Source organism: Protopterus annectens, chromosome 3.part1, assembly GCF_019279795.1.
Source record: "Protopterus annectens isolate FY-2018-M chromosome 3.part1, PAN1.0, whole genome shotgun sequence".
Taxonomy (NCBI): domain Eukaryota; kingdom Metazoa; phylum Chordata; order Ceratodontiformes; family Protopteridae; genus Protopterus; species Protopterus annectens.
This window is the reverse complement of record NC_056732.1, coordinates 1,619,557,022-1,619,629,110: the sequence shown is the minus strand read 5'-3', so window position 1 is coordinate 1,619,629,110 and position 72,089 is coordinate 1,619,557,022.

Sequence of the window (72,089 nt, the reverse complement as noted above, 5' to 3'; positions counted from 1 at the left end):
TAGTAGTGTTTGATCCAATGGCTTTACTGATGTATTGAATATGGTAGAAATAAAAACACACCTTTATTTGTCATGCCTTTTGACTCTAATGGTTCAAAAGTATCATCAAGCACAACATTGCACTCTGCACATTCCTTTAATTTAAATTTAACATTGTTTTTTGGTAAGTCTCAGTATTTCATGACATCTTCTGACTTCACCATATCCAGACCTTTTCACTTTAATAACACCTACAGAGTGACCACTTTCAGGTTTGTGTTCAACAGCATGTTTTTTTCTGATATTTTGTTTCCCTTTTTGCACATCTTTGAAAAAATATTCCTTCTGCTATTGCTTCTATAAACCTTTTAAAAGTAAGATAAGTCTTGCTCATCTTTACAACAAAACCTAATCCATGACCCTTAAATGTCAGCTGTGTTGTACTTCCTCTTCATTCTCTCTGTCACCCTCATACTGCCATCATTGCTGCACTAATTTTACCTTTAACTCTCTCTCTTTCATGTTTTACTTGAAGTTCAGTATATTTTCTTGCATTAAATCTCACATTCACTTTTAGTTTGACTTTCGATGCATCTTGCATTCTTCAGTTTCTTCAATTACAACTTTTAACAATCTCATCACAATATTACTCATGCTGCATAGAGCTTCTGCTTTTGATGTGGCCCGGACTGCTTATTTTAATAGTCTGCAGGTTTTTTGATTATGTCTTGTACACTGTTGCACCTCTTATTAATTAATCATGCAACTTACCAAACTTACCAAACACACTGTCTTTGCTCAATAGTAACAGTATCTATGAACTCTGTATAACCTGTGACGAACAAATTGTGAAATGTATAGCAAGTCTGTTCTAAGCTTACTATAGTTCCTGAATGTCTCTCTACTTGCTGCTAAGTTTTCTTTCTCCTCTTGAAAAGATAATTGAGTTTAAATGCTTTTGACATTTCTTTCCCAAGCTTGTACAGAAATGTGCCACACTATATGGTTTCAGGCTTCATGATTACTTCACCAAAAATGAGAAGTAAATTGAATTCAAGTCTCCCAGTTTTCACTCAACTTGCCTTGCAGTGAAACAATTCCTGGTTGCTTGCAGTCGTGCCATGTTCTAGCTTCAAATTATACTTCTGCATTTCTAAGCATACTGACTCCCCCCCCCCAAAAAAAAAAAGAATTTCTTCACTTCTATGAATTTAGTTACATTTGACACCATGCAATATTTGGTTGCTTGGCAGGGTATCTAATAAACAACCAAAACACCATGAGATTGTTTCTAGCCTTTCTAAGGTTTTTATTCTGACTGCATTCTAGAAAAAAGTAGACTATATAACATGCAAGTTCCTTGGGTTAGAATTAGCATATGGGAAGCTGTATACTTCCAAATGCTATATACACAAATGTTAGAGAACTTAACCAAAAGCATACAGCTTAGTGGTTAAGTTTAGCTGTGTTGCAGTATATGCTAGTATGAAACAGTATGCGCAAGTGTAGTGATTCATCATGTCACAAAAAGATGAAGAAGAGCTAACACATGTCCTTTTAGTCAGTGCTTCAGCATTTGAGAGCTAGTTGTGTCACACCTGGACTACTTTGGTCTTGGTTTTTGTTATGTTTTGCTCCTTTTCCATTTTCTCCATGCTATTATGATATTGGACTTAGAATATATAGAGATTAGGGTCTGTGGTGACAGATCCCACAAACTGGGTGGTTATGCAGAGGCTTGCCCCAATAATGAAGATTGAAAGCCCATAACATTGAAATTCAAAACACTGAGACAAAAATCTTGAAACTTTAAAACACTGAAAACTCAAAACATTGAATCCCATAACATTGAAAAAACATAGAAAAACAACATGTACTATATTCCAGCACAATTACATACTGAAACAAATAAACAAACCACATTACACTTCTTCAAATATAAGCAGGGGAGCAAGTCCCCCTGAAACCCCCATGTGGGGGGCTGTGCCCCCACCCCTACCCCCTGCTACTTAAATATATCAACACCAAGCTCACACTACACTACACTGCACTAAGCTGTCTTATGTTGTAGAATAAAGTAAACTGCTGGCTCGTCATTCATCCACAAAACAATTTATTAAAATGAACAGTATAATAGTAAGCACATAGTAAGCACTTTTGTCTTACTCTAGTAAAGTAAAACTTCTTCAGACAGGGAATAAATTAATTAACTAGCCTATATATATATATATATATATATATATATATATATATATATATATATATATATATATATATATATATATATATATATATATATATATATATATATATATATATATATATATATATATATATATACATAATTAATCATGACATGATGTTAAAACACATAATTCAACTTCTAAAAGGTATACTGACCCTATTTCATTAAATGCATTATAAAAACCCAATGAAATGCTCATTGAAGAAAGTGGAATTAGCTAAAATAAATAAATACATGAATAAATATTTTGGATACACATCATAAGCAGTGCAAAAATATGTAAATAAATAAATATATATATATGAATAATTATAATATCTACAAAACGTATTGTGGATATATTAAAATTAAAATGTTTAAACTTGTAATAGGTCGTAATGCTATTTAGCAAAATGTAGGCTTATTCATCTCTGAATACTCTTTAATTTTAATATACAAACTAGTGAGCTCTTATTGTTTAAGCCTGGCAAATTGTAGGCATGGAATCTTATTTGCCACATGAGTTCACAAAATTCCAATAATAGGCCCATTGGACCCCCCTGGGGTTATGTTGTACTTGATCTATAATTCTAAAAGTAAAACTATGATGGGGCTGTTCCTGTATACGCTTCGCTAAAGCATTCTCCGTTTTTACTCTCCTGATACAATACAGATGTTCATATATCCTGTTCTTGAATTTACAATCCATTTTACCTACGTAAAAACAAGGACAGAGTCTACAGGTTGCCAGGTACACCCCCCCCCCAGAGAAACAGTTGAATCTGTTTTTAATAGTATACTTTCTCCCCTGATAATGAAGGTCCTACCTTCTTCTTTGTTTACAGTATGCACAACTTTCACATTTGTACATACTTGTAATTCTAGTTACAGAGGTAGAAGCATTTTCTAGTAAATTTTTAAGGGTAGGATCCCATCTATAGGTGACCCTTGGGAACAGTTCAATAATAGACAACATCCCAATTTTTACAAAGTATTTGTCTTATACTGGAAGCATCCAGGCTAAAAGTTGTAATAAACGTCAGTCTAGATGTACTTTCTCTAATAACAAGTTTAGAAATAGTGTCATGTACTGTTACATCCCTTCTATTCATATCAGATGTTAAAATAGGTCTATATTCACCAATAGCTCTTTTGTGTTGAACTTCAAAAATTAATTCATCAAGTAAATGCATAAGATAGCCACACTTCAAAAACATGTCATATAGTACTTGACATTCAAGCTTAAATTAATTTTCTTCAGAGACCATCCGTGCTGCTCTCACCAGTTGGCCCTTTACAACAGATCTTTTCTGTTGCAAAGGGTGACAACTGGTGAAATGCAGAAACAAATATGAATATGTTGGCTTCCTATGAATGCAAGCCTTAAATGGTCCGTCATTTTTATGTCTATATAATTCCACATCTAAATAGGTTATACTATTATGGCCAAAACTATAAGTAAATTTCAAAAAACTTGTTGATTCATTTAGATAAGAAACAAACTTTGGAATGTCATCCAAACAACCATTAAACATAATAAATACATCATCCAAAAATCTCATATAATAATGAATGTTGTTCCTATTTGGATTATTACTGAAGATGTGACAGAGCTCCCATTGTGCCATCACTAAATTAGCGAAACTCACACCGCAAGGTGAGCCCATAGCCACTCCTGGACTCTGTAAATAATAACCACCATTAAACATAAAGTAATTATTAGTAAGTATTAAATTCAACAACTCCTGTAACAGATAAATTTCGCTTTCATTGGCACCTTTTGTTCGAATTAAGTTTGTCACCCATTCTATACCAATATCTGTAGATATTACCGTATATAAGATCTTTGACATCTATAGTCAACAATATGATGTTATCACCATATTGCAGATCATTACTACTTTTTAGGAATGCCCATGAATCCCTACAGATGTATGTTACATATTTCTTCAGTTTCATATCCACAAATTTGGCTAAGGGATAAGTTATGGAGTTTCTACCATTAACTATTGGTCGGAGTGGTGGGTCTAAAATATCCTTATGAATTTTCGGTATCCCAAAAATCAATGGAGTAAGGGGGGGCAAACATGACATATAGATATATAAATCCATAGGAATACATGATTCTATAGATAGATCATTAAAGAGCACTTTCATTTTTTGGTGGGCTTGATTCATTTCATTGAGAGAAGCCATATTATAGTGTTCTGAATTGAGTAACTTTTCCATATGTGCTATATAATCATCTTCGTCAAAAAATACTAGGCCTACATCCTTATCCAGTTTCCCCACTCTTGCGTTCTGGAAATTCAACCTAGTTAAATTCTCCTTTTCCTCCCTTGTAAAATTATTTTTGTTGTTTAATAATCTACTTCTATTAGTCTCATGACTGTCCCTTAGATCCAATTCACATATCTTTTCAAATACTTCTAACCCGGGTGGCAATGGTGGGTTGAATCTACTTGACACCTTACATTCATTATGTGTTCTAGGATGCGCTTTGAATAAAAATTCTAAATTAATCCTATGAACAAACAACTTTGTCAATTATTGTTCTTGCACACTGCACTAAGATGAGTTATGTTGTAGTATAGCAAGGGAACATGACTGAGGTTACCTATTAAACTCTGGTAAGTATCACAAAGACATATAGTAATGTGTACACACAGGGTTCACAGGTTAGTACTAAGCTAACTGCCCTTGAGAGCCATTTTAAGCCTAGCCAGTTGTCCCGTGTAAGACTCAAACCCTGCACCTTGTGTTTGCAAGGCAAACACCTTAACCATTAGGCCATCCATAACATTTAAGCAATGAAGTAGTGTTTGTAAGAGAAGGCTGAGGATAGCTTTTTACAATTTAAACATACAGTCATGAAGCGCGAAATAGTATGTTTGCCATTTTGTTCTGTGTAGTGTTATCTCAGAGTTGATATATTTAAGTAGCAGGGGATGTGGGGGTCCAGGGTGGCTTGCCCACCTGCTTATAGCTGGAGAAGCATAGTATGGTTTGTTTTTTATTTGTTTCTGTATATAGTTGTGCTGGCATACATTAAATGTTGGTTTCCTATGTATTTTCAATGTTATGGGATTCAATGTTTTGAATTTTCAGTGTTTTGAATTTTCAAGATTTTGGTCTTAATGTTTTGAATTTCAATGTTATGGGCTTTCAATCTTCTAAAGTGAAAAAAAAATATATATATATATATATATATATATATATATATATATATATATATATATACATATGCATACATATATATATATATATATATATATATATATATAAATTAAATTATTAGGTTCATTTTTATTATGTGTATTCAGCAAAGGTAAACAGGACAAGATGTATTTGGTTAAAAGGTGTTACTGTTCCATGCAGCTAGCACCAGTTTAACAATCACAGACTATGTCTGAGTTTCACAATCTAAGAATGCTACTTATCCTACAGTTTTTCTGTTGTAATAGTTGCATGGGTTTCTTTCAGGTGTGACCCCACTCCCCCACTTGAGATTAACTACAATACACATTTTCCACTTCATCCACTGAAGCTGACTATCAAAACTAAATAAAACCTCCAGGAAGCTAGAACCTGACACCCTACAGCTTTTCTGTTGTAATAGGTGAATTACAACTTAGTTTCTGTTAGGTTTTAAGGCTTAAAAGGTGTATGCACAACATCAGTGAAGGGTTCCAGCCAACTGACACTAGATTGGGCCAATACCTTGAACCTTATACACACACACACACACACACACACACACACACACACACACACACACACACACACACAGACACACTCCAAAGCCTTTGCTGTTTACATTAGTAAATTTTGCTTTTACTTTCAGCATAGTCTCTAGACTAATCACAACTCTACCTAATTTACACTGCAGGCACATAAACAGGGCTGTTTGGCAGTTTTAAAGTATTCCAGAGCTACTTCAGTTAAGCTTTTATTAGATACTGATATTTTAAGCTCAGTACTCACCTTTAAACTGATAATTTTTTCAGGTCTTCTCCCTGTGGGGCTGAACCTGCTCCGTTTGCTATGCTCACTCCACTCCCTGCCCCCATCCCCACCCTCCCCCATAACATAAACCTTATACCTAGCCTGACCCCTCCCATACTTTTCTTCCACCTATCCCATAACCCCCCTAATTATTCCCCTATCATACCTCCTCCTCATTGTACTCTACCTCCCCACCCATTTCTAAATAAGCCCATATATTACTCTATCCTCTAAACTACTTCTATCCTGCTCATATTCTTTATCAAACTGCACTCACCCACCATCATACCCATCACAACTATTACTCTTATCTTGCTTCTCTCACTTACACTCTCTCTCCTAACAATAATCACAACTTTCCAGGCACCCAACATACTTCCTGCACATACCTGTACAACCAGCACACATAACCCACAATTGTCAAGTTACTCAGACATCCACCCTAGCTTATTCACAGCTAATACCTCTGCACTATGCAAAGTGAAAATTCTACCTCTCCAAAGATACTCCCTTTATCATACCACCAGCAGCAACTACACCATTTTTGGAAAAAAACTGAGAAGTATAACCTACACAATTTGCCAAAGCACTCTTTCCCAGTGTGGTGATGTACAACCCAACCCAGGCCCAGCCCCCCTCAGCTTCAGCAAACCTAGCAAATCTCTTATGCTATCAACCATAAATCTCCAAAGCCTTAGGAACAAGATACCTGAACTCCATGCCTGGATTTCTAAGTACAACCCAGATATTATAGCAGCTACTGAAACCTGGTTGAAATTATATATAAAAGACACTGAATTTCTCCCCCCAAGCTACTAATGCCTGAGAGTCAATCGACCCAAGAGAGGAGGAGGAGTAGCAATACTTTTCCCTAGCAATTACACATTAATCCCTTACTAAAAACCTACACCCAACTTCTCCCCAGCTGAAATACTAATCTCTATATTAAAACTTAACAACCATAAAAACATTTGCATAATTGCTCTTTATATTCCCCCAGGAAACAACATACCAATATTACAAAACATACTTGCCTGGACTTCCCAAAATATAGATAATGAAACCATCATTCTAGGTGATGCAAATATCGATTGGCTAGATATAGGCCATAACAACCCCTCAAAAAACATAAATCTTTACAACTTCTCCCAACTAATTGAAGACATCACTAGACCTCACAAAATTACAACTGGGGCTCCACAATAGACTGGATATTAGCGTCCCACCCTTTCAATGTCATCAGTGCAGGCATACTACCTAATACCATTAGTGACCACCACCCAGCATATATCATATGCAAAACTACTCCAACCGCAGGCCAACACCAATACAAATCTACCAGAAATTTTACTAAGTTCCAATCATCCATATTTAATGAATCCTTAGCTAAAGTAAACTGGAAACCCCTCAAATCCCTACCACTTAATGAAGCTGCTGAATTCTTTAACGCAACATTTCTAGACATCCTGAATAGGCAAGCACCTACCCGCCAAAAATGAATAAACCATAACCATGCATGCTGGCTCTCAAAAATCCACCAAAGAAATAATGTCCACAAGAGATAAAATCTGGAAATCATGGTAGAAAAACAAAGACCCCTCAACTCTACTACATTACAAGCAACTCTGTAACCAGGCAAAATGTCTAATAACCACTGATAAAAAATACTACTTCCACCTACAAAGCCAACATAAAAATAATCCCCAAAAATTCTGGTCCTCCATCATCCAACTATTACACCCAGGCTCTCAAAGCAATTCATCCCTGACCCACAAAAAACTCCAACTGAATTTGCTACCCTCTTCAATTCCTATTTCATTGACACCATAGCTAACCTAACTGCCACCTTTCCTACAGTTAACAGCACCACCACCAAGACAGCTGATGACCAAATCATCTCAGAAAACAAGTCTACCCTTAACCTTAACCTAAAATTCTCCCCCATACCTACCAGCACAATAAAAAACTTTTACTTAAGCTAAAACCCTGTACCCTGGCCCCTGACAATCTACCCCCACACTTCCTGCAGCTAGCAGCAAACTCTCTAGCTTATTCCATCAGCATATTCATTAACAGATCAATTAAAGAATCCCTTGTCCTAGACTTCTGGAAAAAAGCATTCATTCTCCCCTTACACAAAAGCGGCACCAACACAGACACCACAAATTTTTGACCCATAGCAATTCTCTCTCCCCTCTCTAAAATACTGGAAAAATGCATCCATGCCCAACTCCTCAATCACCTGCATGAAAATCTAATTTTATCACCCACTCAGCATGGTTTCAGACCAGGACACAGCACCACTACCGCCCTACTATCCTTCCTTGATACAGTTAATCGGGCACGGGATTCTGGTAAAATAATTGCTTCACTTTTCCTTGACCTCTCCAAAGCTTTTGATACCATTTCCCACACTATCCTACTCTCTAAACTATCCACCCTCCACATTTCTCCCCCTACCCTACAATGTTTCAACAGCTCTCTCTCCAATAGGCAGCAATCCACCAAATGGCAACAGTCTTACTTTCCCATCCTCAGTACTTCCACAGGGGTAGCCCAAGGCTCCATACTTGGTCCTCTCTTATTTAGCATCCTTATTAACAACTTTCACACCACTCTCCCAAAATGATCAGTAATCCAATATGCTGATGACTCTACAATAATATGCACTGCAAATTCCAGCTCTGAACTCCAGCAAATTACCCAGAATGCCCTCACTTCTACTGAATCTTGGATGCTTAACAATCATCTTGCACTAAATCAAAAAAAAAACTAAACTAGTAATTTTTACTCCTAGGAAAACCACTCCATTTGATAAAAAACTCTTCACTATACAAGCCCAAGACAATATCACTGTAGAAGTTGTCCCACACACTAAATTACTAGGCATTATTATGGATAAAAACCTTACCTTTGACCTACACATAAACAATAACATCAAAAAAACACACCAAAAGCTTGGTATGCTCTACAGGCACCAATGCTTTCTTAGCCTCTCTACTAGACAAACCCTTGCAACTACATTTTTATTACCCTCTCTCCTTTATGGTGCCCCTCTCCTCACTAATATCCGACGTTCTACAAAATCCAAACTTGCTATGTTACAGCAGAATAGCAAAATTTGCTGCCAAGGCCAAATTTTCACCCCACCACTGTAAGTCACTGAAACAGTTAGGGTGGCTGGAACTCCCGCACCATCTCTCATTCACCCAACTAACTACTGTGCAAAAAATAATCTACAGACCCACAGACTGTCCTGCTCTCTCAACTCTACTTGCCAAACACTATTCCAGCAGGCATCTAATATCTGAATATCATCTACTTCTAAAAGTAGATAAGCCCATCTTACCTGCTGGTCAATTCCTCTATTCCTTCACCATCGCCAAACTATGGAACTCACTTCCGCCTTTTATAAGAAACACAGGCAACACCACCACCTTCAAACAAATACTGAAAAATCATCTCAACTCTTCCTGGCTATGTTCCCGCTCTATAACCTAACCTCTTCACTCTCCTTATATGATTAAACTCCTATGTCTTTTGCTACTAGTGACTGATGATATTTTCTCCATATTTATTTTTATCTTCACTTGTTGATACTGGTACAATAATACTGATCTCTGTTTATACCCCTCTGATTGAATTCATTGAATTCTGCTTTAATGTATATTTTCTGTAAATATTACTGTAATCAAACAAACTAGATTCCTGCTGTTATGTATATATTCTGTATATGTTACTATATTTACTATCTGTAACACTGTTTCTGCTTCTGTACTAATTAATATTTATATTTTTTGTGTATCTCGTTGGAGATTTTCTCCCCGGGCCTCCACTGAAAATGGGCTCTTTTAGGCCTAGTGGACTTATCCCGGTAAACAAATGCAATAAGTAAATAAATAAATACTTCAATGTTCAGTGTAGATGAGAATCAGACTGAAAACCACTTAGGATGTTACTAAAGAGTCTGTTGACATGTAGATCAGAATATACACCCTATTTCCAAATCAGATATCTAAATGTTTGTGGAAACTTACCCAACTCTCTGCTTCCATAATCTAAAATGGTTGCAAGTCTGTGACCTTTCAGACCTGTGATAGAAAGAAATCCTTTTCAGGCTTGAATAATAAGTCAGTAAGTGGGGCATGGTTATTCCAAGTTTAGAAGAAATGCTGTTTGAATTCCACCCCTAACACTTCTGAAATGATTTAAAAAATACCTTGAAAATAAAAATTAAATAATTTAAAACCAGTCTATATCCTGATGAGAACAGACTTAACAGAACAAGCCTATTCCTGTAGTCTGGGTTCATGGGTTATTATATACATCAATTGCAGTCCATTATTTTATATGTGGTCTGAACATAGTTATACATAGGGGAATCAACACATTCTTTTCCCTTCTTGTTATACAGGACAAGGTCATAGGATCATAGCTAAATGACCCTAGGGCCCTTACAAACCTAGCCAAGTTTTTCCCTTATTTCCATGATCAGCACCTAGTGCCCCTGTCCAAAAGGGACACAGGTGAAACCTCCTGGGGTGAATTTCGGTTACCCATTCAATCATACAGACTGCATTTGAAGAGGGCCAATGAGGTGCTCTGTTTGACATGAAGTGGGAGTCAGTTCTAGAGATGTGGTAACCTGTGGGAGACAAACCTGTCCCTCCAGCAGCTTCTATTAATGTCACATACCAGGTTAAGGCCTTTAGAGTGAGTAACCCATGTACAATTTGACTTGTGGATATGCAGCATTTCCAATAAAGCAGGGTCAAAGATTGCCTTATATGCAAGGCAGAGATTGCCTCTGAGTAGTCTGTATGAAACAGAATAAATTGACAGTGATTTCATATGATCCACATAGGACAGATACTGAAGACTTTGAATTTTCCATGTGAGGAACCTTTGTGGTCTCTCCAGTTGCACAAGTGCTTGGAAAGGTACATACCAAAAGGGGCATTGTACTCATTTATTGGCCTGATGAGGGAAGAGTATAGTAAGGTTATCATTTTTTTTTCTGGAGGCAATACCCTTACTTATGAGATGAGCAATATAGAATGCCCTTCTTACTACTCTGGAGAGATGGTGATCAAAGTTAAGGTTGCTGTCAACCTGTGTGCCCAGGTCTGTCACCACTGAATGCATACTAAGGGAGTTGCTATTGATGTGGTAGATAGCAGGTGCATCACTGTTACCAAAAGGGATGATAATACATTTTTTTGCATTGAGTTTAAGGCCATGACTTTGTCACCAATCATTTGTTTATTTAAGACCCTCTTGTAGGATGTTGAGGAGATTCTATGACCGCTGTCAGTTTGCAGTCATCAGCAGACCTTGTCAGCCACAGAACTTTAGTTTTAGTTTGTACTTCAGAGAAATAGATTTCAAACAGTAGAGGTCTGAGGTCTGATCCCTGTGGAACACCACTGGTTACAGGTCTGCTGCTGGAGGTGGAGTCCCCTATTTTGGCTATATGGGTTCTATCAGTGAGAACGTTAGCGAACCATCTAATAATATAAGGGTTGATACCTAGCTTGGTGAGTTTTCCAATGATGCCTGAGTGAGGGATAGTGTCAAAAGCCTGTGTGAAGTCTAGGTAGGCTGTATACATAGATTTCACCTCATCCCTCTTCAAGGAACAGCATTTTATAATTATTACTTTTAAGTTATCATCACAGCACAGCTGATTTTGAAATACTATCTCCAGATTTCTAGTCTTTTTGTCCTTTAATAAAAGCCTATTATCTAGTTCATATAGGTAACCAGGGTTTTCATTATTATAGTGCAACATCTTGCATTTCATTGTGCTAACCAACAAACCTTTGCACCTAGACCAGTTATGTAGAGTACCGACATATTTTCACAAGGCAGCCTAATCACAAATGTTAGGTTAAAATAAAACCTATATTGGAGTCATCAAATTTGCTAACCCACATATTAGCACCTGTGTGGGAACCTCAGATATGAATATGCTGAACAACGGTGATCCCATAGCTAACCCATGAGAAACCCTTTCATTCAACCCCTTAGCTTCCTTATAGATGTGCTTTATTGTCACCCTAGAGACTATACAATGTGACCATTTTGCTAGATATCTGATAATGAAGCTGAAAACTCTTAAGGCTTGCATTTTTTTTATTATCTCAGTATGGCATACTGAGTCAAAGGGCCTTGGCCAGGTCTAAGTATATAACATTTGCACACAATCCGATATCCAAAGTATCTAAACAGCACTCCTTCCATAAAGCCACATTGATTTATATCTAGACTTTGTTTCACTTTACTAAGTGGCTTATGTATTAGTATACTGTCTGAGCACTTACTGATGATGGTTGCAAGGCTTTTTGGATGATAGTTGTTCATGGTGATGCAAGTGATTCCTTTAGGTAATGGTATCATAACTGCTTCTTTCCATATAGAAGGAGAGAAACCTCTCTCATATGTGGTCCTCACATTAGTTAACACCAGTTGTAGATTGCTGGTAGTACAGAAGATGTAAAAAAAAAGACACAACATGTATCAGGCATATACAATGTAACACTCAAACAGTGCCATAGCACAATTTCCTTCAGGTGTAGCAGTGATGAGAAAACAAATATATTTTTTTGTTCTAGGCACAGAAAATCAAGTCCGTATACAGAACTGTTCGTCATTTTCCATACATGGCCGAAGGAAAGGGACCCTAGATGTCAAGCCCCATTAGATGCATAATTCTGCTCATACTCCAGATACAGAAATTTTACAGGGGTCCTTACTGTTGGTGGGGAATGTGGTGTTCATCCTGACATGGATCATGGACCTACAGATGAAACAGGGATACAATGCAAAATGAAATTCAGATGTAGTGCTAAGAAGAAATATACAGGTCAGTCTAAAGGGATGTAACAGGTCAGTCTAAAGGGATGTATGGAGTGGTTGAAATCCAGGAAAGAGAGAGAATCTATGTGTCTCAGGAATTGCCTGTCCAAGGCAAGTGTGCTGGATTTAATTTTGGTAAGTGGACATGATATGGCGCTCCGGTACTAAGTTAAAATTAAGATGTGCTTCTCAGTGTATCTATACACATGCAGTATGCAAGAAAATGAATGCTGTGTGAGATAAGAAGCAAGAAGGCTGAATAATGAGCATCTATAGGTAACAATGGCTAGAAAATGATGACAGAGTTGCTGAAAGTTGTAGTGATAAAAGTCTCTTAGGAGAATTAAGGGACTATGGAGAAAAGGGATGGATCCTGGTAAGATGTTTAAAGGAAACTGTCAGTTGAAGATGCATGGGAAGAAAAAAAAAATAAGAGAAGAAGCTATAGAGTAAAGTGAGTGATGGCAAGGTGAGTGGAAAGAAATATAATAGAGGGTGGCTCGATCAGCACTGATGAGAAATTCAGCTTAAAGGTTATTTGTGAAGTTTATTTTGAAAGGATAAGCCCACATCTATATGCTAAATGAAATGAAAAGGAGTTGTTCATAGGTATAAGACTTGTGGTCCAGTGGACCATAGAGGAGACTAGCCCAAATTCACAGTTGCCCCCAAACATGGCCTGGTTAAGTGATTTGCTCAATATCACACAGTAGGCAAATGAGAGCTGCAGGAGTCAAACCATGTAGCACAGTAGATAAAATAAAATGACTTCAACCAGGAAGACTGAGTGAGTAAACTCCTAAGTATGGGGCTGAAGTGTATGAGAAGAGAGGTTGCGGTTATGTCCATGCATTCCAGGAATGGGACAAGATAGTCTGATGATGGAGGACTGCATGTAAACTCAAACCACGTCTCCATACCTTCTGAGTAAAGATGAAAAGGCTGAACTTGAATGGACTGCTAAAGTGAAGCTGACATGTGATTGCTGGAACCAGAGAAAAATATATTCAGAAAAAAATGTAAAAGAGGCCAATAATGACCTAAGTTTGGAAGGAGACAGAGGATGACAGCTTGTCCATTGAGTTGTGCAACGTGTGTATAAGGATGATCACACTTACAAGTACGGCAGTTAGTCTATGTGACGAGAGAGAGAGAGAGAGAGACAAATTGCTGGAACATCTGTTAGGCTTGTAGTTGTTTTGGGAGGATGGAACCTGAGTGTTTAAGTGCTTTGATATTGTAAACAATTTAATGCTGTTGACCTACAGTTCTTATGCAAATGTTAAGTATGATAGTTTTGGGGTAAGGATTAAGTAGGGGGCTTGCTGAATTCAACAAGTTCCATGCAAATACTGCTTTCAATTATAGCAGTTTGTGAAGAACAGATGAGCAGTGTTAAGAGTAGTGCAAAATGACCTTGTTAAATATGCAACATGGAGTATATATAGGCTGAGGACTCATTTTAGGAGAGGAAAGATCTGGGATTGGTTAGGTTGTACACAAGCTGATAACGCTTTCTTTCAGAGTGACCTGCTATAGTGCTGCTGACATGAAGAGAGCTAGTTCTTACAATAAACCTAGTTTAGGATAGAATGATGTCTATTAGCAGTATGAGTAAGAAGGTGGATGCATGGCATGGTGACCAAGATAGAGTAAATGGCAAGGACTGCTATTCTGGGATCTTATTAAAGTCCTCAGTGCAGACTGCACCTGACCATTTAGAAAACAATTCAGATGCATTCTTAGTCTGTTTGAGGTAGGTTGCTGATAGCACTTGAGGAAGATTTTAATATTATAATGTATCAACATTTGAACAAGTCTCAGAGATCTACAGAAACAAATAGAGAGATGTTATCTCCCTTCAGCTCTTTAATGGAATGCAATGGGTTAGCCAATACCTGGAAGAAAGTTAATCATCCAGGTTAGAGCTCACTTACTGAGTTTTGGGTGGGGTGGGGGTTGACTAGCAGCCTTAATTTATAGGGAGCTATTTCTCTTGCCAGACTGTAATATTGCTGAGTATTAACTGTCCTGTTATGTATATGCTAAAGTGATATTGACAGGAGGAGTGATAAGGAAGGGCCCTGCATATGGAGGATCCAACTTCTATTGTCATGTGATAAGTCTTGGTAGGCAGAGGGGATTCCTTCATGGCTTAGAGAATTTATGGATAGCAATGGTCAATTAAATGTTATGACTTCATAGCTTACGGAATTTATGGCTAGCAACAGTGAATGAGATTCTTTGAAGGCAATAGTATATGACAAGCTGAAACAATGAATTAAGGATAAGACAGTCAGCATGGTGATTAAGAATAAGACAGTCAGAAATAACATAATGAAATGGCCTGGGGTCCTCTTAAAATGCCTTCAAGACAAAATGCTGGTGTTCTACAATGATAAAGAGAGGTTTCTGGTGGCCGGTAGGGCTCTACAGTCTGAAGCCAATAGTATAATCACCTTAAAGGCTGAGCTGTCTAAGGCAAGACTGAGTGCACAATAAATGGGTCAGGGAGAGAGGACAGGCAAATTGTGGATAAGATACAGATAGACAAGAGTCCTTTCCTTCATGGTGACTGCTGGTGGAGACACTCCTGTGATGCTGGGGGTCACTCAGAAGGAATTTTTGACCAAGTGTACTGAACTATACTGTAGTTATAGTAGGACATAGGGGAAATTTGGATGGTATGAACAATTAATAGAGATCCTACTCCCATTACTAAGTAAGGTGAGGCATTCCCTGCCAGAAGGATGTTCAAGTCCCTTGAAGTGACGGCCTGTCAATTGACATTATACAGGGATGGGGCATATCTAATTCCTATTTACTTATTTTATTTATTTATTTTGAATTTTTTCACTAGGGTACAGCACTGATCCCATTAGGCATATTTCAGTCTCAGCCTGGGGTAAACACAAGACGTTCTATACAGAATGAATAGCAAAATGCAATGTATCCATACGTTATATGCAAACTCATAGTTGGCCTGAGGATATAAAGGCAATAGATAGATTTGGAATACTGAAACAGGTAACTGCAAAAACAGGAATGCAGGCAAGAGGGCTTGAGGCACACACACAGTAGTTTCCAAAGTTTATTCTTCAGACTTTGCTTCAAACAAATGATAAAAACAATAATAAACAGTAACCATAAAGCACTTTTCGTCTCACCTCTTAGTGAGACTTCATCAGACAGTTGCAACAAGAATGTTTCAAACAGTAAATACAAATTCAAACCCCATAAACTTCCTCCAAGCAAAAGACACGCCCGCCCCCAAGGTAAACAGGAAAGAACAATTAACCCATTGTATGCTTCTTTAAAAATCCAGCTTCTTGTAAAACAAGTATGTGTGCAGTAAATATATTTGTGTATGTGTAAATCTAAATATAGCTCAACAGTTCGAAAACACTCTTAAAAGACTTTTTAGAAGTATATTCAGAAATATTTAAAAACCATGCTAACATTAAAACCAATAGTTAAGATAACATTAAAAGGTGAGAAGTCAAGAATGAAGTGTAAAATTGAAAACAGTTGTTGTATCTTTCGGCTTTTCCCAGTTAGGGGTCGCCACAGCGGAACTCCGGTAGGCTAATGATTGGCAGTTGATTTTTACATACCCAGTTGCCAGCCCTGACGCACAACCTTCAACGAAGGTATGCCTATTCACGCATGTCTCCACACAGAAGACGCTTTAGCTGAGAATCGAACAGGACGTCTTCCTGTGAGGGGACAATGCTACCGCAGCACCACCACCGCAATGTAAAATTGAAAACAGTATAAAATAAAATACTTTACCACTGTGAAAAAGTATTAAAATCTTAAATAACTTTCAGTAGTAGCTAATAATGACAGTTCTAAAATGTAGGATGAAAAAATATATAACGAAGCACTTATATTAGCCCCATGTTGTCTGAATTTAAAACCATCAAGCTAAAAAGCTATAAAGACTGGAGCAGAGGGAACAATCCTGTAAAGGACGTCCGGTGAATATGATAAAAGGTGGAGTAAGAGTGTACACATTCACATAAACAACTCTAAATGCAGACACATTCATGTATAGGTAACAATTAAGTGAATGTGAAAAACCATGTGTATGTATAAACATGTATATACAGATAGATGACATTATATACAGAGTAACTGAAAAAAACACAGTATATACACACAATATATACACCCATTATATACAAAGTTGAAATCAGAGTTGGCACACTGAAAGAATCACAATCAAATAAAGAAACAAAGCAAGGTATGTAGACAGAAGAGGGGAATCCCTGGACTACATGAAAAGAGACATGGTCCCTGGACTACATGAAAAGAGACATGGAAGAGCTCTCAGATCACGTAGCCCAGGCCAGTATGACCCTGACCCTGAGTAGCATCCTGCCCTCACCAAGAATGATACCACGGTATAAAGAAAAAATTATCAATTTCAAAAATTGGCTAAGTTTCTGGTGTCATTCAAAGGGGATCCAGTGTCTGTCCGCCTGGGATGACATGCTCGATAAGCCACGCTGCTTCACTAGAGACGGCTTGCACCTGTCACCCTTAGGCTTTCGAATACTGGCAAAGGCTCTTGCCACCCCACATAGTGCCTTTTTTCAAAAGACAAACCCACCGCCATAAATAGCACAAGTAACAAAAAACTGAGGGTAATGCTACTCAATGCCAGAAGTCTACACCTCAAAATGCACACACTCGAGGAACTCCTCACTATGGAGAAAATCGATATATGTGTAGTAAGGGACACCTGGTTTAAAGCTCCAGAGAGCACCCCAGCACTACCAGGCTACAACTCATACCATACATTTCGGCCACAGAACCCGGACTGAAGTACAAAAGGTGGGGGCGTATCCATATTCATCAAGGATACCCACACCTCCAGGTTAGTGGCATAGCACGATGCTTCAGAGATCATCCACTTGCAACTAGCAATGGGCAAAACTGCAATTCAAATTTTAGCTTGCTACAGATCACCCACCATGTCCCAGGACCCCCATTCTGCATTTCTGGAAACACTGGGAAACATAAAGGTCCTACCAAACACCCTAATATTGAGTGATTTCAATTACCCAAACATTAACTGGGATAACTACTCAAGTATTAACTCCCTTGCCCAACATTTCCTAGAATTTATAAACTCAAACACCCTGGATCAACTGGTCAACACTCCCACCAGAGGTGACAACATATTGGTCCTGGTCATCACCAACATGGGTGACCGGTGTTCCACAATGGAGATCAACCCCTCACTGGTTAGATCTGACCATAAACAAATCATTCTGGATATCCACATTCCACCCCACCCCCAGACAAGGAAACCACCATGAAAAGCATTTCAAAAGCAAACTTCACATTACTTAAGACCAAGGTGGAAAGTTTCAAAGCCCCCATACTAAAGGATAGCTCTGTCCAAGCTGCAAAATCCTTTACTAATGCATTCTACGGGCACCTACAAGAATGCATGGATTGTGCTATCACAAGTAAAACCAAGACTCACTCCTCCAAGGAAAGGAAACCAGTCTGGTGGACCTCTGCCATAAACAAGCTATACAATAGAAGGAGGAAACTAGTACAGAAAAGAGTAAAATCCCAAGAAGGGAAGACATCCCTGATCAGTATCAGCAAGAAATTATGATCCCTCATAAAATCATCCAAGGCAAGATTCGAAAGAAAAATTGCCAAGGACTCCAAAGATAACCACAATGCATTCTTTAGCTATGTCAAGAATCTAAGTGGCAATGCTCAGATCTGCTTGGAGTTAGTGCAGAATGGCATAAAATACACTGAAATTATCAATATCGCCAACATCCTGGCAGACAGGCTCAGTACAAACTTCACCTCCTCTCACCCCCAAAAGGGCCCATAACCATACCAGAAGAATGTAGAGCCCCTGAAATCACAGACACTCAGGTTAAAACAACCATCTCCAAAGCCTAAAACACAGCATCATTGGGAACGGACAGTGTCCCAGGCTGCGTCCTACACGAGTTCAAAGATGAACTAACCCCTCACCCAAATACACTGTTCAAACTCAGCCTCTCCACAGGCTACGTACCCATAGAGTGGCACACAGCAACGGTTATTCTGCTCCACAAAGGTAGAGCCACAACAGACCCCAAAAACTATCGCCCTATAAGCCTGACTAACTTGGTCTGCAAGTCTATGGAGCGCATCATCATTGAACTCATTAACAGAGACATTGGGAACCTCCAAACACTGGACCCTACCCAGTTCAGCTTTGTTAAGGGCAGATCATGCCTCCTAAACCTGGTGGACTTCTTTGAGACAGTTACCAAGGCTATAGACAAGGGAAAGGTGGTACATGCAGCTTACCAAGACCTTGCAAAGGCCTTCAACACCATTCCCCATTCTGGTATTATAGACAAGCTCACCAGCCTGAAAATAAACACCTACATCACAAGATGGGTTGCCAACTGGCTCATGGACAGAACCAACATGGTGAGAGTTGCAGGAGCTACGTCTGACTCTAAACTGGTTACAAGTGGTGTTCCCCAGGGCTCAGTCCTAGGACCCCTCCTGTTCGGCATATACTTCTCAGATGTACAGGCAAGCACAAGAGGACTATGGCTGACCAAGATCACAGATGACTGCAAACTAGGGGTTATAATTAACTCTACAGCTGAAAGAGACATCCTCCAAAAGGGTCTCACTGAGACGGATACCTGGTGTCAAATTCATGGCCTTAAGCTAAATGCCAAAAAGTGCATAGTCATCCCCTTTGGGAAAAAACAAAGTACCCATAAACTATCACATAGGTGGTAGTCCCCTAAATACGGAAGACGTAATAAGGGATCTGGGGACCCAAGTAGATAGTAATCTCTCCTTTGATAATCACATTGCCAAAAGTGTTTAGAAAATCCTTCTATGTGGCCTACCTAATCACAAAAGGGTTTGCATCCAGATCAAAAGAGGTCATTGTGCCCCTCTACTCATCACTCATCAGACCCATCATAGAGTACAACGCACCATTTGGGATGTACCTTACAAGACATCTGCAACAGCTGGAAAGACCACAGAAGTACCTCACCAAGAGGATCACTGGCCTCAAAAAGATGCACTGTGCAGCTCGACTGAAGAAACTCCAGCTGTGCTCGGTTGCATACCACTTAGTCAGAGGTGATCTCTGCCAGACATACAAGCCCATGAACAAACCCAGAATTGATGGACATGCTCCACCTAAAGAAAACCATATCCCCTAGAGCCACACACTCGAGGGATCTAAACCTCACCACAACAATAAATAGGATGTGCTGGAGGGATAGCCTCCTGTCCCAGAGACTTCTCATGCTTTGGAACAAGATTCCAATCTACATTAGGCAGAGCTGGTCACTAACATGGTTCAAGAGAAACCTTGATGAGTGGATGGAAAATAGAATGTTTACCCCATAGATCACTTCAGTGGCTCTGCTGGACAGAGGCACAGGGAACTAATCTAAGGGAGCGGAAAAAGCCTACACATTCTGGCTAGGCTTATAAATGCCTTTGGACAGATTGCCTAGTACCTACCTATGAACCTATGAACCTATGAATGAATAGATTAAGTTATATGCCAGAGGGAAAGCAGCTACATTTTACTAAAGAATAGAAATGTGCTTTTATTTCTGACTGGAAAATGTGGTAACAGGAATGATTTTTAAGAAAAGAAAGGAGAAATTTCCATGCTTTGGGACCAAGGACTGACAAAGCATGGTCTGTTTAGCAAAGCCTAGTTTATGGAGTTTGGGGGAGACAACATGAGTGGTTAAATGATTATTTTCTATGATGCTCTTTAGTTAGATTTATGAGATTGGTTCTCCGGGATTCATTAAGACCTGCATAATGTGCAGAAATAGTGCAGGAGCTGCTGCACGCAATATGTCCGCTTAGCGATTCAGCAAAGGGCTCCTGGGACATGCTTGAGTGCTTCTACACTACTCCTGCATGGACATCACTGCCTTATGCTAATTACCTCATTTGCTGGTAAAAACCATCCAAATGAGGTGAATTAGCAATTCAGCAAGCAGGCAGGTGTTCGTGCAGGAATAGTGTAACTTGCAGAAATGTATTCTGTTAATAGCTGAATATATTTCTGCAAATAAGAAAATGGAGGCATGACAGCCTCAATTAAAGCATGTATTCCATTTATTAGGCATGCCAATGGCCAAATATATGGCCATTGGCATGAAAAATAGTTTAGATTTTCTAAAATAAAAGGTTTTTTTTTGCCGATCTCGGCCATTTAAGCATAGGGCAGCACTGTGCAAACGAGATTGTGCCAAAAATAAAAAAAAGGGGAAAAATCAATTTTTACAGAAATCTGCATTTTGCCATTATAGTCAATGGCATGCAGAATGAAAACAATACCAGGGAATAGTGGTTGCTAAGGGGAAAGCCTCAGTGTAAGTTTAGTAACTCAGGAGTAAGACAGTGGTGTATGCAAATGAGGGGATTCATACTGAATCACTAATTTCTTCTAAATGTCACACTACACCTAACTATGTAGGTGCTCTAACACCATGGTGTAGACAGGCAGAGCACCTAACATGAAATGGGGATGTGTCATGCTTGCTGTAACCACACTGGAGCTCAGTGGACCATGTTTGCCCTTAGCTAAGCACAGCTAAGGAAGGGGATGTGTCCGAGGTTGCTTAGCACTGTTGACATTACCTAAATGGGTGTGTGTACTGCACACTGGGTTTTAAACAAAAAAAAAAAAAAGGAAATAGCAGAACTGTTTACATTTGAGCACTGGATATGCACGGTGCACCTTGAGGCTTAAATGAGGAGGAAATGGGAAGGGGAAACTGCAGAAGGAAGGCAATCAAGGAGAGCTACTAACAATGCTTTATACAGACATATACAGAAGGTAGGTGAATTACATGAATTTAGGTTTGCTATATTAGAAACCATCAGAGCGGACCCCAAGGGAGGGGATTTCAAAACCCTATTGGGGTTCAAAGAAGTGTGGTGGCAACTATTTTTGGATGCAGCCACATTACCAGGTCTTAATGACCATATTTCTAGCAAACCTATTTTGGCAGTTAAATAAGGTGGACAATACTAAGGGTTAATACACAAAAATACAATAAAAATCAAAATCAAATGATTTTTAGTTGACAAATACAGGGGTTTTTATGCGATCTGATATGTTCATGAAAAAGTGATATTTTTATTATATGGAGGTATTCCTTGTGAATTTTGTACATGAATTGTCTTTTTTAGATACATTGCAATATATCAATTGTTTTTATTTATGCATAATTGTCCTTCATTATGTATTGTTTTTTATTATGAAAGATTTGATTTATTCATGCATATTTATGCACATTAATGTTTTGTGAATTTTTATACAGAGAAGCATACAACGCAGTATTATATACATTAAATTATATACATTTAGTTAAATATTTGATAGTTTAGCAGTAAATATATGTGGTTACATTGTTATATATGCATAGCAAGAATAGCATGTATATGTTTCTTTAAAGAAAAAATGTTTGGTGCCAATTTTTTTAAATTTAAGCACCAGTGTTCATAAATTACAACATTCTGAAGAAGCCCACATTGTGATGGGTGAAAGCGCTTAACGTTTCTTGTTTTTTATGTAATAAAATCTTTTTTAAGCACAGAGTATTTCGGTTCACTTATTGGTGACATCTAGGCATTTGGAAACTATTTATTGTGGTTTTCCTCCTTTTGGTTAATCAATGCGAGCAACCATAGCTAGCAGGTGGAATGTATCAGAATCAGACAATTACAAAGGCAGCAGCCCAGCACACAACTATAAACTATGCAAACACCTTTCAGTCTGTTATTTCCCACAAACTCTACACCACTGATGTACACATTCAGGGGAATTTTAAACTAATAAAACATGTTAGGGGCTGCTTTTGCTTTGATCTATCAGTATATGCTAGAGACAGAGGGTGGTGAGGAGGATAATGCTGACAACCAACTCAGACCAATGAGGAGGAGAAGAGTATTCAGACCCAGGGTAACCTACCAGGGGCTGCATGATCTGGAGATAGTAGAGTGCTACAGGGTGGACAGGGACATACTTCAGCAAATTGTTGAGTTGTGCCAGCCTCGCCTCAGACCCAGAACCAACAGAGGGAAACCCATCCCAGTGGATACCAAGGTATGTGTAGCCTTACGAGTACTAGCTACAGGCACTTTCCAAAGACCTACTGGGGATACCATGGGGGTCTCACAGACATCTGTGTCCAGGATACTCCACCATTTCCTGGATGCCATGTGACTGCATGCCGCTGAGCACGTTTACTTCACTATCACCCATGAGGAGAGGACCAGCAATATGCATCTCTTCCACCATGTAGTAGAATTCCTGGAGGTACTGGGTGCAATAGACTGCACACACATCCACATCAAAACACCACACGGTGACCAGGGTAGGGTCTACCTAAACTGCAAGGTGTTCCACTCCATAAACTGTCAGGTCATGTGTGATGCCCAGGGCAATATCATGAATGTGTGTGCTGGCAGCCCTGGAAGTTATCATGACTCCCACATCTGGCATTCATCACAGCTGTACTGGGCATTTGCCAGTGGGGACATTCCATATGGCCATCTGGTGGAGGATGCTGGCTACGCACTGAAGCCATGGATGATGACACCAATCAGAAATGCATACACACCCACACAAGAATGCCATAATGAGGCACACACACAAACCAGGATTATTATAGAGCATGTGTTTGGAATGCTCAAGTCACGGTTCTGCTGCCTTGACATATCCAGTGGAGCCTTGCAGTACTCTCCAGTCACATGTGCAAACATGTTCATAGTATGTGCCATGTTACACAATATGATCCTGCAGAAACAATAACAGCAGGAACAAAATGGGGAAGGGCCACACAACCCTCCCACCATTGCCAAGGTCTTACAGGCCCAGAGGGACTCGGAGGATGGACATCCTGAACCTGCCCTGTAGGCAGATGAAGGCATGCCCAGTGTGGCCTGTCCTTGGCAAAGAGGCAATGCATAGCACATACACTGACACTGTAGGACCCAAGGGACTGAGCTCCCTCTCTGACTTGCAAAATAGTAAAATGGATGCCAAACAACACACCACCTATACCCTACCATGTATAGGCAGTGTACTGTGTGCATCTGGCATAGTCAGCCCTCAAGCACCATCCTCACAACAGCCTCAAACACAAAACAAGTCAGTCTCCTTAACAAAATTAATGAATGATGTGGAATGTTCTGATAGCATATATATGGCATTGATTCAAGCATGCAAGGGAAATGAGTGACTTAGTTGGATAGCAGCAGACAACTGGCAGCTCTGTGGGACAACAGGAAGTGTATACCCAGTACTGGTCTACCCACACCATGCAGTACAACCCTAGATGACAAATACCACTGCAGTATATGTGGTAAGACAAATAACTGGGGGGTCATATGTCACATGCATGGGTGTCAAAGTGGGGGTCCCATACCCAACCCCAGCCTCACCCAGCAGATAAGGTGTAGAAAACCATACAGAAATGCCTGGCAAAGGCCCCCACATGATGACATCCATGAAATCCCCACCTACAGACTTTTACACGGTTATATGACAGCAGGTCTGGCAGTGGCAGTATGGCTTTGAAAGGTACGAAGTCTGAAACTACAAATGTCTATGCCTGAACAATCTCACCTGTGGTCGATACAGGTTATGCCTGTAGTCTGAAAGATAGGGCACACCACTATGCTAAATGAGACCAAAATGTTAAGCAAGTATCAGCACAGTCTTTTCAAATGTGTATTGTGTACAGATGTCTCATCCCCCAGTCACATAGAAATGCAGTAACATGTCCCTAGCTGTAAGCAGCATCCAGCTGTCAACTAGAGTGATAGCTCAACACAAACAGAAAGCAATTATCAGTAACACCGACAGTAAACTTACTGGTGCCATCCCAGGGTTGTCCACTGCTGGCAGCTTGGGAACATTTCAGAATGTACTGCCTTGCTACAGATGTCCTTCATCTGTCACAACTGGCCTGCAGGCCTGTGGCAAATGTCCATGCCTCACCCACTGTGCCCTGTTAAGGAGTGTCATGGGGTCCATAATAGCAACATAACACAGTCTAAAAAAACGCAAAGATAGGCCATGCTGCTAACTGCTAGGAGAAAACCTGCCAGTGTCAGAGAGCTAGAAATCTGGCCAAAACTATGAATATTGGGGTGAAAAAGGTCCAAAGAGAAGGACATCTTTGAAATACTGCTCTAAAAATATAATGAAGTTGAATGAATAATTGTAGTAGCATGGAATGTCTGATGGTTACGAAGTCAGAAACTGCAATGTCAAATGTCAGTAATATCTGACTTTAACCCTGAGTGACTTGCAAAACACTTTTCCTTGAAAACCACACTTGTTTGCGTAACCAGTAAGAGATGTGAGTCATGAACGGTGACATTCTGTGATACTGTGTGCAGTCAATAGGCAGGGCTAGGAGTCTAAACATGGAAATGCACTCATTGCAGGCAGTCCTAACCATGGAAGATGGTGACATGTCTGCACCCACAGAACCCTGACCCACAGCCATGGGGAGTAGCACAACCTTCCCTGGTCACTCATCCTATGCAACATCCTGACCCCAAAATGTGGCCAGCCAAGCAAAATGAGGTGGGCCATACATATATGTCAGACAAACACACACCTCCAGGCTGGTCAAATAGTCTGACACACACAAGACCCTCCAAATTAACCTTTGATCAGACCCCTATGCAAAGCACCAGCAGCCATAGGCAAACATATCTGACCTAGGACACCCCCCCATATCTCATCCCCTACAAATCTCTCTGTAATCTGCCTGTCACTCTGATCCTGTCTGACTCATATTACCCAACTGTGGACTAGAAATCAGACCTGGCCAGAACAGAAACGCACAGAGATTCCACCATTGTACTATATCATCAAGGTGATGGACTGTTTCCACAGCTCTAGCAGTCAATTGCTTGTAGGCACACCTCTCAACAGGCTGGATTGTGCAAGAATGCTTAGTATTTGGCCCATAATTTTGGTGTGTACATCATCCACCCTGTATTCCTCTCGCAAATCACTGTGATGATCTGAGGAGGTACGTCATGAGGTACTGAAACAATACATGACAGTGTCAAACAGCATATATGTCAGATGTCTGCTAAAACAAGCCCTGTAACCCTAGCAACCCATACATTACTGAGAGAAATAGTCACAATCACTGTATGGCTCATTGTCCTCCCATTTTGATAGGCTGTCTCCAGATAACCTGTACTAACAGGTCGAGAGGTATGGTTGTAGCACAAAACAAACTGGACTGGAGAAAAACAATTCCTGGAATGGAGTCCCACCTGTACTATAGAAGGTCACACTGGGCATGCTCATACACTTAGAGAAATGTCAGTAGGATCTAGGAATGAATAGGCCTTCACAACCCAGTGCATTCCCCATTGCCCTACATTAGCAGTCCTGAAGATGTCTGTCACCATAGAAGTACCTTTCATCAGGCCTCAGCCCTATAAGCTTTGTGGTGCATGCAATAATGGTGTAACACTGTAGTGCTATTAACTAGGTAGGTAGGAGTTCTAATCTCAGTCATGTCAAAGTAAGTATGTGTGTGTGTTTGCAAGTTAATGCATTTGGGTTCATTCCAACCCAGTATACTTCACCTTTCCCACTTTAGCAGTCCTGCAGATATTACTCACCATACAAGTCCCTTTTGTCGGCCTTCAGCCCCATAAGCTCTGTGGTGCATCTGTTAACTGCATAACACTATTGTACAAATAACTAGTTAGGCAGGAGTTCTAATCAAAGTCCTGGTAAATGTCAACCTGCCTGTGTTTACAAGTTAAAGCTTTTGGGTCCATTCAAATCCAGTATACTTCACCTTTCTCACTTTAACAGTCCTGCAGATATCACTTACCTTAGAAGTCCCTGTTGTCAGGCCTCAGCCCCATAATTTCTGTGGCATGTGCGATAACTGTGCAACACTATGGTACAACTAACTAGTTACATAGGAGTTCTCCTATCATATATGACATGTGTGTGTGTGTGTGTGTGTGTGTGTGTGTGTGTGTGTGTGTGTGTGTGTGTGTGTGTGTGCGTGTGTGTGTGTGCATGTGTGTGCATGTGTGTGTGTGCGTGTGTGTGTGTGTGTGTCAAAGTGTGTCTATTTGTAGGACAAAGTATTTTGATAACTTTAACACCCACTGCCCTACTATCAGTCCTGCTGATGTAATTACCCTGATAGGTTCATAAGTGTGTAGTAGGCCAATGGCCCAGGAGGCTTAACAAGCCTAGCCCATAGATGGGCCCTGCTATTGTGGCACCTGGTGTTACTTCTAGTGCCGGTATCAAGTAGAGCCACTGCAGTAATCCTGGGGGTGAACTGTCTATTACCCATTCACTCATCAATATTTCTCTGAAACAGGTCAGCTAGGTGCTCTACATGACATGTATTGGAAGTGTATTCCAGGGCATGTGCAGTCTCTTGATGAGGGACCTGTTGCACCACCATGTTGTGGCGATTGTGGTAATGAGGTAGAAGTCTCTGCAGTGTGTGGTTTGGAGGGATTTAGATGTATTTACATGTAGCATATCTAAAACAGCTGTTTCAGAGATGGCTTTGTAAATCAAGCACAGATAGCCTCTAACTAGGTGATATGACACAGAGAATAGCTGGAGTCTTCCAAGTCTGTTTGCATATGATCTGTGTTTAAAACATAGGAACCACTTTGTGAGGTGCTTCTGTGGCCTCTCCAGCTGTTGCAGGTGTCTACAGTGTTCATTGGGCTCCCATCAATGTGGTACTTACTGGGGACTGAGCGTTTTACCAAAGGGGATGATGATGCACTTTGTGGTGTTAAACTTCTGGCCATGGTTTCCACACCACACATTGGTCTCAGTGAGGCCTTTCTGTAGGAGGTCTGCATCACATGTGGAGTTAATGAGAGCTCCCAGCTTGCAGTCCACTGTGAACTTGGTCAGCCAGAGTTCCTCTGTGTTGGGCTGGACTCCTGAGAAGTAAATGGTGAACAGGACACTACCTAGGACTGATCCCTGTGGGACTCAACTTGTGACAGCTTGCCACTCTGACTTTGATTTTGCCACTGTCACATTGTGTGTTCTGTGAACCAGTTTGCAACTCACCGACTGATATAGGGGTTGATGCCTAGTTTGGTGGGTTTAGCAACATTTCCTGTAGGAGGAATGGTATCAAAAGCCTTGGCCAGATCAGGGTAGGCTGTATGCAGTGCCTTACTGTCATATGGTTTTTCAGTGTATATCACAGCTGTAATAATGGGTGTTGTGTCGAGCTTTGTGTTCCACATGGTGTGGTGCAGGTGTTAACCTTATCCTCTTGACCAGCTAATGCAGTCTTCACTGGAGAGTGCATATTTCCACATTTGGTGATATAGGGGTAGCTCTCACAGGTCTGACTGTTTGGAGTTTAGAGGAGAGGGTTGTCTGTGTACATGAGGTAGTTGCATCAGTGCCTCAAAATGGACAAGTGCACCAGGTTAATGGGCAAAAGCACAGAAAACTGCACTTCAATCATGCCAGGAGGGGTGGTCTTAACTGCTAAGTACTGGGGCTAATTCTGTGAGAAACGAGTACTGCTGACATCTCCAAGGTGTGCCACACTTATTGATACAATAACTTGTGGAAGTGCAAAGCCATTATGCTATTTGAAGTGCAAGACAGAAATAACTAGTAATATGTAAGGGAAAAACTGAAGGCAGGCATTCTGCCACCTGTAATACTTTACCTCAGCTGTGCAGTTACCAGTACCTTTGTCCAATTGCTAGTCCAATAAGCTCTGCAGCGTGTATGGTAACTGTGTAACACTATAGTACAAATAACTGGACAGACAGGGGTTCTATTCTCAATACTGGCAAGTGTGTGTTTGTGTGAGAATCATATACTGTGTAGGTTATACCATTTTGAGTTTTGTACCACCCTTTACACTTCTCCTCACCCTAATTTAGTAGTCCTCTTGATTGCATTCACCTTAGAAGTACCTTTGGATGAAGTGAAATTGTACAAGCTCCATGGCATGTCTGATAACTGCATAACCCTATAGTAGAAATAACTAGGAATAATTAGATAGGCAGGAGTTCTAATCTCAGTACTGATGAATGTTTGTGTGTGTTTGTGTGAGAATCATATACTGTGTGGGTTATACCATTTTGAGTTGTGTACCAGTCGTTACACCTCCACTCAACCTAATTTAGTAGTCCTGTTGATGTCATTCACCATAGAAGTACATTTGGGCTAAGTGAAATTCTATACGCTCTATGCATTGTCTGATAATTGTGTAACTCTATAGTAGCAATAACTATATAGGCAGGAGTTCTAATCCCAGTACTGGCAAATGTCTGTGTAGGTGTGTGTGTGTGTGTGTGTGTGTGTGTGTGTGTTTGTGTGAGACTCATATACTATGTGGGTTATACCATTTTGAGTTGTGTATCACCCTTTACACTTCCCCTCACCCTAATTAAGTAGCCCTGTTGGTGTCATTCAACTTAGAAGTACCTTTAGAGTAGGTGAAATTGCATAAGCCCAGTGGTGCATTTGATAACTGTGCAACACTGTAATAGAAATAACTGGATAGGCAGGAGTTCTAATCATGGTACTGGAAAATGTGTGCAAGACTTATATATACTGTGTGTGTTATACCATTTTGAGTTGTGTGGCACCCTTTACACTTCCCCTCACCCTAATTTAGTAGTCCTGTTGATGTGATTCACTTTAGAAGTACCTTTGGACTAGGTAAAATTGTATAAGCTCTGTGGTGTATTTCATAACTGTGTAACACTACAGTAGACATAGGTAGAAGTTCTAATCTCAATACTGGTGTGTGTGTGTGTGTGTGTGTGTGTGTGTGTGTGTGTGTGTGTGTGTGTGTGTGTGTGTGTGTGTGTGTGTGTGTGTGTTTTGTTGTGTACAATATCCATTGGGAGGGTGTTTTGCAAACTTTCCCCACACAGTCCACATCCAAATGTTCACTGTACAGGGCCCACTGTTGTCAACCACTGTAGTGGTATCTGTGGACACTCTGCAGCCCTATAAGCTGTGTGCCATGTGAAATAACTAGGTAACAGTACGGACACAAAAACAAGATAGGCAGGTCTTCTAATCCAGTGATACCATTCCCCACTCAGGAATCATAGACAAATACAGCCATCTAGGCAGCAACTCCATATGTCACTTGATTGGTTGCAAACTGCCTCATGCATGGGACAGACAGTGTGACGGTAGCAGACTCCATGTCAGATTGCCAACCAGTCATGAGTGGAGTACCACAGGGTGTGGTCATGTGTCCCCTCATGTTTGTCATGTATGCCTCTGACATCCAGAACAACACAAAGGGACCCTGGCTGACAATGTTCGCAGACAATTGCAAGGTGGGTGCTATGTGTACATCCCCATATGTTGACATCCTGCATAAAGTCCCGACTGAGACCTCAGACTGTTGTCAGAACACTGGGTTTAGGCTGAATGGAAAGAAATGTGGTTGCAAGAAATGGAATTAATGTGTGTACCATAAATTAACACATTACTGGTAGTCCAATGGACACAGAAGTCCTTATAAGAGACCTGGAAAGACAGGCTGACAGTGACCTCTCTTATGACCACCACATTGCTACTGTGGACAGAAATAACTTCTATGTGGCACATCTCATAAGCAAGCGTGTGTCATCTAGTAGGGAAGAAGTCAATGTGTATCTCTACTCTCTCCTCATGAGAACAACCAGCAGGTACAATGCTCATTTGCCATGTAGCTCACTAGACACCTGCAACAACTGTGGAGGCTGCCAGTGTACCTCACAAATAGGACCCTAGCCTGCAAACAACTGTCCAATATGGACAGAGTGCAATACCTCCAAGTAATCTTGGTCACATCTTGGCTACTTACAAGCAATCCATGCTTTACTGACAATGCCATATGTGGCTAGCTGAGTTAGGAATGCCATATCTAGTGAAACTCTGATCTGTATGCACCACATGCCATGGATACCTCAACCTCATTACCACAATCAGCAGAACATGTTGGAGGACAGATACATAACCCAGTGAGTGGACATATAATGCAATATATGTCACATACATTTCAGAGCATCTCACTGTCCCTCTTCAAGTGAAATCTAGATGAGTGGATGTGGAATTTAACTGTCACCGTGGCCATCACTCAAGTGGCAATGGTCGATAGATGCACTGGGAAAAAATGTCAGATTGCATGATGCCAGGCTACTCCCATGGGCTAGGCATGTCATGGCTCCAAGCTCATTAGCCTTGTACACACCTATGAACACATGATCCTATGAATCTCAGTCCTGGCAAGTGTGTGTGTGTGTGTGTGTGTGTGTGTGTGTGTGTGTGTGTGTGTGTGTGTGTGTGTGTGTGTGTGTGTGTGTGTGTGTGTAAGCAGTACTCTCTGTGTGTTGGGTCAGCACAATACCCTTTGGGTGTGTGGGATTTACAAATCTGAGGTGTGTTCCATCCACTACACTTACCATTGTCCATTGTACAACAGCTGCTGATGTCAGCCACCATACACTTACCTGTCTATACCCCTCAGCCATATAAGTTACATGCCACATGCAAAAACTGTTATACAGACCTGTTAATTGTGTACAGCTGTACCCTGGATATGACACACTCAATGTTTTACCACACTGCCATACCCCTTGTAGATAATGTCTGCAGGGGCACATTCTGCTGACACACAAACAACTAGAAGACCAACAGAATACATTATGGAGACCACATTCTGTCAGTATTCATAGCAGCAATAATGCATCATGGTAGGACAGCTACACACTCTGTTGAAGTGCAACCATTAAACATGCTGGCTGACAACACTTTGCACAGCATTACATTGGTAAATTGTACTAAATTCCCCCTGGGCATCAGAGCCATATTAGCATGTCCCTGCATCGATGGTACGTGACAGAGATGTGGCACAGATAACATCATGTGCATAGCAAAGGGTGTGGTGTGGGTTTGCCAGAGGCCTACAGTGTGCCACTTGGTTGACATCATGTGTGTGTGTTTAGGGGTTGTTCATGAAATGGGCCGTGCAGTGCTGGTGTGTATAAGTCTGGAGGTGACCTGGCTGGGATGGTGATGTCACATCATGTGGCTGCCCTACACAGGAGTATGTTGGACAACTGTGGACTGTACATGGTAGGATGTTCAGTTCACCATCTCCAGACATGGACATGGGAACTGGGCCCCCAAGGGACACACTGGCATGACTAGGCACAAGGCCAGATGCAGTACTACTCCTTGATGGTAACTGCTGTCTGCTGGATCCACATCCCTGTTGAGACTGGCCAGGACCATGTGCCCATGGCCTGCTGCATTGTGGCATGGACAGTGACGCCCCTGCAGTCATGCTGCTGGCACTGCCACTATGGGAGTGAGAAGCTGTATGGCCACATGGAACCTCAGCTGTTTGTGCTGCTATCCTACGTCCATGTGGCTGACGGACAAATCTCACCACATGCTCTATCAAAGACATTTCACATTCAAGGATTGACATCCCTTGGTCGAGGATTCCCACCAACTCACCCAACTGTCTATCCATGACCTCAGCATATTAATGGTGGGCATCAGCATGATTATGAAGGTTGTCACTCATAGCAGGAAGAGTGGCATTCATGACCCTGAGAAGCTGTCATGTGTTATGTTCACCACGTGCCTGTGCCTCCATGATGGTCCAAAGCATGCATCTGGTGACACTTGCTCTGGCACTTGTGACAGGGGCATGATGGGCAGCAGTCCCCCTTTGAGCACCCATGCCCATCTGCCTATGTGGGACCTTGTCTGCTATCTGGATATGGCTGATTACTACAGACACACTTGCCATAGTCACCACACTTTCATGTCCCATGTCACCACCCACCAACTGTCCATCATCTATGGCCACTGGTGATGGGGTATGTGTGGGCATTGTGACTGTGTGTGGGGATGGGGTGGACAACAGTGGGATGCACAGATTCCACCCCTGACAACCCTGCCTGTGCCTTACTATGGCTATCATAATTGTCAGAGTCTGTGGAGGCACTGACATCAGTTTCCAAGTGGGAGGGACCCTGATCCCCATTGCCACCTGTGAGGGGAAGACAATAAAAGTAAATTAATACCTGTACATTATGGTTGGCTGCCACATACACAGACACGCACAAAGACATGCACACAGACACTTACAGGTGAGGTGGCACAAAGCTATTACACAGACCTCACATTTAACCAAAAGGTGGCATGCATGACACACATCCTTCATCATCATCATGCATTGCAGCCATTCTCAATCCTCGTTACTAACAGTATACATCTCTGGGATGCATGAGTACTGTTAGTAGGTGCGTCTGTCCATTCCCCCAGCACACACTGCACCCATGTACACATTGTTGCTGTTTACCTGTATAGCACAGTGACAACTACTGTAGACCATACCTCACAACTGTACAAATCATTGAAGAATGTGTAGATGTCTGGCACATATGTTTGCTCTGTTCCTCACAACCCATATGTGTTTGTCTGACACATTACTGGGATCGTGTGAGGATTGATTTCACTAATTAATGACATACATTTGATTTGCAGACCTCATCACCAGTAGCAAACATATATTCAAACAAGTCCTGTTACACCAACAACCTTCTAAGCTTAACGTGGATATGATGTGTACACACACCCCCTGTTAACATGGCAGGCTCTTGTATCATATAAAATGAGACCACAATACTGCATTCAAAAACATTACCCACCTTAAATGTGACATATGACCTGTGCAATCCAATCGAGAAACAAACAAATGTGTTAGTTGTGAAATATACTGAGTAAGATGTGTACGATACAGTGGTTGCATAGGTGTGGACACCCTTAAACCAATGCTTTTTTGAAACACCTGTTAAGTGAACTGCAGCAGTCACTCTTCCTGGGAAGGGAAGTATCAGCATGGCAAATCTTGACTTGGCATTATTTCAACAGTCTTCCCTGCAAAGGTTCCCCAACTCTGTCAGCTGGCAAGGGCAGCTCATGTGCACAGATGCTGGAGGTCACACTTCGGGTTTACTATTGGTGTTTAGTCTGCTCTTTGTTTGTTCCACTGCACACCCTTGATTGTATTCAGGTGGAGCCATTCTTAGGTAGCTTTGGATGTATGCTTCAGGTCATTGTCATGTTGGAAGCCGAAACTCCTCTCCATTCTCAGCCATCTTGCAGATGCTTGGTGGCTTTGGCCCACATGTGAGTGTTATTTGAACTGTTCATAATTCCCTCCACCATGCCTACAGGCCTAGTTCCTGCTACTGAACAGCAACCCCAAAGCAGGGCACTACCACCAGTGAGCTTAAACATGTGGATGGTGGTCTTCAGGTGAAGTGAGGTGTTGCTTGTGCACCACATGTAGCTTTAGGGATAGTGGGTGTAAGTTTAAACCTTGGTCTCATTACACCATTACACATTTCAACACATGTCTTTGGGAGACCTTGTGTTATGTTTTGCTACTTGTACACAGCCTTGCATGGTGTTTGGTGTGGGTAAATGATTCTATCTACTGAACCTACCCCATAGGCCAGACTTATGCAGACTCCAGGTGAGTGTTGCCACATATACTATAGAACCAGTACTTGCCAAAAAGTCCTGCAAGTCCCTCAGTGCTGCTGCATGTCTCCTGGCAGCCTCCCTGACCAGTACTCAACATGTCCTTCCATCTGTTTTGGAAGGACATCTGGTTCTTTTCAACAGCATTGTTGTCTCATATTTAATCTACCTTTTGATGACTGTCTCCACTGTGTTCCATGGTGTATGCAATGCTGTGTTAATGTTGTTGCACCTTAATCCTGACTGATACCTTTCAAATGTGAGATCACTATGATGCTTTGTAAGATGTGTGCAAGCCATGGCTGCTTCTGGTACAGGCAACTGAGCAAATGTCATGAATACACCGTTCCAACAGTGGACCATTATTCGTTGTTACATTGAGTCCCTGTTCTTGATGGCAGGTATGTACCCAAGCAGAGTGATTGCTGTCAGTACATCACAAGCTGCTCCTACAATGTGTTATCTGGAGGGTGTGCACACATATGTATCCAGCATATTGTAAGGTTTGTATATGCCATATTTGGTGGTCTAACATATTGTTGGGTTTTACAAGCTGACTGTTCATGTTATGGTCACATTACAGGTTGGAAAAGGTGTTAAATGTAATATTGTGGTCTCTTATTGTATATATCAGAAACACTTGGCATCTTGAAAGGGGTATTGACACTGTGGTATCCACTGTATAGAATTAATGTGTCATACATGTCCCTACCATAGCCCATTTGTCCCCCCAGTTTGTTGGTCTCTGTCCAGATATCCTGCACTGACAGGTTGTAAGGTATGCTTCAGGAATGCTATGTTACCCTTCAGATAGGCCCCCATAGTGACCACTGTGATGCACTACAGTTAACACCACCACATGTGAACATGGACATCAAGCAATAAGGCTAGGTGTGTATTGGCAAAGCACAACAAAACAATTACATACTCACCAGCTACAGGCTGCTGTCCCACTTCTAGACCAGAGGGAACTAAATAGGTGTGGGAGAGAGTTACTGTCAGCAGACTCACATGTGGCCTTGGTATGGGGGGAAGCAGCATTTCTGCACATTAACAGTACCACCCCAAATACTACAATATATGCTGCCCAGCACCATAGATGTACACTTATGTGCATTACCAAACCCCATCCACAACTACTATCTTGTCTGACATATGCATGTAGATACTCTACAGATATAATTATGTATGCTAAAGTACTCTACTAATTTGAACTAGGACATTACCTGCATGCTTCTCGTCCATTGTGTGGAGGGCACCCACATCCACAATGCTGGATTCAGCAAGATGTTGTGTGCCTGGAGTGGGTGCACCAAGGTTGGCGAGGAGCTGTTCAGTTAGATTCAGTGGGGCCTGCATGACTGGGCCCCCTCCTGTAGCTGTTGCTTCTCTGGCTATGGTAGCAGCCCTTCACTGGGCATTATGTATGAAGTCAGTAGCATGATGCTGGACCTGCTCATAGGTGCTTGTGTGCAGGCCGACATCATTTACCATGTAGACTAGGTCATTTCACAGGGTGGTCCGCTCCCGCAGATGTTCCTGATCATGGCCAAACATGACTTCATAGAGGTTGACAATGGTGTCAATTATTTCCAATGTTTCTGATGCACTGTAGGGTGCATTTTGGGGGTACTTTATCCCACCTGGAAGACATAAACAGTGGAACACATTATAGCACCTCATACAGTTGTCAACAGTATGGACAGAAATTGCATATCAACAGTGGATATTTGTTGTTCTATAGGGATGGGGGGACATGGGTGGCGATGTTCACACCTAACCTGTCTGATGCAGGTTGCCTATAGCCATGACATGTGTGTATGAGGTATGATTTAACTCCAATACAGGGTGAATTGTGTTGTTGCCTCTGAGACTGACAATATATTTGAAGACAACCTTGTGACTGGCCTTGGCAGTGTCGAAAAGTGTAATTTGTAGTCATAGTTAGCCTTACAGGGAGTCACTTGTGACCTTACATGCTTGTTCAGATAGAGGTGGACATGCTTCTAAGTGGTTATCTGCACCTATGTGGCCCTGTACAGCAATATAGCAACCTATTATGTGTTTTTTGTATTGCTGCTGTCCACCAAAGGGGATTACTCTACCTTGGTGGAGGCAGGTTTTAAAGGTCAGGTACTGCTGAGTCCATTCAGTTACAGTGGATATGTAAGTGTACACACCCCTGTTACGATGCCTGGTCTTTGTGCTGTTGTAACTTGACACCACAATAACTCATTTCAAAACAATTCCCACCTTTAATGTGACCTATAGCCTGTATAATTCCATTGAAAACATAACAATCTGCTGTGGGGAAAATTATGCAAATTGAAATCAGTAAAATAAGCTGGTTGCATGCATGTGCACACCCTTAAACAGATACTTTGTGGAAGCACTCATTGAGATAATGACAGCATTCAGTAATCTTCGGTTGGAGTTTATCATCATGGCACATCTTTACTTGGTAATGGTTGCCCAGTCTTCCTTGCAACAGTGTTACAAATATGTCAATTTGCGAGGGCATCTCTTGTACACAACCCTATTCAGGGCAACCCACAGATTTTCTATTGGATGTAGGTCTGGCCACTGGCTGGCACATCCCCAAACTGTAATTTTCATAAGGTGAAGCCATTCCTTTGTTAACTTGGATCTATGCATGGGGTCATTGTCTTGTTGACAGATAAAATCTCTCATCTTCAGCTTTCTAGCAGATGACTGAAGGTTTAGGGGAAAAATGGTTGGTATTTGGAACTGTTCATAATTCTGTCCATCTTGAGTAGAGACCCAGTTCCAGCTTTTGAAAAGCAACAAACTCAAATGTATGTGAGAGATGCAACTATACAACCAAACTGGAGGCCGAGCTCTCTCAACCCAAGACTGACACAGTCAGTCAGGAGAAGAAGAGAAGGAAACCACTCACACCACACAACCAGTCTCACATAGACCAATTGTATCAGCAAACAAGACACATAAACACACAAAAATATACTTGGAGGCTCTAAATAAAAATTTGCCAAAGCAGCAGAGACCTCCAAAGCGAACATCCAAGCAACCGCTATCCCACAACAATATTTGCGTATCACATGCTTCACAAAGTCAGTGTGCCACACATTCACAGTCCTTAAGGCTAAATAACACACCAAATACACTAGTAATAGGAGACTCTATTGTCAGGTACACTGAAGTCCTGCTCACCAGACTGAACAAGGAGAAGGTCACTGTAAGCTGCCTGTCAGGTGCCAGGATCCGCCACATAACACAAGTACTCAGGTCACTCCAAAGCAAGTACAGATATGACTCTGTCATTGTCCATGTTGGTGTGAATGACCTGAGCCGTACTTCCCTGGACTACATGAAAAGTGTCATAGAGGAGCTCTCTGATCATGTAGCCCAGGCCAGTATGATCCTGACCCTGAGTAGCATCTTGCCCTCACCAAGAATGATGCCACAGTATAAAGACACAATGATCAATTTTAACAACTGGCTAAGCTATTGGTGCCATTCAAAGGGGATCCAGTGTCTGTCAGCCTGGGATGACATGCTCGACAAGCCACGTTGCTTCGCTAGGGATGGCTTGCACCTGTCACCCTAAGGCTTTTGAATACTGGCTAAGGCTCTTGCCACCCCCATAGTGCCCCCAAGGCTCAAAAGACAAACCCACCTCCATAGACAACACATAAAACAAAAAACTAAGGGTAATGCTACTCAACGCCAGAAGTCTAAACCTCAAGATGCATGCACTTGAGGCACTACTCAGTATGGAGAAAATCAATATCTTTGCAGTAACAGAAACCTGGTTCAAGGCTCCAGAGAGCACCCTAGCACTACCAAGATATAACTCATACCATGCTTTTTGGTCCCAGAACTTGGACCAAAATACAAAAGGCGGGGGAGTATCCATTTTCATCAAGGATACCCACACCTCCAGGGTAGTGGCACTGCATAAGGCATCGGAGACCATCCATGTGCAACTAATGGTGGAAAAAACTGCTTTTCAGTTTGTAGCTTGCTACAGATCATCCACCTTGTCTCAGGACCCCCACTCGGCATTCCTGAAAACATTGGAGAATATGAAGGTCTCACCAAATACCATGATATTGGGTGATTTCAACTACCCAAACATTGACTGGGAAAACTACTCAAGTCCCAACTCCTTTGCCCAATGGTTTATAAACTTAAACACCATGGAACAACTGGTCACCACTCCCACAAGAGGGGACAACATATTGGACCTGGTCATCACCAACATGGGGGCTCAATGTTCAATACCAGAGGTAAACCTCTCGTTGGTAAGATCAGACCATAAACTAATCACACTGGACATCCACATCCCAACCCCAACCCCAGCCAAGGAAACCACTGTGAAAAATTTCTCAAAAGCAAATTTCACACTTCTCAAGACTGAGGTGGAAAGCTTCAAAACCCCTGGGATAATGGAAAATGATGCCCAAACCACAGAATCCTTTGCAAATGCATTCTATTAGTACCTACAGGAATGCATGGATAGAGCCATCCCAAATAAAACCAAGACTCACTCCTCCAAAAACAGATGACCAGTCTGGTGAACCCCAGTCATAAATAAGCTATACAACAGAAGGAGGAAACTATTACATGATAGAGCTAAATCCCAAAAAGGGAAGGCATCCCTGATCTGTAGTAGCAAGAAACTACGACCCCTCATAAAATCATCAAAGGCCAGCTTTGAAGGAAAAATCTCCAAAGACTCTAAAGATAATCACAAGGCCTTCTTTAGCTACATCAAGACTGTAGGTGGCAACTCTCAGATCTGCTCTGAGCTGGTGCAAAATGGCAAAGGATACACTGAACCCACTAACATTGCCAACATCCTGGCGGATAGGTTCAGTGCAAACTTTACCCCCCCTTCCCCCCAAAAGGGCCGGTGTCTATCCCAGAAGAATGTAGTCTCCCAGACATCACAGACACACAGGTGAAAGCAGCCCTCTCCAAAGCAAAAAACGCAGCATCAATGGGACCGGATGGTGTCCTGGGCTGCATCGCACTCGAGCTCCAAAAAGAACTGAACACTCACATAAAGTCACTGTTCAAACTCAGCCTTACTACAGGATATGTACCCGAAGAATGGCGTACAGCAACAGTTATCCCGCTCCCCAAAGGTGGCACCATAACGGATCCCGAGAACTATCACCCCATAAGCCTGACTAGCCTGGTCTGCAAAGCTATGGAGTGCATCATCATGGATCTTGCCTCTTAAACCTAGTTGACTTCTTTGAAACAGTTACCAAGGCCATAGATGAGGAAAAGGTAGTCCACACAGCCTACCTGGACCTCGCTACAGCAAGTCTTGTTGAGACATATTCTTTCAAACTCTTATTTACCATTATTACAGACCACCTACTGCATTCAATTACATGCTTACTTGTTTCAAATATCTTTTTTTTAAAGTGGATTTGGTCAATAACTTCTGCTGTATTCGGTCCTTCTGTTTTAAGTGTATCACTGTCTATGACAGAGGTGGTTTGAACAGATGGTAACTTGACTTTTGTAGGTAATCCTTATGACGATGTGATAGCATGTGCACCAATTGGTGTTCCCCTGTTGCTAATTGCATGCAAAGCAGCTGTGTAGTTATTCCAATAGCCAATGTTCTGGCAACATACTCCTATAATTGAGTATTCCATGTGGGTGTTGGCCCTTTCCCTTACCTGTGAGGAAGACATCCTAGAGGTGTGTGAACTAATACCTCTTACAACAAGACTTGTGGAGACAAGCCAACTAAATGGTGGAGAAGTTTCAAGACTTAGGGGCAGAATGTGAGTATTGCTGTTATATGGTTTGAATACTGCTAGTTTAACAGGGTTAGTCTAAACATGCTACTTATGCATGGGATTCAGTGTGACAAAATTCTGTGTCTGCATAGCTCTCAATTGTAGGGCTATCCACATAATTGCCAGAGCTTTGCCTGTTATTTCGATCTGTTCCCAAGACAGGTGTTGTCCTTGGCAAATCAGTAGTATACTCTGGTGATTGCAATCAGTAAATGCTAACATCCATTTGTGCTTCTGCCTTCATATCCCTCAGAAAAAATATGTTACAACAAACCCTGTAACACCAGCAACTTTCTCAGTGTATAACAGCAGTATTCCAAGTATGTTTCTTTTCATACATATATTTATATATACCAATCACTCCTGATTGCACAGTGTCTCTTCCCTATTGTAAAGTGCTGTAATGCATGGTATGTTTGAAAAGGCATGAGGCATTTCTGTAGCTCATTCAAGACATGCAAGGGCTATTTATTTTGTTGCTGGGCAGAACAAGGGCTGTTGGATACAGCATGATTAAGGCACTATTAAGCAGTTGTAAGTGGGTTTGCAGAGGTTTGCCCAGAGCTAAGCAAAGCTAAGTGACGCTTGCATCTGCTTGGCTTCACTTAGGTCCATTTATGTCCGCTTAAACCAACGCTAATTCTAAATAAAGAAAAGAAAAAAGGGAGACAGGAAAATGGTGAAATGGGGGCAAGCAGGGTTAAAACAAGATGAGAGGCAGCTAGGGATGTGCAAGACATGTGTAGGAAATGACCATAGCTCTTCAATTCTTTGACAGCAGCAACTGATATGACTGTGAGCAATTTGGAATTTAGAGCCTCACACCCAACAGGGAGGGATGTGGGTGACATAAAATAATGATAATTAGTGGGGTAGATTGAGTAAGGGGACCATGTTTCTGGGTGAAATGCAGAGCTATGTATGGGACATAATTTTTTTTGGGGACCGATGCACTTTTTTTTAAGGTGAGAGTGGGATGTTAGGGACGGAGTGTAAGTAAATGTGGGTAGGAATGTTTGCTAGGAGAGGTTGCATTTGCAGACAGACAAGACACACAAGACAGCACAGAGAGGTGGTCTGTGACACATGGCAGGGGAGACACCTTGGACAGGGAGGGTGGTTGGGAATCAGATGCCCATGAGCCCCCTAGATGGTAGTAGTAGGACTGATGTCCCCACCCGATGGCAGTCAGCACTACTCCTTCATGGCCCCAAAGGTGGCTGTGCTGGGGGCTGAGCTGGAGTGGCCAGCTGCCCCTAAAGCTGCACCAGTCTGCCCTCCATCTGGTGCAGTCATTCTTCCAGCTTTGACTGGAGGACACTGCGCATCATGCCATTAACCTCTTTCTGGGTGACAAGATCCTCACTGTGCCCACATGCAGGAGGAGAAGGAGCCCACTCCCCTGCAGCAGTTTCAACCGAGGGTGGTGCAAGACCAGCAGATGAGGGAGGTCTGGGTTGGGTCCCAAATGTGCATGGGCCCAGTGCCTCAGCAAGGAGGGGTGGGAGAGGCAGATCCGCCAGGATCGGCCTTCACAAACATGCTATGGAGTAAGAATTAACGAGGTGTATTGGTTAGTCATGAACAAAACATTTAAACATTAGTCAACACAGCATGCATGGGTGTTCCAATTGACCCAGAACAATGGAATTGTAACAGTGGCATGGCAAACAAAACACATGCAGAAATGGAATGGCAGTCAGGATTGCAACAGCATGCCAGTTATGTTTAAGAGAACAGTTCAACAACAATGGTTATTCAACAAGGTATGTTAGTATGCACACAGTTTAAAATATAATAACCAAAATGGAACAATGGTTCCAGCAGTAAGTTTTGGTAACAACATACCCATATTACATTTTGTGCAATTATTGGAGCAGATGATGGTGAGGGAAGAGAAAATAACTCCATTAACAGCTGCATTCAGTGATACTTCTCAATACAATACTGTTTAATACTCTACGGTTCTGCCCTCCCTTAACCTCTACCTGGGCCATGCAGCTACTACATCACATACACACCTGTACATATGTGTAGCTGGAGTACTATGGGGCGAGGTATGACAGCTCTATATACATAAGTATAGGGGACTCATACTTGTCATACTTACTGGTACAAATAACAATGTGCTCCCTGTCCTGTTGTTCTGTAAGTCTGCTTTTGGCATACTTGTACTGTGATGTTACCTGGGTGCAGGTCTTTTGGCAACAGGGGAAACTATCCATGACAGCGTGACACTTGACAGACATGTATTGGCCAGACTGCATAGTGTAGATGGCTAGCCTGCTTCTATTTGTGGGACTGGGGCTGCTCAACAGAACATTTGTACACATTTCATAGATATACCCATCATACTGTTTCTGCAAATATTTCTTTACCTCTGGGAAAAATATCTGTTCACAATAGATTAGTGTTTCTACCAATATTCAAGTTTACATCTGTAGAACTAGAAAGATATGTTAGTAGAAGTCCCCAGCTTCAAACTGTGGTGTGTGTGTGCAAAAGGGAACTACAGACATAGTCCTTGTCAGACTGAGATATTGGGGAAGGGGTGTTTGTTACTTGAGTTATTTCTGTCAAGAACATACTTTTCTACACACTCTACTTTTTTATCAAATGTCTTTTTATTTGTTTTCCATAATAACTGCAACAAAATTCTGAACAAAAAACTGTTGATGTTACTGTTTACACAATATGAGCAGATTATTAAAACTAGACATTTAGACATTTTAATAACACATACTTCAATTTAGAATCAAGTCAACACACTCTGCTTTAGCAGTTTGCACCTGTTAGTGTCTCACACTTTCCTGTACATTCAGGACTACATACAGACGAAATGCAAAGGTTAACACAAGGCAATGCTAGCAGGAACACAGTACAATACATTACTGAAGAAAATATTTACTTTTGCATTTTCTCAGTTATTTCAGATCTACATTCTGAACTATGCAGACGAACAGTGCTACATTGCTTCACCTCAGTTGCTGCATGCTGCAGCAGCTGCACAATTGTACTTTTCAGATGCAAGACAAATGAAAGACAACAGTTTGTGGTAGTCAGCTTTATTATTTTTGACATAACAACACTTTCTATAACTTAGAAATCCACAGTTAGTAGTGCATGATCTGCACAGGATGACTGTTTCTCATTTGTAACTGCTACAGTAGCCCTGACACAGCAGTTTCTAAGCCAGGTTCTTTCACAGAGCCTAATACATACCCTACTCTTCCTCTCCTCAATTGTATCTTGTTTGCTAGAAAACTCTGTATTACACAGCACCTGGCACTACTGAATTCTAACCCTGGCAGCCTGACACATGCATTTATTCAGTACAGTTAGAGCACAATAATATATACAGGCAGTACTACCTTTACTATTTCTGATTTATTACAGCAGATATTATGAATATTTCTGACTCACCATACTCTTGGAGCAGTCGGACCAAGTGCTGTGCATAGGCATCAATGTTCGCGGCCCTATCAGTGGCAGCTGTATGGAGAAAGAACACACATTAAGCACACCTGTAGAGTAACATATACAATTTTTAAGTAATTATTTACAAATACACAGACTGGATACTTACAACTTCTGGGACCTCCTCTGCTCATGCCTCTTATATGCACTGAACCAAGAGCTCACCCCTCTTATGCTTTAGGTCGTTATAGTGATGATGCACCTGCTCACCAGTTCGGGGAATGCCAGTGGCACTAGGGAGATCATGTGCCAGATGATCCCAGACCTCTGCTTTGTACTGGGAGCACTGTTACTGGCCCTACAGCAGTCTAGCTTCATGGTCTTTGATAAGGAGTCCAACCATGAACCTGGACTCCTGGATGCTCCAGCATTGCTCCTGGAAGTGAACATCCTCTCCTACACCTGACATTGTTGCTGCCCTAATCAGACTCAAAGAGATATGGCTACATTCCTGCCTGTGTGGTTTAAATAAAGCCATTTTTCCACACTTTTCAGTGATTGGCTGATTTTCAATTATGCTAAGCTATGCTTAGCTCTGCACAAATCCTCTTAGCAAGGCTTAAACCAGCTAAGCAAAGGTTACGTTTGCTAAGGATTGCTTATATTTTCATGCTTAAGCAATCCTTAGCTAGTTTTAGCAGAGCTGTGGCAGTCTTAGCTGGCCGCAAGCAATTATTTAAAAACAAATTGAAAAATGTGTTTACATTTCCATATGGCATTTTCCCAGCCCTACACTACCATACATGAGATATATGACTTACAAATATCATTCCAATTCATAAAAAATAATTTACAACTGCTTCCACACATAAAATTTTAGTGAGAGCTGGAATTCGAACCATGCATGGTTTGCACACTAAACTGGTGCTATAACCACTGCACTACATTAGCAATAAGAATTTCTCTTTCAGAATTCGATTTGACTCTCAAACAGCATTTAAGCTGGGCTGAACAAAGCAGAGTGGAGCACAAACCCACTGCATTGTGCTTAAACTTTCTTTTTTATTGTAAAAAAAAAATAAATAAAAATAAATATTAAATTATTACATATATTTATCAGCAGGTTGCAGGCATGTGGGGCAGGGATCTGGCCATTCCGGGGACAGTCATGTACTGCGAGGGCTACTTCTTAGGGATTGTGTGCTTTTTTTTTTTTTTTTTTTTTTTTTGGTTATTTCAGTGTCCACAGACACTGACATGCTCAAATTTACATTTCAGTCTGCATGGCCACTGAAATAATGCATAATATTAGAGCCAGGCTCTAATATTATGCTACTTCCTTGTTTTAAAGTGCTGTACGGCACTTTCTGAGCGCAGGGGGTGTGCTTAATTGTCTGTGCAGGACTTATACATGCCCACTGCACTCATACACAGATCATGTAGGTGTAAGAATACAGCAGTGCATCCTCATTAATATGTAGGGAGCGCTGCTGCTGTATTCCTACATGGAACAGTCCGTGCAAGAATAGACTATTCATGCATAGACTGGTCACGCATCTGAGGGATGATCTTTCAACTTCCATCTCATGGTGAGCCCTTTTATGACACCATAAAATACTGACAAAAATCTAGCTATGCTCAAACCACCCTAGTATAATTTCAATTTTGTCAATATTTTGTTTAGATTTTTGCCCACTTAGATCTTCTACTGTTAAAATTTGACCTGTTAGTTTTACGCCATTTTAGATAATTTTAAGTAATCCTATATATATATATATATATATATATATATATAAACAGGGTCTATATTATATATTCAAAGTTTCAAAACTTTGAACCTCATGTGGTCGACAACATATGAGCGAAGTTTGAAACATCAAAAGTATAATAAAAAATTAACAAAAAAAAAACAAAAACTTACCTTAACGCTCTGAACAGGGGGGGCAAGCCCCCCTGCACGCCCCACCCACCCCACTTAAATATACCAACTCTGAGATCGTACTTCAGTGCAGAAAAGAGAAATGTTCCCAGTCTGTGCCGTACGGAGCCGTTGCTTTTCACCTTCGAACTTTTTAATGTTCGATCATATGGTGTCGACCATATCACATTCGAACTTTAAAACATTTGAATAATTAATAGGGACCGTATACACACACACACACACACACACACACACACACACACACACACATATATATATATATATATATATATATATATTTATATATATATATATATATATATATATATATATATATATATATATCATCATCATCATCTTCTTTCAGCTGTTCCCATTAGGGGTCGCCACAGCGGATCATCTGTTTCCATTTCTTCCTGTCTTCTGCATCTTGCTCTATCACACCAACCACCTGCATGTCCTCTCTCACCACATTCATAAACCTTATCTTAGGCCTTTCTCTTTTCCTGTTACCTGGTAGCATCATCCTTAGCATCTTTTTCCCAATATACTCAGAATCCCTGCTCAGCACGTGCCCAAACCAATGTAACCTTGCCTCTCTGAATTTGTCTCCAAACCTTGCAACCTGGGCTGACCCTCTAATATACTTATTCCTAATCCTGTCCACCCTCGTCACACCCAGTGGAAATCTTAACATCTTTAAACTCTGCCACATCCAGCTCTAACTTCTGCCTTTTTGTCAGTGCCACTGTCTCCAACTCATATAACATAGCTGGTCTCACTACCCTCTTGTAGACCTTCCCTTTCACTCTTACTGGTACTCGTCTGTCACAAATCACTCCTGACACTCTTCTCCACCCACTCCATCCTGCCTGTACTCTCTTCTTCACCTCTCTTCCACACTCACCATTACTGTGAATTATTGATGCCAAGTATTTAAACTCCTCCACCTTTGCCACCTCTACTCCTTGCATCCTCACAATTCCTCTATCCTCCCTCTCATTCACACACATATATTCTGTCTTAGTCCTGCTGACCTTCATTCCTCTTCTCTCTAGAGCATATCTCCATCTCTCCAGGGTCTCTTCCACCTGTTCCCTACTCTCACTACAGATCACAATGTCATCTGCAAACATTATCAAGGGGACTCCTGTCTAATCTCGTCTGTCAACCTGTCCATCACAATTGCAAATAAGAAAGGGCTCAGAGTTGATCCTTGATGTAATCCCACCTCCACCTTAAATGCATCCGTCACTCCCACATTATATATACATAATATATATATATTATATATATATATATATATATATATATATATATATATATATATATATATATATATATAGTCCCTGTACTACATGAAAAGAGACATGGAAGAGCTCTCGAATCATGTGGCTCAGGCAGGTATGACTCTAGCCCTGAGTAGCATCCTGCCTTCGCCCAGAATGATACCACAATATAAGGACAAAATGATTGACTTCAACAATTGGCTAAGCTTCTGGTGTCATTCAAAGGGGATCCAGTATCTGTCTGCCTGGGATGATATGATTGACAGACCACGATGCTTTGCCAGAGATGGTCTGCACCTGGCGCCCCTGGGATTCCAGTTACTGGCTAAGGCTCTTGCCACCCCTATAGTGCCTTTTTTAGGCAAAGTTCAAAGGACAAAACCACCACCATAAGAGGTACAAGCATGCAAAATCTGAAGGTAATGCTACTCAATGCTAGAAGTCTAAACCTCAAAATGCACTCTCTTGAGGCACTCCTAAAAATGGAGAACATCGATATCTGTGCAGTAACTGAGACATGGTTCAAGGCTCCAGAGAGCACCTCTGCAATACCAGGCTACAACTCTTACCACACTTTTCGGCCACCAAACCAGGACCGAAACACTAAAGGTGGAGGACTGTCAATATTCACCAAGGATATTCACACCACCAGGCTAGTTGCCCAATACAATGCGTCTGAAATTCTCCAGGTGCAACTAACACTAGGTAAGACTGCAATCCAAATTGTAGCTTGCTACAGATCCCCCACCATACCCCAAGATTCTCACTACACCTTTCGAAACATACTGGAAAATATTTTAAGACAGAACCAAACTACCTAATACTGGGTGATTTTAACTACCCTGCCATTAACTGGGAAAATACTCATGTAACAACACCTTTGCCCAACGGTTCTTGAAATTCATAAATTCCAGTGCCCTGGATCAACTAATCCATAGTCCCACTGAGGCTTCCAATATCCTAGACCTGGTCATTACCAACATGGGAAATTGATGCTCCACACCTATGTTCACCCCCTCGTTAGTGAGGTCTGACCATAAGCTAATCACCCTTAACATTCACATCCCACCCCCACACCCCAGAAAGGAAACCTCCATAAAAAACTTCTCCAAAGCCAACTTCATGCTACTCAAGTCAAAAGTAACAAACTTCATGACACCCATGCAGACGGGAACTGAAAGTTCAACTGCTGAATCCTACAATAAGGCACTGTACAAGCACATCCACTTATGCATGAATCGTGCCATCCCAAATAGAACCAAAATGCTCTCATCCAAAAAAAGGAAGCCAACCTGGTTGTCCCCTGCCATAAACAAACTTTACAACAAAAGGAAGAAACTGTTGCAGAAAACAGGAAAATCCCAGGATGCAAAAAACTCCCTTACCAGCCTCAGTAAGAAACTGAGATCCCTCATAAAATCCTACAAAGTTAGTTACGAAAATAAAATTGCCAAAGATTCCAAAGACAACCACAAGGCATTCTATAACTATGTCAAGAATCTAAATGGCAATGCTCAGATCTGCTCTGAGCTAAAACAGAATAGCATTAAATATACTGATCCCAAGGATATTGCCAATATCCTGGCAGATTGATTCAGTGCCAACTTCACCTTCCTCTCACCCCCTAGATGGCCCATCTCAATAGAAGATTGCCAGATTCTGGTATAATGGCCACACAGGTAAAAAACGCACTCTCCAAAGCTAAGAATACAGCATCCATGGGACCAGATGACATCCCGAGCTGTGTACTACATGAACTACAATATGAACTGGCACCTCGCTTAAGTATCATATTTAATCATAGCCTCAACTCAGGTTTCATGCCTACTGAGTGGCACAGAGCTACAGTTATCTCACTCCACAAGGGGGGGATCTACCTTGGATCCTGGAAACTACTGTCCCATCAGTCTGACAAGCCTTATCTGCAAGGCCATGGAGCGTATTATCACGGAACTTATAAATAAAGACATTGGCAACCTTCAAACACTGGACCCCACCCAGTTTGGGTTCATGAAGGGACAATCTTGTCTCCTGAACCTGACTGACTTCTTCAAATCAGTCTCCAGAGCCATGGACAAGGGTAAGGTGGTACACACAGCCTATCTAGACCTTGCCAAGGCCTTTGACACCATCCCCCACTGTGGAATCATAGATAAACTTACTAAGCTGGGCATTAATCCCTACATCACCCAATGGGTTGCTAACTGGCTTACTGATAGAACCCACATTGTAAAAGTAGCCGACTCCAAATCCAGCTCCAGACAAGTGACAAGTGGAGTACCTTAGGGTTCAGTCCTGGGACTGCTCTTGTTTGGCATCTACTTCTCTGAAGTACAGGCCAACACTAAGGGACTCTGGCTAACAAAGTTCGCAGATGACTGCAAACTGGGAGCCATTATTGAATCCCCAAATTACGTGGATATTTTACAAAAGGGCCTTACAGAAACAGATGCTTGGTGCCAGAGCCATGGGCTCAAGCTCAATGCCAAGAAATGTATAGTTATCCCCTTTAGGAAAAAACATGTATCCATGTATTACCATATAGGTGGCAGTACACTAAACACCGAAAGTGTGATAAGAGACTTAGGGACACAGGTGGACAGTGGTCTTACCTTTGATAACCACATCGCCACAACAGTCAGGAAATCCTTCTATGTGGCACACCTCATCACTAAGGGCTTTTCATCCAGAAAGAAGGAGATCATTTTCCCACTGTACTCATCCCTCATTAGACCCATTATAGAATACAACACCCCGTTTGGTATGTACCTCTCAAGACATCTGCAACAACTGGAAAGGCCACAGAAATACCTCATTAAAGAATCACAGGTCTAAAGCAGATGCCCTATGCTGACCACCTTAAAAAACTCCAGCTATACTCTGTCGCATATCGTCTACTCAGATGCAATCTCTGCTTAACATACAAGGCCATGTCAAACCCAGAGCTGTTGGACATGCTACACTAAATCCCAATCCCTCAGAGCCACACGCTCCAGGGATCTAAACCTTGTCATCACAATAAACAAAACATGCTGGAGGGATAGGTTCCTGACCCAGGGACTCCCCAGACTCTGGAATAGATTGCCCATACATGTCAAGCAGAGTGCCTCTTTGGCCCTCTTCAAAAGGAACCTTGAAGATTGGATGGGAGAAAGGAAATTCACCCCAGGGAATCACGTCAGTCACCCTGCTAGACAGGGGTCCAGGGAAGTAAACAGTGTGGGAAGAAATAGCCAGGGAATTGTTATGGCTAGGCTTATATAGGCCCTATGGCTGATAGCATAGTACCAACCTATGAACCTATAAATATATATATATATATATATATATATATATATATATCATATATACATTTTATATATATATATATATATATATATATATATATATATATATATATATATATATAGATATATACAATATATAATATACATGCACAATATATATATATATATATATATATATGCATAGATGTATAGATATAGCTATAACATATTCGCATGCACCATATAGACTAGCACACTAACTACAATTATTTTGCCTTGTTAATGCTAAGAACAATATATTGTATTTTGCCAAAACAATTTTGTGACCCTCTTGGGTAAAAATGAAGGTTTTCCTCTTTGGGTTGGAGGCATTATTCTTTTTAATCAGAAAAGATTTTTTTAAATTGTCACTTATGACCTAGACAATCATACATGTAAATAAATGTAAACAGACCATACTGATATATTTTTAATTGCAAACATTATATATCACTTATAATCCATCCAGTCATTGTCAGTCAAACATTACATAATGCATTCAGATCCTGCTCTCTTTTAAACCTCATTCCTCCTACAAAACATTATTCTGCATGTATTGTTCCAGTGATTCCCATTTTTTTCTGTGTAATTTGATCTTACCCTTTTCTAAAGATCCCATATCCAGTTGTTTGTCTCTGTTACTATATTCATCTCTTCTGGTACAATTGGTTCAGATTTTGATTTCCATTTTCTAATAATCGTTTTTTTGGCAGCCACCATAAGTAGACTCAGCAAGGCCTTACTACATCTAGACAATTCTGATTCTATATCATAGCTCAAGAAAATCACTTCTTTAGTTATACCAATCTGCTCACCCAGTTTTTCTGATAGAGCAGTACAGAGGGAATTTTTAAAGTTGGCCAACAAATTACACTCCCAAATTATATGGTCCCAATTTTCTCTTTGTTCCCCATCATTCCTTCAACATTTGTTATCTACCTGAAGAAAAATTCTTTGGAGCCTTCCTGGTGTATAAAAATACCTATACAAACACTTCCAAGCAAAGATCCGAAATCTTCTAGACTCTGTTGCATATTTGGAAGTCATACATATATCCCCCATTGTTTTTTTTGTGAATTGCTTATCCACTACTAATTATCCCCTTTTCATAGGTGTTTACTAGGCTAATACAAGGACCTGTTTAAGCCTAGTCATGCATCCCAAATCTCTGACAAGTTCTGATACCCATGATAAGTGTAAGCAGGGGCCTGGGAGATGAACCATTTACATGTTGCCTGTGTCCATTAGAGACATAGGTGCCAAACCAGGGATGAATTTCCAGTTTCCCATCCAATTGTCTAAGTTGTACTTCAATTGGGTTAGGGAGGAACTCTGCATCACATGGATGAGAATCCTGTTCCTTCGACAGGGTAGTCTCTATTTATATCACAGGCAAGGTTTATGCCTTTAGAACAGGTAATTCTGGTGCTGTTTGTTTTGCGGATATGCAGGAGGTCCATCAGCATCAAGTTTTTTTACAGCAGCTTCTGTTCTAAATTCTACTAAAAAACTCTACCAGTGCTGGTCTATCACTTAAGATCCCCCTATTTCTCTCTCTTTGTTTATACTCTGATATCAATCCTTGATAGGAAAAGCAACCTCTAGCTTGCAGTCGAAATAAATTAGTGGCCTCTTCCCATTCTATTACCTTTCCCTCTCTAATTATTTGCTTCCAATACCTTGGTTCCTTTGTCAGTTTTCTCCAGTAAAATCCATCCCCCTCTTGCCTATTGTCTTTATCTCTAATTGCAGTCATCACCATCAGCAGAATCTCCTTTCTCCATTCATGTGTTAGATTAGTTCTTACAATACTTGAGTTGCAGTCAGTATTCTGAAAATTATATATTAATCTTATCTGTGCTTTGTGGGCCATAGCTAGTCATATCTGTTCTACTGGCAAAATTATTTTGCACCAGCAAGCCCTTACTCTTCTACTCCCCCAAATATTGTTTTTCATTTTCCCTTCTAATACTCTCCATCACTTGCTGAATGGATCATAAATAAGAACCTGTCCAGCATATAGTGGGACAATGAACATATTTATGACTTGTACTTTCTGGTCAACATCTAACCTCATCATAGGTCCAAGATTGCTGCACTTTGATAAATAGTCTAATTTCAGTTCTCCTAGTGTAAAAAAAGAAACTGAGAAATAAGAGTTACTAATTCTGGCAGCTTTACTAAAATTCAGTTACTGACTAAAAAGTACAGTACCCAGAAGCCAGCAAAGAAGAAACTTAGAGAACTTGAAAGAAAATCAACTAGAAAAGGCAAACATAAAACAGTGACTAAGAAGAGTAATGTAACTGTTCATCTAAAAGGGGTTCAAGCTTCAGCTTTGGAAAGGGAGATGGCTTCCAGTAATTTAGAGGAGAAAATAAATAAAATATACTCAGAACTTATTATAATAAATAAACCATTGAAGGAGTATAACAACTCAAATAATAAAAGGCTGGAACAAATACAAGAAGCTTTAACTAGCTATTCAAATGAAATTATAAAGATGCAAAAAATCAGGGAAAGAAATGAAGAAATGGCTAGCTGAGTATGAGACTTCTAAACTGGTGAGTTAGAAGACACAGCACACAGACAAAAAAACTGACCCCAAGATTCCCGAACACTAAAACTCTGAGAAGGAACAGTGTAGCAGCTCCTGCACAGAGTTCAGCTGCTGAGCGATTCACCAAACAGCTGATCCGACATGCACGAGCCTGTCTACACTGTTCCTGCACGGAAGACCATGTGGCACGCTAATCACCTCATTTGCTGGTGAAAAACATGCAAATGAGGTGAATTAGCAATTCAGGAAGCTGCCAGGTCTCCATGCCGGAAGAGTGTCACTGCAGAAATGTATTCAGTTACTAACTGAACACATTTCTGCAAAAATTAAATGGAGGCATGGCAGCACAAATAAAAACATGTATTCACATCTCTAGGCATGCCAATGGCCAAATATATGGCCATTGGCATGAATAAATGTTAAATTTTAATATAAAATAACTTTTTTGTGGGCGATCTCGGCCATTTAAGCATAGCGCAGTGGAGCGCAAACCCAATAGTGCTGAAAAAATGTGAAAACTCAAGTTTAAAAAAATCTGCATTTTGACATTATAGTCTATGACATGCAGAATCAAAACAATACCAGGGGACAGTGGTTGTCAAGGGGAAAGGCTCCGTGTCAGTGCAGTATCTATGGGCTAAGGCAGTGGGGTATGCAGATGAGGATAAGTTTACTGAATCACAAAATATTCTAAGTCCAAAACCTGCACCTAACTGTGTAGGTGCTAGAACATGATTGTGTTGGCAGAAGGAGCAACTAACATGAAAAGGGGGTGTGTAATGCTTGCTGTAAACACATTGGAGCTCTGTTGGCTGGGTATATGCTTAGGTAAGCACAGCTAAGCAAGGGTGTGTGTTTGAGGCTGTAATATCTTACACTATGAAATGAAGAGCGTGTTCATGTCCAGTAAGGAACATATCTGCTAACATAGCTAAACAGGTTTGCGTGACACACTGGGACTTAAACAAAAAAAAAAAAAAAAGAAATAGCAGCACTCTATATGTAAGCAAGGGGTTGTGTCTGAGGCTGTATAACTTTGTTTACCTTATGTAAATGGGTTTGCGTGGTGTGCACAGGATTTAATAACAAAAATTTTTAAAAATTCAGCAAATGACAAGTGGACCAAAAAAAAGGGAAATAGCAGAATAGAGGCACTGAAATACAAGTAATAGAGCTGGCAGGCGCAACGTATCATACTTAGCGAATCACACAGGCAGCATCTGCAGCACACCACTATAAACAATGCAGACACCTTTCAGTCTGGTTTTTCCCACAAAATCTACACCACCAGTGTACACAGATGAGGAAATTTTACCCGACACAACTAACAAAATGTTAGGGGCTGTTGTCGCTCTCATACATCAGCATGTGCAAGAGGCTGAGGGTGGTGAAGAAGACAATGCTGATAAACGCCCAGACTTATGAGGAGGAGGAAAAGAGTGTTCAGGTTTAGGGTAACCTACCTGGGGCTACATGATCTGGAGATAGTAGAGTGCTACAAGGTAGATAGGGACATACTGCAGCAAATTGTAGAGCTGTTCCGGCCTCACCTCATATCCAGAACAGAGGGGAACCCATCCCAGTGGATACCAAGGTATGTGTAGCTCTAAGAATACTACTTACAGGTACTTTCTAAAGGCCAACTGGAGATATCATGGGGGTCTCACAGGCTTCTGCATCCAGGATAATCCACCAGTCCCTGGATGCCATGTGACCACATGCCGAGGAGCACATTAAATTCCCCACCACCCATGAGGAGAGGACCCACAATATGCATCTCTCCTCCACCGTGTAGCAGACTACCCAGAGGTACTTGGTGCCATAGACTGCATGCACATTGACATCAAAGCACCACCTGGTGACTAGGGTAGGGTCTACATAAACTGCAAGGGGTTCCACTCCATCAACTACCAGGTTGTGTGCAATGCCCATGGCATTATCATGAATGTGTGTGCTGGCTGCCCTGGAAACTATCACTACTCCCACATCAGGCATTTCTCACAGCTGTATCAGTGGTTTGCCCAGGGGGACATCCCATATGGCCATTTAGTGGGGGATGCTGGCTATGCACTGAAGCCATGGATGATGACACCCATCAGAAATGCGCACACACCCAGACAAGAACGCCATAATGAGGCACACACTCAAACCAGGATCATTGTAGAGTGTGTGTTTGGGATGCTCAAGTTATGGTTTTGCTGCCTTGACATATCCAGTGGAGTCTTGCTGTAAACTCCTGCCACATGTGCGCACGTGGTCATAGTATGTGCAATGCTACACAATATGATCCTGTGGAAACAGCTGCAGCAGGAACAAAATGGGGAAGGGGCACACAGCCCCCACCATTGCCAAGGCCTCCACAGGTGCTGAGGGACTCAGAGGAGGAACATTCACAGACTACCCTGTAGGCAGACAGAGGCATGCCCAGTATGCCCTGGCCTTGGCAAAGAGGCAACCCATAGCACACACACTGACACTGTATGGACCCAGGGACTGATAGCGTTCTCTGACTCACACAGTAAAATGTATGCCAAACATGACAATACAGTGCTTTACCATGTATAGGGAGTGTACTGAGTGCATCCAACATAGTCAGCCCTCCAGCACTATCCTCAGTACTGGCCCACCATCAAGGAAAGTCACCCTTCCTATCAATTAGTGAATGGAGTAGTATGTTTGAGAGTTGTATGTATGGTATGGTTGCAAGCATGCAAGGGAATTGGGTGGATGAATGGGATAGCAGCAGACAGCTATGTGGGATAGCAGGAAATCCATAGCAAATACTGGTGTCAACATACTAGACAGTACTATAAAAGGAGACAACTCCCACTGTAGTACATGTGGTGGCCCAAATAACTGTGGGTGTCCATAGGTAACACACATGGATGTCAATGAGAGTCACATATCCACCACCAGCCTCACCCAGCAGGACAGGTATAGATGACCATAAAGAATGGCTGGGCTAAGGCCCCCAAATGATGGCAATGGTGAACACCCCCCCTCCAGACCCACGCAGACATATTACAACAGGTCTGGCAGTGGCATTTTAGTTCTGAAGGGTAAGAAGTCTGAAACTGAAATTTATGCCATCAAAATCTAACATGTGTACTCTACTGATATGCTTCTTTTCTGCATGATATGTCACAATACAATATGAAATTGAAGCCAACAGAGTAGCTGAATTACCAGTACCATCATTGGAAATGTTTAAAGTCTTGAGGTGTGCACCCCCCTCCCCACAATCCCATGTAGAAATGCAGCAACATGTAAGTGTGAGGAGTAATATCACTGGAACACAGATTGCTAGAGCTGTCCCAATTTACATGATAGATTGTGGCATGTGTACAATATGCAGGGGTCAGTGTGGTAAGTTTGTTGTGTGTTTATTATTGTCTGGAAGCAGTCAGCATGTAGGTCTGGATGGTTGTGTCTCAGTGTCCTAGGTACAGAACTGTGGTCAACAGGGCCATGTTTCAACAACTGCAGTACCAAAATCACTACTTCTCAGCTACACCCATGTCAGCAGTTGTACATGCTCACTGTCCAGATGTCAATGTCTGTCACTGTCAGAAGTTGGACACGCCATGAATGGGGGCTCAGACATAGAAACAGTACACAGGTGGAAGTACACTACACAGAGTGCATATAAAATAACTGTCAACTGCACACAGCTTTGGAGTTATACATAGAGGTTAGCATCACATTAGTTGTCCCTCTAGTATGGAATACTGGTAGTCTGGCCAATCACTGGTAGACCACAAAAGGCACAGTTATAAAGTAATGACAGGCTGCCATGCCCACACACAAGGCAGCATATGGGGAATGTTCCAGGTACATCTGTAAGTCAGGTGCCAGTAGCTCCCATATCACACATGCACTCAGCTCACCCCACCATCAACCACAGGTTTATCATGGGTCATATCCTTGCTGAAGAGAATGAGTACAGCATGACCCCCATCTCTTTATGGGAATACATACATGATGCTGCATGCTGAATCGGTGTCACATGCAGGTGTGTCTCTAGCTGTAAGCAGCAACCTGCCCACATCCAGGCTAGTGGATCAGTATGAACAGGAAGGATTGACAGTAACACCTCAAACACTTACCACTGTCACCCCAGGGTAATCCACTGGCATGCATCTTGGAAACGTATGATTGACAGAATGCACTGGCCTGCTACAGATGGCCTGCAGCACTCTCAAAAGGCCTACAGTCCTCTGGCAAAGGCCCATGCTTCACCCATAGTGCCAGTGTATGGGATGTCATGGGGTCCTAACTAACAAACTAACACAGTAAACAGAAAACAAATGCAAGGCCATGCTAACAAATGTCAGTAGCACACCTCCCCATGTCCTACTGCGAGAACTGTGGACCAGGCCATAAATACAACTGGGATAAAGACCCAACTATAGGGGTACCGCTAAAATATTGCTTTCATAATGTTAGGAAGAGGAGAGAATAACAGAGGGGGGTATAGAAGCATAGATGTCATGGAGTGTGTGAAGTATGAAACTCTAATATCTGCCCATACTAACCCTTGACTGCAAACCTATGAATGAATAGCCACAAAACTGCTTGTAAACCACAATGTGAACATAAACTGACCAGACATGACTCCTGCCTCTGGATAATCTGGGTGTATTTGTACAGCTGAGCGGTATGGCCCCAAAAGGGTATGGCCATTCCCGTTAAGTTGAGAAAAGCACAAGAAGTGGATCCCCAGCCAACATACTACCAAGATGCTGGACCATTTACACAGAACCTGCAGTCTATTGTCTGTAGCTACCCCTCCACAATGGCACGTGTGCCAGAATGTGTAGTCTATGCCTCAGAATATTGGTCTCAGCTTCATTCATCTTGTATTTCCCTGGTAAATAACTGTGAGTAAAGAATGATATCTGTCATTAGTTGATGACATGATACACCACAGTGTAATACAGTACATGTGTCAGAAAATCTATGCTACAACAAACCATGTTACACAAACAGCACAGACAGCAATAGTTGCAGTATTTCCCGTATGTTACATCCATTGTGTCTCCATATTGGCAATCATCTACAGATAACCTGCAGAAACAGGTTGCTAGGTATAGCTGTTGCACACAAAACCCTTTACTGGAGTACAACCCTCCCTGGAATGGATTCACACACTCAGTATAGAAGGTCATACTGGGCATCTCCTACACTTACAGAAATGAAGCCCATGTCTGACAACACAGTGGACTACAGATATCTGTTATTCGCAGATGTCTGTGCACACACACCAAATTGTACACCATTTATACTACACACACACACACACACACACACACACACACACACACACACACACACACACACACACACACACACACACACACACACACACTGGATAAGACTACTCACACATATCTAAGGCCAACATAATATAATATGTCAAACGTACACACACACACACAGATGTGGGGAAGAGAGAGACAGACAGCAACAGAGATAATTCAATTATGAGGCCTTTCCCACCCAGTACACATCCCATTGGCCTATATCACTTGATGTGCTGATGTCATTCACTGTAGAAGTCCCTTTTGTTAGCCATCAGCCCTACAGTCTCAGTGGTATAGTAGAAATAAGTATTCATGGAGCATTTGTCATCTCAGTCCTGTCAAATGTAAAGTTGTGTGTGTGTGTGTGTGTGTGTGTGTGTGTGTGTGTGTGTGTGTGTGTATGTGTATGTGTCTAGATGAATGAGTTTGAGGCCATTCACACTCATTACACTTCCCATTGCCCTACTTTAGCACTCCTGCTGATGTGAGCCACCTTGAAATAACCCTTTGGGCAGCTTGGAGCCCAATAATCTCTGCCGCACTTGTGATAACTGTGTAATACTATAGTGTAGTAAACTAGTTAGGTAGGAGTTCTAATCTCGGTCCTGGCAATTATGAAAATGTGTGTGCATTTCTGGATGAAATGTTTTGAAGCCATTCACACTCATTGTACTTCCAATTGCCCTGCTTTAGCACCCCTGCTGATGTCAGTCACCTTGAAATAACCCTTTGGGCAGCTTGCAGCCCTATAAGCTCTGTGGCACTTGTGATAACTGTGTGATACTGTAGGATGGCAAGTTAATTAGGTATGAGTTCTAATCCCAGTCCTGCAATTGTAAAGATGTGTGTGTTTCTAGTTGAATGATTTTGAGGCCATTCACACTCATTACACTTCCCATTGCCCTACTTTAACACCCCTGCTGATGTCAGTCATCTTGAAATAACCTGTTGGGCAATTTACAGCCCTATAAGCTCTGTGGCACTCTGTATAATTCTGTAGTACTATTGTATAACAAACTAATTAGATAGGAGTTTTAATCCCGGTCCTGACAACTGTGAAAATGTGTGTGTTTGTGTGAGATAGTGTGTGTGTCTTTGTTGAGACATGATTTTGAGGCCATTCACCCTCACAGCACTTTCCTTACCCCTCCTTTAGCACTGCTGCTGATATCACTCACATTCAAAGATACCTTTGGATGGTTCTTTAACATATAATCTCTGTGGCACTCATGATACCTGCATGATACTGTAGTATAACAAACTAGTTGGATAATAGTTCTAATGCCTTTCCTGAAAACTGTGACAATGTATGTGTGTGTGTGAGTGTGTGTGTCTTTGTGGAAACATGATTTTGAGGCCATTCACACTCACTACACTTCCTTTACCCCACCTTTAGCACTGCTGCTGATGTCACTCACCTTCAAAGATACCTTTGGACAGCTCTCCAGAATATAAACTCTGTGTTTCTTGCTATAACTGTGTGATGCTGTAGTGCCAAACACTACTTATGTAAGGGTTCTAATCTCAGTTCTGGCAATTGTAAAAGTGTATGTGTATATTGAAGCATTTTGCATCCATACACAGCCAGTACATTTTAAGGTGTACTACTTTACAATGGCTGCTGATGTCACTCACCTTACAGGTATGTTTGGATGCTGTTCTATCTGTAAGCTCCATAATGCATGTGATAAAGGCATAACAATGTTCATAGGTTCATAAGAAGGTACTAGGCTATCGGCTCAAGGGCCTAAGTAAGCCTAGCCAACAAGGTTCCCTGGCATATGCCACCCAAGAAAGTTAATTTCCTGTAGCCCTGTCAAGCAAAGCCACAGAAGTGATCCCCGGGGTGTATTTCCTATTTCCCATCCACTCATCAAGATTTTTCTTGAAGAGTGCTAATGAGGAACTTTGCTTGAAATAGATAGGTAGCTTGTTCCAGAGTATAAAACATCTCTGGGACAGGAATCTATCCCTCTAGCATGTCCTGTTTATTGTGGTGACAAGGTTTAGGTTCCTAGAGCATGTATCTTGAGGGATTGGGATTTCTTAAGTTGTAACATGTCCAACAGCTCTGGGTTTAACATAGCTTTATATGTTAGGCATAGATCTCCTCGGAGTAGGCGATATGCTACAGAGTAAAGCTGGAGTTTTTTGAGATGGTCAGTGTAGGGCATCTGTTTGAGGCAAGTAATCCTCTTTGTGAGATACTTATGTGGCCTTTCCAGCTGCTGCAGATGTCTTGTGAGGTACATTCCAAAAGGGGCGTTGTACTCTATAATGGGTCTAATCAGTGCAGAGTAGAGGGGAACAATGACCTATTTTTTTCCTGGATGAGAACCCTTTTGTGATGAGGTGTGCCACATAGAAGGATTTCCTGACTACTGTGGTGATGTGATTATTAAAGGAGAGACTACTGTCCACCTGGGTCCCAAAGTCTCTTGTCACACATTCAGCATTAAGTCAACTGCAGTTTATGTGGCAGTTCTTGGGCACAATGTTTTTACCAAAGGGGATGACCATGCACTTTTTGGCATTGAGCTTGAGGCCATGCCTCTGACATCAGGCATCTGTCTCAGTGAAGCCGTACTGTAGGATGTCCACATCATTTGAGTGACTCGACTATGGCTCCTAGTTTGCAGTCATCTGTGAACTTCATTAGCCAGAGGCCTTCTGTGTTAGCCTGTACTTCAGAGAAGTATATACCAAACAGGAGAGGTCCCAGGACTGAACCCTGTGGCACTTCATTTGTCACTGGTTTGAAGTCAGATTTGGAGTCTGCACCTTTTACAGTGTGGGTTCTGTCAGTGAGAGTGGGCAGCCCATCTTGTGATGTAGGGATTTATACCTAGTTTAGTGAGTTTAGCTATAATTCCAGAATGGGGGATGGTGTCAAAAGCCTTGGCGGGGTCAAGATAGGCTGTGTGAACTACCTTACCCTCATCTATGGCTTTGGTGACTGCCTCAAAGAAGTTGATCAGGTTCAGAAGGCATGACCCGAACTGGGTAGGGTCCAGTGTTTGGAGGTTACCAATGTCTTTGTTTATGAGTTCCATGATGATATGTTCCATGGCCTTGCAGACCAGGCTCTTCAGGCTAATAGGGTGATAGTTCCCAGGATCAGTGGTGGCTCCCTTTTTGTGGAGTGGGATAACTGTTGTTGTGCACCATTCAGTGGGCACAAAGCCTGATGTGAGACTATGATTGAACATGGTGCTTTGGTGGGGAGCCAGTTCATTCTGAAGTTCATGTAAAATGCAGCCTGGGATGTTGTCCAGTCCCACAGATGCTGTGTTTTTGGTTTTAAGAGTGCAGCTTTTACCTACATAGATGTGATTACAGGGACTCTGCATTTTTCATGTATAAATATGGGCCCTTTAGGGGGTGAGAGGAGGGTAACGTTAGCATTGAACCTATCTGCCAGGATGTTGGCAATATCAGTTGGTTCTGTAATTTTTGTGCCATTGTGCTGTAACTCAGATTAGATCTGGGTGTTGCCATTGAGATTATTGACATAGCTATAGAATGCTTTGTGGTTGCCCTTAGAATCAGTGGTGAATTTGTTTTCATAGCTAGCTTTGGAGGATCTTATAAGGGATCTCAGCTTTTTACTGAGGCTGACCAGGGAGCTCCTCCACTCATGGGATTTTACTCTCTTTTGCATCAGTTTCTTCCTTCTGTTGTAGAGTTTGTTTATGGCAGGGGACCACCAGATTGTCTTCTCTTTTTTGAAGGATAGCATCTTGGTTCTGATTGGGATAGCATGATCCATGCACTCATGTAAGTGCTTATAGAGTGCATTTGTGTAGGATTCAGCAGTTGTAACTGTGTTGTCCATCTGCATAGGTGTCATGAAGTTTGCCACCTCTGTCTTAAGAAGCATGAAGTTGGCTTTGAAGAAATATTTTGCCATGGTTTCCTTATTGGTGGGTGGGGGCAGGATGCGGATATCTAGGGTTTAGTAGCAATAATTATATAGGTAGGAGTTTGAATCCCATTCCTGGCAAGTGTATATATATTTACATATATGTGTTTGCACCTTAAAGATTGTGGCCCCATTTACACCCAGAACACTTCTCAGTGCCATACTTTAGCAGTCCTGCAGATATCATTGACCTTAGAAGTACCGATTGGCAACATTAAACCACGTCAGCTCAGTGGTGCATGTGGTAAATGCTTAACATAAAGGTCTGAAACCATAGTTAGATGGAGGTTTGAAATTCCCTCCTAGCAAATGGAGGTTTGAAATTCCCTCCTAGCAAATGTAAATGTGTGTGAAGGATAAAGTGTTTTATGAAATCTCTCATCCACTACATCACCCAATGCCATTATTTACAAAGACTGGTGATGTCCCTCACCTTAGAATTACCTTGGGACAACATCCATTCTATAAGTTCTGTGGCACATGTGATAAATGCGTAATACTGTAGTAGCAATCCATAGATAGGTAGGGGTTTGAAACTCAGTACTGGCAAGTATGTGTGTGTGTGTCTCTGTCTGTCATCAGTATCCTATGTGGGTGTTGCTGTGATTGTGTGATAACAGGATCCTTTGGGGTGGGTTTTGCTAAATGATTATATTGATGATCTAGTATATGCCCCAAAGTCCACATTACAAGGCCAACAGTTGTCAAACACCATAGAGGTAAGTGTAAACAATCTACAGTCCTAAATGTGTAGTGCCATGTGCAATGACTATGTGACAGTATGGAATAGTTAACAATATAGGCAACCCTTCTAATACTCCGAGACCACTCTCCACCCAGGAATCATACACAAACACACTTGGCTAGACATCAACCACTATATTAGTAGTTCTCTTGCAAACTGCCTCACAGATAGTACCCATGGTGTGATTGCAGTGGAATCCATGTCAAACCGATGACCAAACATGACTGGTGTCACTCAGGGTACGGACCCATTTCCTCTCATGTTTGGGAGCTACCCTTCTGATGTGCAGGAGAATACAAAGGCACTCTGGCAGAAAATGATTGCATACAACAGTAAGGTGGGTAGTGGCATTCCCAAATCATGTGATTACATCATGCACAAAGGCTACTCTGACACCTATGACTGTTGTAAGAACCCTGGACATTACTTCAATGCCAAGAGATGTGCCGCCATTACCTTTGGGAATACCATGGCTCACATGAAGTAATACATTGGTGGTAATCCACTGAACAGTGACATTGTTATAACAGAATGGGGAACACAGGTTGACAGTCAGTTGTCTGTTGACCACAACAGTTTCACTGACATCAGAAAGTACTTTGATGTGTTACATCTCCTGACTGTGTGTTATCCAGAAAGTAAAAGGACATAGTCACCCTGTACCCTCCCCTCAGTAGCCTAATGTGTACAGTGTCCCTTTTGCCATGTACCCCACTGGACACCTGCAACAAATGTAGAGTCTGCAAATGTACCCCATAAAGAGAATACTATGCCTTACACACATGCCCTGTATGGGCAGACTCCAATAACTCCAATAAATCCCCATATCATACTGTCATTCACCTACTACACACGTATGAAACAATGAACCTGTGGATCTCAGTACTGGCAAGTGTGTGTGTGTGTTTGTGTGTGTGTGTGTGTGTGTGTGTGTGTGTGTGTGTGTGTGTGTGTGTGTGTGTGTGTGTGTGTGTGTGTGTGTGTGGAAATAGTAATCACAGTGTTTTTGGTTGATGAATATCTCCTGTGGCTATGGTTATTAGAAATCGGAGGTGTGTCCAAACCACGACACATACCATTCTCCACTCTACAACAGATGCTGTAAATCAACATATACTTATGTATAACCCTTAGCCCTATAATCTGTGAGGCATATACAATCTCTGTGTTACAGACCTGGGAAATCCATGCAGAGACAGCTGTACCCTGCCTAAGACGTGGTTGATACATTACCACACTGCCATACCTCTTGGTCTTGCTGCAGGGCCACATCCTGGTGACACAAAGATGCTTAGAACAGAAACAGGATACAGCATGTGAGAACACATTCACTAAGAATTAATACTAGCAATAATGCATCATGGCTAACACTGTATACACACACAATGATTTGTACCACTTACAAATGCCAGATGACAGCAACTTACACATCATTACATATCTACAATTTAGTAAGTTCATCCTGTGCATCAGACCCATATATGTATGTCCCTGCATCAATGGGTCTGATGGCAGGGATCTGGCACAGGTTTCATTATATGCCCAGGGTGTGGTGTGATTTTTCCAGGGGCCTAGGCTGTGTCATTTGGTTGACAGCATGGGTATGTGTTTGGGGTGTGAGAATGGCATGGCCTGTGCAGATGTGGGGCATGTGTGTGGAGGTAACCTTTTACTGATTGTGATATGTGTGTATGTGTGTGTGTGTGTGTATGTGTGTGTGTGCATGCACGGGCGTGCAGGTGCACGTGCACGTGTGTGTGTGTGTGTGTGTGTGTGTGTGTGTGTGTGTGTGTGTGTGTGTGTGTGTGTGTGTGTGTGTGTGTGTGTGTGTGTGTGTGTGTTTGTGTGTGTGTGTGTGATTGTGTGTGTGAGTGTGTATGTGTGTCTGCATGCACACAGATATACCATGTGGCTGCCCTACACTGTTTTTTTTTGTACAGCTGTGGCCTGTACATGGCAGGGTGTGCAGTTCACTGTCTCTGGCCACAGACACAGGAACTGGATCTGCCAGGGGTAACATGGGCACCACCAGGGACAAGACCAGACATAGTACTGCTCCCTGATGGTGATGGTTGTCAGCTGGATTTGCCTCCCTGTTGGGACCAGCCAGGAATGGATGCTGATGGCCTGCCATGTTTTGGCATTGACATCACACCACCCTCAGTATTGCTGGTGTAACTGCCCATACAGGAGAGTGATGATGCATGGCCATGTGCACAACCAGTGGATTGTGGTGCTGAGCTACCTCCATGTGGCTGCTGCCTCATGACCACCAAACATTTAAGCACAGACACTCTGCGGTGGAGGAGTGCCACGACCTGACTCCACTGGCTATCAGCAATCTCATTGCCTTCATGCAGGACCCCAATGAGTTCACGAAAATCATCATGTGCACAAGAGAGATGTTTTTCAACAGCCTACACATTTGTCTGGTGTTTGTTATGTGCCTGTGCATCCATTACAGACCAAAACATGCATGTGGTTACTGCAACAATGGCACTCTCAACATGGGCTGAATGGGCAGCCATTCTCCTCCAAGCACCCCTGTCCAAAGATTTGGTCCAAAATCACTTTGCCATGTAGAACACAGCCATGGATATGTTGGTGTCCCATGGAAGCTGTATTCATGACTGTGGACAATGCAGTTCTAACCTGACCTGCAGTACTGCTGCATGCCCGCCATTCATCTGCCATTATGATTGCACACTTGTGGGGGGAGAGAGGAGCAAACCTGGCACTGAATGTGTTGCCAAGACTGTGGCCAATATCTTTTGTCTCAGGATAGGAATTAGCATTGTGGAGTAACTCACAACACTTGTGTTTAATGCTGTAGAGGTTGTTGATGTAACTATCAAAGGTTTTTGTGATTGTTGTCAGTGTCTGCTGCATTTCTGCCTTCATAAATGCCTGTAGGGGATTCCATGAGGAATCCCAAGTTGTGTTTGAGGCTAATAAGGGGGTTCAACAGTCATGGGACACCACTGTTTTCCTGCAACAGTGTCCTCCTTCTGTTGTACACTTTAATAATGGTAAGGGACCATCACATTGTCTCCCAGTGTTTCGAGGACAGAGTCTGGGTTCGGTTGGCTATGACTAGTACCATCCATTCATGTACCTGTTTGTACAGTGCATGTGTGTATGATTCGACAGTCTTGCAGCTATTTCCCATTGTCATGGGTGCAGTGAAGTCATCCACCCCTGTTTTTTTTTTATGGCTGCAAAGTCAGCTTTTGAGAGGTTTGGCAAGGTGGTTACCTTTGTGGGGGGTGTGGCTGACATGTTCAGTTCCATGTTGATTACAGCCTGTGTGAATCTCACCTGGTAGAGACTTACAACTGTGGATGAGCAACAGTTCCATATGTAAGTAGTCAACACAGGTCAAGGTTGTTGCATCCACTACTGGGGGTCAGTATGAGCTAGTCCAGAGCATTGGAAATGAATTCCAGGCAGTGTTGGGCCAGTGTACTGGTACTTGGCTACTTTCCCCAGGTAATGGAGGGGTAGTGAAAGTTTCCTACTATGTCAGTGTTGTATTGGATCTTCATAGATGGCATGGTGTTGAGGAATGTTCATTGACAGTCTATGGACATAGATGTGGACCCATAGCAGGCTATGGTCTGGATTGCACTATTACCCCGAGGCAGTTGTACCGGAACTATCTCTGATGCATTATGCTGGGATACTAGTCTGGAGGTGTTCCTATCCAAAATGAATATGGAGACAACACCACCTGTAGAGGTGTGGTGTGGTCCATATTTGGGGGCTGACAGCTGTGGAATACATTATAGCCTGTTACTGCAGGGCTGTTTTCTGCTGCTGTGAACCACCTCTCCATTACAGCAGAAATGTTAATGTCCTCCACTCCAAAGAGTGTTTTGAGTGACTGCATCCTGACAGTTAGATGTCTACTGTTGAGCAGCATGACCCTCAGATTGCATACATGTCTAGCTGTTATGGTGGTAATTACATTTGGAACACTGCCTAATAAGGCATTACAGGGATGGCAAGACACTTAGCCAGTACCAGGAAAACCAGGGCTGACAGATGTAGGACTTCTGTGGCAAGTTATTGAGGTCTGTCAATCATGTTATCTCAAGCAGAGAGATACTGGATCTCCTGAGAAATATACAAAACATGTAAGCCAATGTTGCAATCATCTGGGTGATGGCAGTATACTGCTCTGGGCTACTGTCACACCTGCCTGGACCACATATTCAGAGAGTTCAACCATGTCACTTGTGATGTAGTCCAGGGAGTTTGTCCCAGGTCATTCACACCCTCGTGGATACAGAGTGATACTTGTAGTTGTTGTGGAATGCCATGACTGGCTGTGGTATGTGTGGGATGCTGGCATGTGATAGATGTTCGACTGCTACCTGCTCCATATACAACTTAGTAAGTGGGATATGTGTGTGCCTCAGTATTGCGTTACCCATGATCACTGTATTGTGCAAGGTGGTTAGCCGTAGGAGCTTAGGTTGAGGGGCACACTGTGCAAGTGAAATATGTGTCCCTTGGCATGTGCCATGTCATGGTGTGTGAGTGGGTGTCTGTCTTGCTGGTCTGTGCTGTTTGGGTAAATGTCCATTGAGTGTCTCTGTGAAGGTGAGTGTGTGGCTTTTCACTGCATGGCATGGCTGTCAAAGTGGGTGTCATGGTGAGCTATGTGTTCCACATGGTGTGGTGCAGGTGTTGATCTTATCCTCTTGACCTGCTAGTCCAATCTTTGCTGGAGTGCATATGTCTACATTGGGTGATTTACGGGTAACTCTCACATGTATGAGTGTTTGTAGTTTAGAAGAGAGAGTTCTCTGTGTACATGAGGCAGTTGCAACAGTGCCTCAGAATGGGCAAGTGCACCAGGTCAATGGGTGAAAGCACATAAACTGCACTTCAATCATGCTAGGAGGGGTAGGCATGAACTAGTAAGTACTGTGGCTACTTTTGTGATAAATGAGTACTGCTGATGGCTCCCAGGTGTGCCACACTTATTGATACAATAACCTGGTGAAGTGCCAGGCTATAATGCTATTTGAACTGCAATACAGAAAGAACCAGCATGATGTAAGGGTGAAACTGAAGGCAGACTTTCTGCCACCTGTAATACTTTACCTCAGCTGTGCAGTTATCAGCAGCTTTGGCCATTTGAAAATTCAGTAAGTTCTGTAGTGCATGTGGTAGCTGCATAACACTATAGTAGACACAACTAGATAGGCAGGAGTTCTAATCCCAATACTCACAGGTGATAGTGTGTGTGTGTGTGTGTGTGTGTGTGTGTGTGTGTGTGTGTGTGTGTGTGTGTGTGTGTGTGTGTGTGTGTGTGTCATATACTGCCTGGCTTATACCATTTGTGACTTGTGTACTACCCTTTACACTTCCCTTTGCCCCAATTTAGTAGTTCTATTGATGTCATCCACCTTAGAAGTACATTTGGACAAAGTGAAAATGTATAAGCTCTGTGGTGCATCAGATAACTGCATAGTACTGTAGTAGAAATGACTAGATAGGCAGGAGTTCTAATCTCAATACTGGCAACTCTTTGGATGTGTGTGTGTCTCTGTTTGTGTGAGAATCATGTAGTGTGTGGGTTATACCATTTTGACCTGTGCAGTACCCTTTACATTTTCCATCACTCCAATTTAGTAGTCCTGTTGATGTCATCCACCTTAGAAGTAGCTTTGGAGTAGGTGAAAATGTATAAGCTCTGTGGCACATTTGATAACTGTGTGGTACTATAGTTGAAATAACTGGATTGGCAGGAGTTCTAATCTCACTACTGGCAACTATTTAGATGTGTGTTTGTGTGAGAATCGTGTAGTGTGTGGGTTGTACCATTTTCACCTTCCGTACCACCTTTTACACTTCCCCTCACTCCAATGTAATAGTCCTTTTGATGTCATCCAGCTTAGAAGTACATTTGGTGAGGTGAAACTGTATAAGCCCTGTGGCACATCTGATAACTGCATTGCACTATAGTAGAAATTACTAGTTATGCAGGAGTTCAACTTCCAATACTGGCAACTCTGTGTGTGTGAGGATAATATCTTGTGTGGCTTATACCATTTTGATGTGTGTACCATGCACAGCTGATGACCATCTCCTGATGCCATTACTTTATATAGTGTGGTAACAGCATCTACCTTACATGCATTAATTTAAACCATTGTGCAGTCCTCTGTACAGATGTGTCTGGAATATCCAGATGTTTGTAACCTATACGTGGTCAGAAGTGGTATGTGTGCCTTAATTCCCATGTATGTGATATTGTAGCCAAATAGGCCACAGTGAGTGTAGTGACACATATGGTAGCTTCAGGTATCATACCTGACTGAAACATCATGCTGATATAATGTCTGATACCCTCTTAGGTGGCCAGCTTGTAGGTGCAATACACAAGTCCAGATGCTTGGTTTTACAAGTGAACTGTTCATGTTATGAATCACATTATAGTTATAGGTTGGAAGAAGTGTGTACTGACATATTGTGATCCCAATTTGTATGTATCAGAAACACCTTGCACCTTAACAGGGGTGTGTACACAATTTATATACACTGTATACCAGTAATGTGGCACTACCTTAGGCCATTTGTCCAGCCCATTTTGCTGGCCTCTGTCCAGATGTCTTGCACTGACAAGTTGTGAGGTATGCTACAGGAATTTTGAATTCACCTCAGATAGACCCAAGTGGTGACCACTGTGATGCATTGCAGTTAACCCCACCACAAGTGAATATGCACATAAAGCAATATAACTATTACTGATAGTTGTGTGCATGGTAAATTGCATGATCTTCACGTGCCTGGGGGTATTGCCAGGCCACAACAGACCAATGTCATACTCACCAGCTTCAGGCTGCTGTCCCATATGCAGACCAGAGGGTCCTAGGTAGTTGTGAGAGAGAGGTATTGTCAGCAGACTCACATGAGGCCTTGGTACAAGATGGATACAGCATGTCTGCACATTTACAGTACAAACCTCAATAATGCACAACATTCTGTCCTGTCCATAGATGTGCACCTCTGTGCATTAGAAAACCCCTCCACAACTGCAAAAGGACCTGACACATGGATGTAAATACAATACAGATACACGTTTGTCTGATACATTAGTATACTAATCCCCACTGAGCCTTTACCTGCACGGTCCCTGTCCATTGTATGGGTGCCACCCACCTCCAGCATGTTGGCTTCTGTACCTTGGTGTTGTACTGGGGTTTGTGACCCAAGGTTGGCAGGGACTCATATGCTACACAACTTGGTTGTTTGATGGGTGGCAAAGAGAAATGTGAAGTAATTTGTATGATGTGGTGATGACTGTACCCAAGGGTGACAGAGTGGTCATTGCAGCAGATGTCAATGGGCATGTTGGTGAAGGTAACAGAGGGTCTGTGGAAGGGGTGGCTATGCATGGTGTTAAAAGGAATGCAGATGGTGACATGGTTTGGATTTTGTAGAACAGATGGACATGGCTGTGGTGAATATGTACTATAACATGAGGGAGGAGCATAGGGTGAGTTACAAGAGTGCAGTATGATGCAGCACACAGGTGGAATATATCCAATGTAGGAGGGCCAGTTTGAAGGAGTTTGGAGCATGTAAATTGGTGAAGGGGAAACTGTATTTAGGTAGCATAGAATGTTGGTCTGCAGGATGATGTTGCTGATCAAGAAGAAGGGGAGTGCAAGTTCAGCAGCAAGGATCACATGGTGTGAATTGGAAAATGGTGATCGTGAGGTGGAGTTTAAGGAAGAGTTAAGACAGACACTGGATGGCACTGTCAATTTGCCACATATCTGGTTAAGTACAGCAGAGCTACTAAGAGAGATGGCTGGAAAGGTGCTTGGTGTGACATGTGGTTGGAAGAAGTAGTACAAAGAGACCTGGTGGTGGACTGAGGAAGTACAAGACAGTATACAGAGAAAGAGGATGGGGAAGAAGGAGTGAGACTGTCAGAAAGATGAGGAAAGTAGACAGGACTGTGAGGAGATGAGGTGCATGGCAAAGAGAGATGTTGCAAAGGCTAAGGATGAGGCATATGAAGAATTGTATGACAGTTGTGGACACTATGAAGGGATAACAGGAGTTGTACCAATTGGCTAGACAGATCTACTGAGTTAGGAAAGATGTGCAGCAGATAAGGGTGATAAAGAATAATGAGGTAAATGTACTCACAAGTGTGGAGAGTGTATTGACAGAGTACTTTGACAGGCTGATGACTGCAGAGAATGAGACAGAGAAGATTGAATGATGTGGATATGGTGAATCAGGAAGTGCAAGAGCTTAACAAAGAAGATGTAAGGATAGCTATGAAGGGATGAACAATGGCAAGGCTGTTGGCCCATATTACATACCTGTGGAAGTATGGTGGTGTTTAGGGGAAATGGCAGTGGTGTGTTTAGCCACACTATTTACTGATATCTTGGGTGGTGTGAGGTTGCATGAGTGGAGAGAAAGTGCTTGGGTATGGTTTTAAGTATAAGGTTGATGTGTAGAGCTGTGGTAACTACAGAGGGATAACATTGAGTTTGATCTGTATTGATAGTAGGGAACTGATTTAGGAGACCCTACAGAGGTGGAAATATGCTGTAGAGAGGGGAGAATGAAAGTCAGCGGGACTACAACTGAATATCTGTGGTGAATGAGAGGGAGTATAGTGGAATGTTGAGGATGGATGGGGCAGATATGGCAAAGGTGAATGTGCTTGATTGATTTCAACATTTCAGAGTAATGGTGACTGTGGTGGACAGTTGAAGAAGAGAGTACAGACATGATGGAGAGTTTGGAGAAGAGTGTCAGGAATGAGTTGTAACAGAAGCGTACCAGTAAATGTGATATGTAAGGTCTACAAGAGGGGTAGTGGACCACCTATGTTATATGGGTTGGAGACAGTGGCAGTGAGAAAAAATGCAGGAGACAGAGCTGCACATGTCAGATGTACAGATGTTACAATTTTCACTGGGTGTGATATGGGTGCACAGGTTTAGCAATGTTTATATGAGAGGGACAGGCCATGTTGGACAAATATGACAGAAAGTTGGAGAGACAGGATTACATCAGTTTGGACATGTGCTGAGGAGGGCTGCTGAGTATATTGGGAAAAGGATGGTTAAGGATGTAGCTGCCAGGTAAGAGGATGAGAGGAAGGCCTCAGAT